The 72089-nt window shown below is 42.8% G+C and overlaps 1 pseudogene; it reads left to right on the top strand.

The window, feature by feature from the left end:
• Window positions 1-34173: 34173 nt before the first annotated feature.
• LOC146799393 (centrosomal protein of 55 kDa pseudogene) lies at window positions 34174-35559 on the top strand (annotated as a pseudogene).
• The last annotated feature ends 36530 nt before the right edge of the window (window positions 35560-72089 follow it).

Here is a 72089-nt window from a genome sequence, read left to right as displayed (position 1 = left end):
TATGAAGCAGACAAAGAGAGTGATCCTTCAAGTTCCAAATTCAGATGAAAAGTGACCAGGAGATAGACAAAACAATGGGAGGAGTCAGCTGGACAACAACAAGAAGTTGTAGTATCCAGGGCACTTCCTTCCTATTTAAATTATTTTTTTTAAAAGGCCTCTCACACAAAAAGCAACTACAACGGTTTGTTGGAGAAGATATTCCACTTGAATTCCTCTTTAGCTGCTTCTTGAGCTCAAAAGCTACTTGACTGCTACATTCATGATTGCAATCGGCACTACGTTGGTGCTGTTGCGGGTGGAAGCCGTGTGAGGTGGCACCAAGTCTCCTGAGCACTCACTAGTGGCTTGAGAACATTGTGACACTCGCAAGCTATTGCCAAATCACAGGTTGAGCATGCAAATAGAGTAAAAAACGTGTTTTGCATCCAGAAAGCAGAACCCAGGAACTCTGCATTCTGCAGCAGAGCACGGAGTGCCTGAATTCCACAAACTCCGCGATCGGAGCATACTTTACTGCCCAGGCCTAATGATTTCTGATAAACACACTAAGTATTAAATAGTACTACTATACTTTTTTATTGTTTTCAAATATGGGTATGTAGTATGAGACGCGGGCAGAAAGATAGGCTGGGTAAATTGTTGTTTGATATGTTGTGCTGTTCATAAAGCTAACTTTAGTGGCATTACTACTTAACATTGCACATTTAAAAATGAATTTTAAAAGTTGTGTTTGACTTCTATTTTGTTGTTCATTCAGCACTGCCAGATAGAGGTCCAGGCCTTGGAGTACAAGGGTCTTGTAGTCAGTGTATAGTTTTGTATTTGTTGTCGTTGTGATCAGGGTTTGGCTGGCTATTCTCTTTTTTTCTCCAACAGAAGAGTAGGGGCAAACTGCCATGTTTCCATTGACAGAAATGATACTTTAAATACAGTAGACAGAGTATTGTCTTTCTTTTTGTCTGTCCAATGTGTTTGGGGTATACCGCTATTGGTGTTAGAAAAAGTATTCAGTGGAGACACAAAGTGGATGGTCTATCAATCTACCATACTCTAAATTGGATGGACAGAACTCCTTGGGGGTGGATGTCTAAACAGATGGTGTTTAACATTCCATGACCATTCCCCAAACTCTTCTTAAGGCTCTTGAGTCCAGATTTACAAACAAATTAATGGAAAGCAGCACCAAAGCCAAAAATGCAGTGCTGCATTGTGTGACAGGAAGGGTGAAGGAGAGGATCACATCCACAGAGATGTGATTATATCCTCCCCTCTCCCTAGCGCTGGCATGGATTTTAGCTGCTGTGTGCCAGGCATGCACCTTCGCTCCATAGTGCTATAGTGCATGCGTGCGTGCCGGAGTCTACCATAGGTTTTGTACTGGAAGGTTTTCCTTCCAGGCTAAACTTAAGAGCAATGTGTAGAGTATTTGTGCACCACAGCACACAGCAACACAATGCGAACACCACACTGGTTTACAAAAATAGGCAATACATTTATATCTAAATCACGACCAAAATGACAAAAACACAAAAAGTAAAAGTTGAGTTATGAATTTTTAAAGAATAAATGTGTTTCTAGCAAAAGTAATAATACCCTATAGGGGTTATCTGGTTGAGCTGGACAGGGAAAAAGTCATCAGTTAAGGCCTACCACAATGGAGTTCAATCCAGGTGCATGAGCCGTGCAGGCCTGGTTAACTGTTGTGTAGTTCCTTAAAATATATAGGTTTGTTGGACAACATAAACTAAGGGATTGATGTCAAAACTGATTCCGGACACTCCTGCAGGATATGTCGACCTATAGACCAGCTAGCTCACAGGGCCACCATATACCCCTAACCTTACCAAGGAACAAATAGTTTCTGCAACCTTCTAACATGACAATCCTTGACCCTTCAGGGATTGTGGAAACCGTACAGTACTTTTCGCTCATGCTCACTTAGTCTCAGAGAGATACATGGAATAAACTTTGGGGACGTTTTCAATAAGCATTTATTGAACCAGCATCATTCTAGTATAACACATATGTGTTGTAACAATCAATAGAGAGAAGCTGATGTAAGAGATTACAAGGGCCAACAGACTAAAGAGAAGGTAGAATTGTACCATGGTGCTAAACAGCGGATATATTCAGGCATATAAACATGAAAATTATCAAGCATACTACTACGATTTGGACGCTATCTAAGTGTACCTGGCATGTATGTCGGTGGTACATTGATCCTGGTCATAACAGCAAGATGCGTTGAGCAGTTGAATGATGCTTCGTTGTCGATACAACAAAAAATACACAATTGATGGACGGAGTGCAGAACAAATCAAAATATTCACCCCCAGGCAAGAGATCTGAGTTAAATCCATCATTCTTTTGCTCACCATGCCACCCTAGTTTAGACCTGGCCATATGCAAATCAGTCTTGACCCTGTGCCTTGTGGGAAGAGTTCAGCCCGAACTGCCACGCCAGGTCTGTCCTGGACCAGAAACAAGCATCCTAGGATCGGTTTTGAGGTCTCACCCCTCATCAACCAGGATTGCTTGAATCCAGTGGCACAGCGAGCCTGGTCCCATGACGGGGCATACCCGGCACACAGAGGGCGAGGCAGCGAAAGGCACACCATTGATGGACGGAATGCTGACCAAATCAAAACATTCACCCCCGTCAAGCTATCTGGGTTAAATCCATCATTCTTTTGCTCACCGTGCCATACCCGGGTTTAGACCTGGCCATCTGAAATTCAGTCTTGACCCTGTTCCTCATGGGAACAGTACAGCCTGAACTGGTAAGCCAGGTCTTCCCTGGACTAGAAACAAGCATCCTAGGACCGGTTTCGGTGTTTCACCCCTCAGTAGCCAGGATAGCTTGAATCTAGTGGCACAGTAGGACAGGGGGCCAACGTCTGGCCATGCCCGGCTCAATGAGGGGGAAGAAGGAATAGACACACAATTGATGCACAGAATGCGGAACAAATCAAAACATTCAGCCCCTGTCAAGATATCTGGGTTAAATCCGTCACTCATTTGCTCACCATGCCACCCCAGTTTAGACCTGGCCGTATGCAAATCAGTCTTGAACCTGTGCCTCATGGGAACAATCAAGCCCGAACTGCCAACCCAGGTCCTCCCTGGACTGGAAACAAGTATCCTAAGACCGGTTTCGGGGTTTGACTCCTCATCAGCCAGGATAGCTTGAATCCAGTAGCACAGTGAGCCGGGACCCATGTCTGGGCATACACGGTGCACTGAAGGCAAGGAAGCAAAAGTACTGGGGTGAATGTATGACATTGTCCTGCATGCTGTCCATCGACTGTTCTTTTTTCATTTGTCACCTCAAGTGGGACGGGTATGCCCAGGTGTGGGTCCCATGCTCTCCATGCAAATAGAGTCAAGTTTTTCTGGCTGATGAGGGGTGAAACCTTGAAACCAGTCCTAGGATGCTTGTTTCTAGTCCAGGGAGGACTGATGCATGTACAACTGTGTTTTAGGCTGATTTCCCCAATTTTACCACATGATGTGACCTGGGCAAACTACTTCCTTTCCCTATGCCTCACTTGCAGAATTTGCCAAAATCAGGATTTGTGACACGTGGTGCTCATCTAATTATGACAATGGCCTTGGAGTTGTGACCTGGTGCACATAAAGTGACAGTATCAAAGGACAAGACACTTAGGACTTGATAAAGCACTTTTTGGGGAATCTCTCTTTTCTTATCAAATTTGTCGCAGAGCAACAGGAAGAAAGGAATGCAGGGGAAATAAGTGAAAGGAAATAAGTGAGGGAGTGAGAAAACTATGGTGAAAACAGCATTTCATAGTGAATTAAAGAGGCAGGACATTGGTTAGTAGTGGAAGAAAGAGGCAAGAGGTGGACTAGTCACACTTGGTATTTGATATCCCTGGCATTCAGGACTGGCATTGATAGAATAAAAGAAGAACTCGAGGATCCTGGAATTTTATTTTCCAAAAAAGTACTGGAAGACCTCCCCCAAACCCTCCCTCCACCGACTGAGCTGACAGTTGAATAATTTGATTTATCCAACATGCATTAATTTTCCGCACCATTTAAGAATTGTGCTATGCAAGAGCCATCACTATTTAATTTGTTTAATATTTAATGAACCAATCAATACTTCCTGATTCATAAATCTTTGTAAAGCACACACACAAGTGAATGTTTTGTATTCGAAGGTGCATAGTAAATAAAAAAGATTGCCTCTCTCTTCTCACCAAGGGGCAAATTATAGTCCAGGAGTGAGGGTTTGCAGAGATTATGACCATTCTTAGACATAAGTATCTGGCATTCAGCTGTCTTACAAACCTGACACTGATCTTAAACTGGGGGCAGTGGGAGTCCAATCTTTTATAGAAAAATTATTTTGCAGTAAGAATGTTTTTATATTGTGATCAAGATTTAAGGTGTGCAAAAGAAACTGCAGATGGGCACTATTTAAGGATGCATGTCCAAACGTTTTATAAAAATAGCTGCAGGAGCCTGCGATCAGTGGAAAGACATTGGCCACTGATAGAAATCTCTACTAGGTCCATGCTCCATGTTAAGGACTGACACTGGAGGGCCTGGAGAAAGCAGGAAGGAGTAGGAAGCACTAACCAATCAGAAGCAAGGACACAAGAGTGATGTGGAAGCCAACAAATGTTAGGGAATGGGCTCATGCTCAGCCCATTTTTTTTCTATAGATGCGAGCTGTTGGTAAAACCTAAAAACGGACATTCAATGAGGTCCCTTTCAGGACCTATATCCATGTCCTTAACTTCACTGCTAAATAACACTGAATGATTTATGAACCATCAATGTTATAAGGATTACATTAATTGATGTCATCAATTTAGTTCCTATTTCCTGGTCCTTCTAAACGGAGCACCATAAATCACAAAATCAGGCTTGAAATCAATAAAGCACATTCAGCAGCCAGAAAATATCTTAAAGAATTCATTGATCAGCTCTGGCTAGCTCACCTATGGTCCTCAATGCTCACCACTTAGTCGTTTCTAATGAGAACCAGCAAAACGTTGAAACAAATTTCATCCCTAGAGGACAAAGCTTCTCTGGAAATCTGCGCCCACAAATGAATGCTACTAAATAGTTACACAATGCTCAAACCACAACCATATTTGGGTGAAGTCTTCAGTAGCAGGATTAAGGAACCTTCTTAAAACATTGCCTTGCAGTCCTCCCTACCAACGCACATGCACCACCCTGGCTAAGGGCAGCTTGAGAATCTCACTGTAGGCTGTGTGGCCAACCAAAGAAAGATGTGATCCACACATTTTTTCTCCGCAAGTCTATTTTAAATTTTCACTGGCTCAGGGCCTTCTGGAACCATGCTGTCGGTCTGCTCCTGTAGACAAGCAATAGTATCATGTTTAAACTCTGGGGACCCAATAGCAATCTCCCAAACAGTAAAATACCTCCAGGGAGTTGACCAGGCCTGAAAGGAAGTACTCTACTAGACTGCACAGCTCACTCTGCAATGACTTCTGATCTCCACCAGGGACAGGGTGAAAGCACATTGTCCATTGAATACTGCACTGAACTTCAATCTCTAGCTTATTCACAACAATTGTACACCAATCACCATTTGCACAGGTTTCCCCCTTGAACAACATACTTTTTTCCACCCGGACAACTTGAATCCTAATTGTCTTGGATAGAGCTAATTGTTAACATTTCACATCCATGTTATGCTACCTCTTGTTAACTTGCATAAAACAGGACTCAATTTTACAGCTGGGATAATGATTTACAAGCTTTGAGACCATTCCGCCTTCATATCCCAAACTATTCTTATTTTTTATTATTTTAACAAACTCTTTTTGTCACAGTATTTCATTAATCTATCAATAACATTTCTACTCAGTTAGTTCCTGTTTATATTTTGCATATACTGCTTCATTTTGCATTCCCTGAAGTGTGTGTGTTTTTTTTTCCAGGACGTTGTATTGCAATATTTTGGTTATTCTTGTATAATGCATACTTTGATCTGATTCACCTCAAAGTCTTTATAATCGGCCACAAGGCTGTCAGAATTTCTCTCAATGGGTCAAAAAGGTGTCTAGAATGCATGTTCATCAACTCCTTGGCCTCGCTGCAGAGCGCACTGAACACTGATCATGTTTTCCATTTGCAATTGAGATTCTGTGCAAATTTGTGTGATGAATGTACACAATTGTCAAAATAGTGACATGGGGATAGTAAAAGAATATATAGTGCCCACTGATGAGTGGGAATGTTGTGTGTTTGGGGGGTGTTGAAGTGATGGATTTATGAGGAAGAGCATTCAGGAGAGAATGGAAAGAGGGTGTTGAAGAGGAAAAAGATGACGTGTAATATATGCAGATGGAAGAGATGCAGAGAGAAACGCGGTGTGCATGTCCAACATAGGATGAGCACAATGGAAGTGTTTGAGACACTCTGAAGACTACTACCTCTTCTGCAAGCCTGACAATGTTTAATTTACAGTCTCACAATTTCAAAATTGAAATGATAAGATTCATCATTTACAACATATTCATTGTTGTTTCTAACTTATCTTAAACATCTAACAACCACTGACAATACCAATAGTCCTGGTTGGTTTTAGGTGTTTGTGATTTGGTGTGGTATGTATCAGAATACAATAACAGAAAGCTCACAAAGGAACCGAAATACTGGTTGGGTGTTACACTATGGGATTGTAAGCAACTGGGTTTACTGGTTTAGGTAGGTGAAACCTTTCTCAAGCAGAAACCACAATTCTTCTCAGGGGAAAGTCACAAGCAAATCCTGAACTAATCCGTGCTCAACCCTTGGGTAGCTTGGCACAGAGCAGTCACGCTTAACTTAGAGTCAATGTGTAAAGTATTTGTGCCACACTTCAAACAGTAACACAATGAAAACACACCAAAAAAGAATCCCACAACATATTTAGAAAGCTAAATTATTATTTAATTAAGAAAACAAGACCAAAATGATAAAAATCCAATCAATTGAACTGGAATTATGCAGGTTTAGAGAAAAACACAAAGCTCCAACTGAAGATATTTGGTCGCGCCGAACAGGGTCAAAGTCACAAGATGAGGCCGACTGCAATGGAATGTGGACTGGCTAATGGCACCCAGTTAAGCCCACTGAACAAAGGATACTGGTGTTGATGCTGCCTTTGAAGAGGGATGCAAGGACCTGCATTGGGGATGCGTCATGCAGCAGTGGTTCTGATGAGGCAACGGGCTGTGAAGGAATGCGGGTCTTTTGTGATGGTTCTGATCCACGCAGCATCGGCGATGCATTAGTTCAATCAAACAATCAATCAGTACTTGTTAAGTGTGACTACTAACCAGTGAGGGTCTCAAGGCACTGAGCGGGGCTGCAGGTCTGACTGGGGGGTGAGGTTCAGTTGAAGAGCCAGGTCTTGAGATCCTTCCTGAATTGGGTCAACAATGGGGATAGCCTGAGGTGGAGAGGCAGGGGTTCCACGTTTTGGTAGTGAGGTAGGAAAAGAACCTTCCTCTGGTCATGGCCTTGTGGATCCGAGGGACGGTGGCAAGGGCCACTTGGACAGAGCTGAGGTGTCCACAGTGTATGTGGAATGAGAGGTGGTGGTTAAGGTATGCTGATCCAAAATCGAGGAGTGCTTTGGAGGCATGTGTGAGGAGCTTGAAAGTGACTCTTTTGCTGACTTGGAGACAGTGAAGGTTTTGTAGGTGTTCAGAGATGGGGCTGTGGCACGGGATGTTGAGGACCAGTCTGGCTGCGGCTTTTTTAATGTTCTATAGTTTCCTGAGGAGCATCTGGGTGATGCCTGCACATAGTGCATTGCTGTAGTCAAATCTGCTGCTGATGGGTGCTTGGGTGACCATCTTTCTGGCTTCAATGGGGATCCATCCGAAGGTCTTACAAAGCAGTGGGGAAGCATGATGAGGAGACGGCGTTGAACTGGTTGTTCATAGTGAGCAAGGATTCCAGTATGATGCCAAGGTTTTGTACATGGTTTGTGAATGTGGGGGCGTTCCTAAGCCGGTGGGCCACCAACAGACTTCCCAAGCAGAGGTGTTGAGCTACAGGATGAGGACTTTGGTCCTATCTGAGTTGAGCTTGAGGCAGCTGTCTTTCATCCAGGTGGCAACAGCCTTCCTCCTGTCGTTGAAATTGTTTTTGGCAATTGTGGGCTCATTGGTGAGGGAGTGGATCAGCTGGGTGTCATCGACGAAGGAGAAACGTTTTGTCCGTGGTCCTGACTATGGCAGCAAGCTGGCCATGTAGACAGTGAAGATGGTGGGGTTCAGAAAAGGGCCCAGGGGGACTCCACAGCTGATCTCTGTGGGTTCTTAAAGGAACGGTGGTAGACTTACTCGCTGTGTTCTACTGGTGAGGAAGGAATGGATCCAGTCCAGGGATTTGTCGCAGATGCTGGTTTCCTGTGCTTATAGTCCAGTGGGAAATGGTGTGGAAGAAGGCTGACAGGCCCAGGAGGATGAGGACTGCTTTTTATTCTCATTTAAGGAGGTAGCGAATGTCATCGTTGGCAGCAAGGAGGGTGGTTTCAGTGCTGTGTTTGCTTCAGTAGCCAAATTGCGAGGAGTCCAGGATGTGGTGGCTTCGATGAACTCACATAGTTGGGTGTTGAGTGACCTACTCGATGACATTGACTGGGAAGGGGAGCAATGAGATGGGTCTGAATTTCTTGAGGTCTGTCAGGTTGGCAGGTGGTTTCTTCAGCAGGGGGTTGATCTCAACATGTTTCCAGTTGTTGGGGAAGGTTGCAGTCTTGTTGGAGAAGTTGATGTGCGGCGTAGCTCTGCTCTTCATGGTCTTGAGAGTGTTGTCTGTTTTGAGGGGAGTCCAGTTGAGCAGGATCTGTTGGGGGGCAGCATCATCATGTGTGGTGGTAGCAGGAGTGAAGGGTGGGTCTTGAGTGTCAAAGCTATTGAAGATCTGCTTTATATTGTGGTGGTAGTAGGTGCTAAGTTTATTGCAGAGGTCTTGACGGGTGGGACTTCTTTGGTCTCACTGTTGGGTTTGGAAAACTCCTTGACAATGGCAAACAGGTCTTTGCTGTTGTGTGCGTTGCTGTTGATTCTATCCTGGAGGGACATTTTATTTTTGGTTTTGAGGAGGAGGTGGTGTGCTGTGACAGTGACTTTGAAGGCTGCCTGGGCCTCTGGGATTTTATTGTTCATCCATCTCTTCTCGAGCAGTCTACAGGTGTGTCTGGACTCATGAGGGGTGGAACTGAACCATCTGTCTTTCTTGAAGTGCTGCTTGCTGGGTGCTTTCTTGAGGGGCACCAGTGCGTGGGAACAGTTGGAGATCCATCATTAGAGGTTGCATTCTGAGGTATTGGTGTCTATGGATGTCAGTGGTGTAGTTGTGCTGAGGGAGGTGGTGAAATGTTCTTCACTGACCTTGTTCCAGTTGCGGCTGGGGGCAGTGGGTGTGGTGGGGTAAGGTGGGTTTGGTGAAGGCAAAATGAATGCAATGGTGATCGGTCCAGAGGAGTTCATAGGTGTGGCTGTAGGTGATGTTTTCGCTGGTGGAGAAGATGGGGTCGAGCATGTGTCCTGCTGCATGGGTTGGAGAGGTGACTAGCGGCTTGACTCTGATGTTGTCAAGGTGCTCCAGAAGGGATGCTGTTTTCTGTTCATTTGGGTTGTCCAGGTGGAAGATGAGGTCACCGAATAGGATGTAATCAGTAGATGCGAGAGCCTAGGGTGAGATGAAGTTGATGATGCTGTCAGTGAAGAGCAGGCGGCTGCCAGGAAGTCTGTATATGAGGGTGCTGTGGAGGTTGGTGTTGGGGTTAGTCTGGACCTGGAAGTAGAGATATTCCATGGTTGGCGTTGGGTCGTCTGAGTGGGTGGTCAGGCGGAGGGAGTACTGCTTGACGATGGCAAAGCCTCCTCCTAGTCAGATTGCTCAGTTCCCATGTGTGATCTTGTAACCATCTGGGATGGCGGTGGTGATGTCTTGGCTTGACCTGTGGGTCATACAGGTCTCATTAGTTCTGTGTAGGGTTGTGCCGTGCACCAGAAGACATGCGTAACTTCTTCTGAATCCACAGAGGCTGGCAGAGCACCTTAGGCCCATTTCTGATGGGTCAGAACCAGGTGGCACTACTTGACAGGGTAGACCCACAGTCCAGGTGCTGGGTTTAAGGTTTTTGGAGCTTTTTTTCCCTAAGGCTCAAGTCGGCAGGCCAGCCCTCTAGCCCTTGGAGTCACTTTGGGGTCCTGGGTTCAACAGAGACAGGTCCAGTCCTTCTCAACCAGGCAAGCACATCAGTACAGCAGGGCAGCAGTACTCACAGTAGCAGTCCAGTAGAGTGGCAGTTCTTTCAGTAGCACAGCAGTCCTTCTTTCATTGTATCCACATGTATAGAGGTGTACTGAAAAAGTTGTGTCACAGGTCCAATATTAATGCCTGGTACTCTCCCTCTGGAAGGTGGGAGAAGCTTCCAAAGGTTTCCCTTTGAAGTCACTAGGCATCCTGCCTTTCCTATCCTGGCTCCAGACTATCTACAGGGAGTGTATAGCCCTTTGTATGGAGGCAGGACACAGCTCATTGAAGTGTAAGTAAGGCTGGACCCGGCTTTGCCCTCCTATCCTGCCCATCTATGCATACCTAAGCTCTCTATCGTGTGTGGCTGTCTAGGGGGAATACACAAAGCCCAACTGTCAGGTACACTCAGTCATGTAACCCACAGTCAGGTTACAGGAATGAAATGGCTAAAATAGGAAAGTGGCAACTTTCTAAAAGTGGCATTTTCAAAATTATAATTTAAAATCTGACTTTAGCATAGGAAGCGATTTTACATTAAAATTCCAAGGACAACAAACATGAACTGTTCACCTGCTCCCATTTGTAATGTACAGGTTATTAAAAGTAATACGGTAACTCTAATATTATCCTATAGGAGAAGTAGGCTTTGTAATAGTGAAAAATTATTGTAAGAATATTTCACTAACAGAACTTATACAACTTAAGAGTATATAACCTACTTTTTAAATACACTGCTCCCTGCCCAGTGGGCTGCTTAGGGTCTACCTCAAGAGTGGCTTATATGTATTAAAAAAGAAAGTTTGGGCCAGGAAAAAGGTCTCTTTTGTCAGGTAGACATGGCAGTTTAGAACTGTATACACAGGCTGCAATTGCAGGCTTGAGACATAAGTCTCACTTAAGTGGGTGTCACAATCAGTGCTGAACCTCCACTAGTAGCATTTAATTTACAGACATTAGGTATGTAAGTAAATTAAATATACCAATTGGGGCTAAGCTAATGTTGCTATGCTTTGAGGAGTTAGTCTATACACTTTATTACTTGTCAGCAGTCGTAAAGTGCACAGAGTCCTAAGGCTTACAAAAACTTGATCAGTAAAATGGAGGAGGAAGGCAAAAGGTTTGGGGAACATCATCCTAAGGCTGACAGGTCTGACAGAGAATCACAGAAATGTAGTTTATATGTTTAAGCCACACACGTCACTCTATGTAAAACAGTAAATAAATATATTCTCTGGCTGCCTAATCTTATATTATTCAACTTTTTTATTGGTCTGCACATCTTCAGCTACAGACTCTGTTGGCTTGCCAGGGTACCAGCCAATCCAATCATAAATTAAATAACACCACATTATAAGGCTGGATTGTACAAGGGCTCATCTCGTGACTTGAGTTGTGCAGGTTATCGCCATGTGTAGGCAAATAATAATGCATTAGACATATGCCACATGTGCTACCCATACACTGTTGCATTCAAATGCTATACTCATTCTTAAAATGATAAGTGGCCACGGTGTAGGAGCTTCTGGTTGCAACTCCTGGGGCTTGGGATCGCCATTGGGTCTTATCCCTTGATTGCCCCTGCCACCGAACCGAATTACATCCAGTTAGTGAAAGCGAACAACAACAATCACTTACCTGAGGTCTCTGCTGCAATCTTAGCTCCAGGGCAATGTTCGACTCCCCATATTGGATAGGCCATGGCAAGACGAACGGATCCCTGGAAGTTTGATCAGAGAAATCTGGTGAGTGGCTAGTTCCTGGAACATTACCGCCTGACGTTCTGAATCCTGGGTCTCTAGGGCCGGGATCCCCTCTAGCAAGGTTGACTTCTGCATCATGGGCTGCCCCACTTTCCTGCTCATGAGTCCCATACCGGTTTGAAAAGGGACTGTGAGTGTGCTCTGGGGAGCCTGCCTCGTTTCAACTTTGTGAGTCCCATGCCGGAATGGAACGGAGCTGCAAGTTTGTTACTGGAAGTCTGCTCAACTTCGGATCCTGGCCTCCAGGATTCCTGTTTCCCGTCCCGAAGGGCTGATGACCTGGATGTTGGTTCCTTCATCTGACCCCGCCCACCCCACCTGACTGTTTGATGCTTTGCACCCACAGAAGAGCTTTCGAGCAACACCGAGGCAAGGTGGTGCTCTCGTCTCCACTGGAGCCAGACTGACAACATGAGTTCTTGTCAGTCTGCTCCTGCTTGCCCTGCCTGAACGGCCTTTGTGCTCATACGCTGGTTCTATGGAGTGGGGGGCAGAAGCATCTGAGGCCACTAAGTGCTACTTGCATTGTGGATTGATCTGTGGAGTGGAGAGCCGGTGTGTTTTTTTTCTCTCTTTCCTCTCTTGCCTCAATCAGCCCTTCGACTTGGCCCTTGAAACATGCTGGCACTGTTGGATTTCTTTTTTGCATGGGTCCAGGGTTGGTGACATGCTCGATCCCCTGGATTTAATTAATTTTGGGTGAGTTTCCTGTCTAACTGACCCAGATCCGCTAGTCCTCGGGGCCCTCAAGGCCTATACCACCATTTTACAACCCATTTCATCTCATTCTCAGAAAATGGTACCCCCCTTGTCAGAAGTGCACCAAAACTAAAAGAGGACTAGCACCCACCTACATATAACGCTACTAACATGACAGCCATCTTTGACTGCCTATAACCTCTTGGTTATTTGGGAAACAATGGGAGATGAGATAAGATAACGGTAAAGAAAGAAACATTTTGGAATCACAAATTGGAGTCAATAAATAGGAAGAGAGAGATTTATATATTTACATATATAAAAAAGACTTGGAGCATCAATCTATCTCTCTCTTCCAATTTGCTTAATGGACTCAAATCTAATGCCCACAGGTCTCCATGCCTTCATTATGAACTATCCTCCTTATCTATCAAAATATGATGCTAAAAAGCACAAACTTCAGCTACTAAAAGCCTGCCCTGAAACACTTATCTCAGATATATACTTTTGCTCCAACAAGGGTAAACTAACCAACTTCTACTCTAGAAAACGTTGTGTGTGATGGAGGATTGTCTTTCACTTCATGCTTTGCATCACTGGCACCAAGAAAATTCCATATGGCCTCAAACTTTCTGCTTCACCTTCGCCATCGCCCTTCTTCAATGCGACCGCCACCTTATCCCTCTACAAAATGGTATTATCTTAATCCAAGCTTTGAGTGACAATTTAACTATAATGGATACTACCTTCCTTATCCTCAAGAAAGCTGTGAATAATAAGAGCACCCATGCCCCCTTATTCACCCTAATCGCCTTGACCTCACTCTCGCTCCTTTAGTTTACGTCTTGGTTGTCTCCAATACCACATAGCCATCCCCAAACCTTATACGATCTCTACCCCAACCAGTCCCCTGTCCTAGCATCACCAGAGCCTTCACCCACAACAGGTCCTTTGAACAAAATGGTTAGTTGCCCTACGTTCTCCCCAGCCCCTGTTACACTACATATCCATCACCCCTATAACCTCTCCCGCTCTTCCGCTCTATCTGCCTCCCAAGTTACTACCTTGTAAGTCTCAGCCCAAACCGAGTCCAAGACTCCACCACCCTTGTATCCTATACCACACAATTCATGCATCCTCTCATCGCCCCAATCCTACCTGCAGCCCTCATGCTCCCCTACCCACCCCCTACCCTTGACTCCTTTCTCCCATCAGATAGGCCCCCCTCAAGACTTCCATGTCTCACTCATTCTCCCTGACCATATTAACACTGTATGGAATCAACCGGCTCTCTCACGAGAATGCTTCCCACTACCGGAACACTCATTGCAAACCTTAACCAACTGTTACCACACTGATTTAGATGCTCGCCTCGATGAGATCTCAAACTAAATATGCACCATCTCACAGATAGCCTCCAGAAACTTACAGCCATCACTATTGAGCATCTACCCATGCTCAGACACACTAGTACCCTGGGGTCCTCGTCCAACTCCCAAACAGGCTCATCTCTTGCCCCGGACCCCCTCACTGCACATCTTAAATCAAAAACAATACCCTTCCTAAATGCCTCCTCGCGTCCCAGAAGACTGAAGGAGGATCTATATAACAGTGCCATCCGCGACCTACTCCTCTCAAATACTAGCCCAATAGCAAAAAACAAGACCTTCCTGAGTCAAACCCAAGCCATTCAACCTAACCCCTACAGATAATCCACATACAACCACAGAGGTATAAATAGTGACATCCTCAAGAGCATAGACATCCCCGGGAATCTCTCCAGCCAATTTACTAGCAATTGAAATGTAACTGCAGATCAGCTAGTAAAAACGCCCCTGCTATCTACGATCTCCTCCTTAAAAATGAGCATGATCTCCTGATTCTCACTGAAACCTGGCTAAACCACTCCTCTACTCCAATAGCTGACCTACTAGTCTCCCCCAGCAATGACATAATTCGATTGGACATAACTTTAAAGTAGGGTTGGCTAATAGGCTACATTGATAGAAATGCACTCTCTGTCTCTCAATCAGAACCCATCATCCTGCCCACCAGTGAATATCTCTGTATTAGCGTCTCAAGCAATAACAGCCCTATCTGCAAATTACACACATTCTACTATGCCCCTGGAGACAATCTGGCCTTCATTGAACAAGTCATTGAAGTAATCACTTCCAATGACGATCCTCTAATGACACAAATCTTCTTGGGAAACTTCAACCTCCATTGGACTAACCCAAATGATTAAGCAGAGAATTGCCTAAAAACCTTCCTATCTGACCACAATCTAACACAATTTTAACTCAGAATTGTTGTCCAGTAGAGCAACAGCAGACCTCTAGTTCCGCACCTCATGCCAGTTCCAATTAGTGATTTTGCTGCGCAGCCAACCCCAACGCCAGCCATTGCATGACGATTCTGTGCTCCAGATCAAAAGTTGCTGTTTGTGAAATGGGGGTGCACAGATCATAAAGTCCAATAGTCAAGTAGTCTTATGAAAAATCAATTTCTTTATTTCAAATTTTAAAAATTCATCAAACTGAGACACTCAGCCAACACTTTTCATTCCCGCACTGGGAACTTCATCAGGGCAATGAAAGTGAAGACTGGAATGTACCCACTCACAATGGCCAGTATAAGCGTTCAGGAATAACATGAACTATGGCTGCTCCCAAATTCAATGAGCATCCATATGTCAACCTTTTAAGAAAGTGGTGTCATGGCTCATGCTTTCCTTGAAATGTTGTACTAAGTGGTTCAGTGTATTACACTAGAGCTGATCAAAGAGATAGCAGGTATGATAAATCCTGCAAAGGAAAATCTAGATGCTGTGTCGGTTGTTCTGTACCTAACCTATTACTGGGGTGAAACACTAGACCTCATCATATCTAAAAATAATAACATTGAAATAGATTCCATTAATCCTTGTAACTAGTCTGATCACTGCAACATCATTTTCTTTATCAACCAAGAGGTGACCGAGCAGAGGATCCAACCCAAGAAAACACCACAATGGAAAGAGAACCTCCGAAACATTATTCCCAAAGTCCTAGCAGCCCAATATACTACTGCCATGACCCCCCAAGCAGGCATGATCGAGGGACATGACCTCACAGATGTCTATACTTCCTCTATCACAGGAATCCTTGACTCTATGGCCCCGCTACAGCAAGAAAAACACTTCCTCCAAAATATCAAAATCTCTGGTTCAATGACAACCTTAACTCTGAACGCCACTGTCTAAGGTCAGCTGAAAGGTCTTTTAGATCTATACCTTCCAATGAACACCTAAAATTTCTTAAATCAGTTACAAACGTATACAAAAGAAAAATTAGAGATGCAAAAGCTGACTTCTTAAGAACCCAACTTAACCAATCCAAAAACTGTCCCCCCAAAATTGTTTGAAATCGTTTACCAACAATCGCTCAAGGCACCTAACCAGCATAACCATGGTAACTTCATTCCCCCAACTAGCAAGGAATTGGCCACTTTCTACGTGGAGCAAACAAAAATCATTGAAATTGATCTAGAATCAAAGAGGATCCTTCTTACAAACACAATAGCTTTACCACTCTCCATCAGGGGCCTTGACTGGTTAGGTCCCCCAGAAGATCTGCCTAAGAACAGTGCCTCCTGGCACTTCTTCACTCCCCTCAGTGAAAGTGACATCTATAACATTCTTATAATGATCAACCCAACTAACCACTTCAGCGACCCACCACCACCCTTATTCTTCAAAGAAATAAAAGCTGACATTCTCCCACTATGGTCAAAGATTGTTAACACCTCCCTACTGCAAGGCACTATCCCTGACTGCCTCAAAGTAGGGCAGGTTACCCCCATTCTTAAAAAAGCTAATGCAGACAGTTCAGACCATGATAACTTCCACCTCATTTCCAAAATCCCCACTCTGGATTCAACTCTGTACCCACAATGAGAACTTCCAACTCTTGGACCAACTTCAATCTGGTTTTCATCGAGGTCAAAGCACTGAATCCGCTCTCACTGTCATCATGGATGCCATACTAAAAATGCTAGACCATAATGAACCATGTCTACTGATTCTCCTTGAACTTTCCGCTGCCTTTGATACTGTTAAACACAACTGCTTATTTTTCCACTCTAGAACAAAGGATGGGGCTATCAGGTCCTGTGCTGCAATGGTTTACATAATTCTACACAACAGAACCTAAAGAGTCAAGGTAAATCAATTACTCTCTCAGCCCTCCGCTGTCAATATTGGGGTACCTCAGGGGTCCACTCTTTCAGCCATTCTCTTCAATTTATTATTGGAACCACTTGCTCTTAACTCTGCGAATGTATGCCGATGACACTGTATCTGAAAATATCATCCCCAGAAGATTTCATTTCCGCCAACTCTACCTTGTTGAACACGCCAAACTGGCTCACTGATAACCATCTTAAGCTCAACACTGCCAAAACGGAATTCCTCCGCATCGCTACCCCCAAACTCACTCCCAAGATTGATCTCTGGATGAAGCATCTAACAACCTTCAACCGTACACCTCGCATTAATGAGTCTGCTAAATCCCTTGGAGTCACTGTAGACAAACGCCTAAATATGCAGAATCAGATAAGCAATGCAACCAAGGGAGCTAATCACCAAATGAATATTCTAAGGAAACTCAAACCCTTTCTATCACCCGATAACTTTAATCTGGCATTATAAGCTCTTGTATTTCCTAGACTTCACCACGGAAGCTCCACCCTATGCAGTCTTCCTAAACACAACATTGCCGTCCTAAGGGCCTTCCTTAATGCTGCAGCCAGACTGATAACCGGTGGTAAAAGAAAGGATCATATATCTCCAGCCCTAAAATCTCTACAATTGCTCCCGTATAAAGCAAGAATTCTGATAAAGATTAGGGGTGGGCGGAATTTGCGAAATTAACTTTCGCAAATTATCGCGAAAATGTTTAAAATTATCGCAAACAAGCGGAAATATCGTGAAGATGCAGAAGTTTTTTTCCCGCATGTTCGCGAGATTTTCTGCATGGTTGCGGGTCGCCAACTTACCCATGTGGTTGCTTGCGGGCGCGGCCATCTTGTTTTGAGTTGTCTCGCGGTGCATGATCGCGAGAAGAAAGACGTGATCGCGCGACGCATGATGTCACTGCGGGCGCGAACTGTCGCGAGACAGCGCAAATGGCTAAAAACAATACAACATCTCATGGAGAACGCGACCGGATCAAGAAAACTTGTCGGCGATCGCAGGGATTCAGGTAAGGCGATCTCGCGCGCGCGAGAATGTATTATTTTACAGCGCGAGCAAGAAACAAATTATCGCCAAGCTGCGGAAACCGGAAATTTTGACATTTTCGCGCTCTCCGCGGAACGCGAAAATGTCAAATTATCGCAATTTCCGCGAACGGAACGAAATTTTCACCCAGGACGAATAAAGATTGCGTGCATGACTCAGAAAGCCCTACATTTCAAGACCCCGATATATCTGGTGCATAAGCTTGAGTTATCAGGGGGATGCAGACATTCATGAAGTGCAAACTCATTACTACTGAAACCACAGATCTTCCAAAAAACGAGAGAACGAGCAACGGAGCCTTCTCAGGAAATGCTCCAAAGATATGGAACTCTTTGCCACTGGAAGTTTGTTGAATCTCACTTACCTCTTCTTTCAAAAATGAACGGAAAAGTATACTAATGAATACGTTTTTTTCCAAAGACACAGTATGTTTATTCTTTATCTATCTGCCTATTACTTTGATGCTCTGATTGTCGTCTGCTCTTATGTGCAACCATTGACTCCAGCTTTAGCCTGCTACTCCCATCATTTGATTGATTGTTTGTTCCTACTACTGTATCCCGCATACCCTATGATGTGAAGCGCTCTGACACCATTTTGGGTATTGTTTGTGCTATGCAAAACTTTATAAATATATAAAATAATTTCTCCTCAATTCAGATTGTCACTTAAACTTTTATGCATGTAACTAAACTTTTTCAAAGACGCTACATTGCACCCACACATGTCTGCAACAGTGCATGCATGCTCTGACCTGCAGCTTACATGACAAGCTTGAGAACCTAAAGACCACACAAGTAGCAACAGAACAATATGCAAATGTCACCTAACAATACAAATACCAAATTCTATTGGAAGTAACGTGTTATTCGCTATGTTTTTGCTAGTTTAGCTAGGTATGTTGCCAGTAGTGATGGGTACAATGCTTTAATGTAGTATAGGCAAGCTTTAAATCAGAAACAACTTTAATCATGCAGAAGACTATTTTATAATGGATCTAATGATCTTTAAAGAAGGGCCTCTACTTCAAGTAGTACGATGATTCTTGCATTTTTGTCCAATTTCTCTTACTCTCATGGCTCATACTACCTGTGCCCCTCGAGTTTATACTCTTGTGCCGTGTTCTAGGTAGTAACTAATGAGATATTCTTCCTAGCATAAAAAACAGCCCATAAAAATGATGACATTCCACAACAAATCTCTAATGTTGGCAATGATTGCAAAATCAAATATGCAGGATGACATTGTGTGAAACATAATTGTCTAATCATCGGAGAGACAAACTGTTTCCTACATTGGGTATAAAATTTACAAAAAAGAACCACGTGCATAGTGTTCTGGGGCATCCTGTCATCACAGGGACAGTTTATTAATTTTGTGGACCAGTCATTCATAGTAGAAAAACTACATAATCAATGGAATATATCCAGTCTTAAAGCATAAGAACAAACCTATGCCTTGCATTTGAAACAGTTTTAAGATAAGGCTGCATATTAAAAGTAGTTAATATCATTAGATTTTTTAAAACACTGGGTTTTGGGAGTTCAATAATCAGTTTGAGATTTTCCAAATGTGTCATAGCTTCCCTTTTCAACGTTTTTCTACTGATAGTAACTAACAGTTCTGGTTTCTTAAAGTAATGAGGATGGGCCATGTCACAAAAAAAATGCTGGATGTACGCCAACTATGCAATACGTGAATATGAAGTAGATTTAAGACAATCGCCTGCTATTGCTCGATTGAGGTCTGTGTATTTTGAGGTCCAGATGGTATGCCACAGCAGAATTGGTTCTAACTTAATTATGTTTGCAAGAAAAGGGGCAGCAAGTACGATATGCGATATGTATACTGAAGTACTTTTGGGGGGTGCTAGAAGGTATCTAAAAAATCATTTTCTATTAATTGCACTTCTGAACATTTCTTGAATCCCCATATGCCCACCCCATAAAGTGCTATGCTAATGCATTTCACTTTGTATATATTCATCATTATCTCAGTTGGATTGGAGCCCAGTCATCTTGTAACGCTTCTGAGAGCCCAACAGGCCTTCCTAAATAGGCTTTTTCTATTATCGATTGCCTTGTTGCACTTAAACACACTTTACTAATGGGCATTTGAGTGACTGACCTCTGTCTCAGTCTATGGGAGTCTTGGAGTGAACTTATTGGGGACATTGTGGTGTGTCAGGGTACAGCACATGTGGATTAGATACATAACTTGTGAAGCTCTGGCCTGCCCATAATATATTGAGGCTACACTGCCACAAATCTGGAAAAGGGCAGCAGCAGTACCATGTGACTTTGGCCAGACATTGAGTTGCAACACAATAAGGCCCCCCTTTCTCTTCTGCATCAGGCTTCTAGATGACATGTGTGAAATTGGTGGGCAGATGTAGTGTGCATACTTGCTACCTACTAGCTATCAGCAGGCGGGGTTTTTAAGTTGTAAGCCACAACTGTGTCACGAAGACACATAAACAGTATTGTGTACGACCGATATCTGCTGGAAGTAGGTATTTTGCCTCACAAGAAGTCAAAATGTGGCGATACAGAGGAGCAGACTCCAGAACCCCTTCATGGTCTTCCACTGTGATAGAGAAGGACTCTAACACTCACCAGAAACCAGTGCCGGAGGACAGAGTTAATGCGATACTCCAAGTCATAGAATGCTTCAGAGTCTCCCTGGAATCTAAAATTGATAGTGTGAAAGCAGACCTCACACTCTTCCATGCAGATCACATGAAACTCTCTGACTGTGTCACTAAAATAGATCATGCACTAACCGAGGTACAGTCTACAACGGACAGTGTGGGAAAGCAGACTTCGACATCTGTATAATAGAGTGGAAGACGCTGAAGTATCGAGGGTACTGCAACAACATTTGCATAATTGGCCTTCGGAGGTAGTGGATGGCCATGATGAAGTGGAATGCACAGAAAAATGGCTAAGGGAACTGTTACCTTTAACGTCACTGTCTCTCTGCTTCACAGTTGAACGAGCACACCATGTCCATCTTCGGCGGCCTGCTCCAGGCTCGAATCCTCGTCCATTCCTATTCAAAGTGCTCCACTATCGTGACAGAGACTCTATTTAGGAGAAACTCGGAAGATGCAGGAAGACTGGTAGGAAATACCAGAGTGAAGTTTTTCCAGGTTCCACCATAAGTGTGCAGTGCCACCAGAGCTCTTTCGTAGCAATAAAGCAGCAACTTAGGCAGCTCAACATCCAATACTCTCTGATGTTTCCTGCGTGGCTACATTTAATGATGGATCGCAAAAACATGGGGGCAGATTTACTACTTCTGGTGCATCTCTTCTAATCAGCAGGGATGCGCCAGAAGAGTTGCGACGCATCTGCCCACCCGTTCGCCACCACTGATGTGCCGCATTTACAATGCGGCGCACCGTGGCGCACCGTGGCGCACGAATGGGCAGATGCGTGTCACATCCCCCCGCGGAAAGGCGGCGCATTGCTAGAGTTGCGTCGCAAGCACGATGCAGCTCCAGCAAGGATCGGGGTGCCCCTATCCCTAACATGCTGCGTCAATCCTTACGCCTGCTTCAAGCAGGCGCAGGGTTTTGACGCAGCATGGCCGTAAAAGTGACTGAGTGAAATCATGTAGATTTCACTCAGCCACTTTTCGGAGGCGTTCCTGCGCCGGAACGCCTCCCCCTATGCAGGAATGCCCACATGTGGCACAAGGCTTTACAACGTGACGCAACTCCCTAGATGCCTCACGATGTAAATAGCCCGCAGCATGGTGCTGGCTTTATGCCGCCGCTGCATCACAAAAGTGACGCAACGGTGGCGCAAATCTGGCGTAAGGGGCTTGTAAATATGCCCCATGATTCTTTGAAACACCACAAGACACATGAGATTGGTTAGAATCATCAGGGAAATTCACGGGCCTTAGACCAGTCGACAGTAGTAGTGCATGAGGAGACGTTATGGAAACTGCATACCGACTAAAACGACAAGTCAGAACTGGTGCACCCAAATTGACAGCTGTACCCAACCTGGAACAAATAATCAAAGCATGACAATGAGCAGTTAGGGAGGCGGAATCGATGTTGGTTTTAACCAAAGACTCTGACAGAGAAATGATGTCAGCTCGGTCAAATGACAATGAGGGCTCCTCAGCAGCATGTCCCTCTGACACTTACTCTCTAACACTGTTAGATGTTACCCCGCAGATGTCGGAAGGGATTATCTGATGGATATATTATTTCCTTTACTGAGTCACCCACTTGTGGCTGTGGCTTTGTATGCATCTTAATGAATAATTAGATGTTCCAAGATGTGGGGGTGAAGAGGGAGGAGAACCCAGGTGTGCACCTGGCTACGGAGATTGCCAGGTCATTCATTTCCCTTGTAACTTATTGGGAGGTCACTGATGGAACTCTATTTTTCCTCTAACTGGGTGAATAAGTTGCTGATGGTGCTGAAAAGTCAGGACCCACACACCTACACTTTTTAAGAGCTATTCTATTCAAATATAATACAGCTATAGGTTTGAGCAGTTTGGTATTACATGTTAGCCATGTTGGCATTCTGTTTTAAGAAAGGTTTGCTCAGGCGCTGCTGCACTCGATTGCTACTGATCTTGGACAATATCTTCCAGTATGACCACACACAAGCTTGTTCTTCATCCCAATTCATATACATGAACACACTTAAGGCATGGTATCCAAATGCATTACAACATGGAATGTACATGGGCTATGCAGCCCCTCTCTTAGATACTCAGTTTATGCATCTCTAAAATACCATAAAGTGCAGATAGGTTTTCTGCAGGAGACCTACCTAACGCATCTTGAGTATAATAAACTATAGCGCAGGTGGAAGGGATACATTTCCACCACAAATTACTCAGCATTTTCTCTGGGAGTTGGTTTGGGCCTGCCCTAGTGTAGTAAACTGTCCACAGTACTCTTAAAATGGTGTGCTCTGCCCTGGGTGATAGGGGGACTTTAACAATGTGGTGTGCATGACCCTGGATCACTCATTTCCACCATTGGGAGGCAAAATGGCATCTACTGGATCCTTGCTGCTGAAGAGCTGGGCCTGTAGATGGGGACTGGGAGATATTTGGAACACCGGAACCCTACCACACGAGTATACTCCTTTTATTCCACACCACACACTCTACATGTTCACATTGACAGGATATTGTGTACATCTAACCTGCTACCGTATGTGCTACATGCAGAGTATATGGGTTGCACGCACTCGTATCATAATCCACGGTATATATTACTAGCATGGAATGTGCGGGCCTCTCCGATTCCAATGTGGCGCTTACAACATACCATGATGGTGTAGTGTAGTTCCTATATCCCTGATAGGCTCTGCGCATTGGAATAACATACACTATAGATTTGACATAGGACTAAGCTCAGGATGTCTCTATCGAGTATATTAAACGTAATTACTTGTGTGTGCCAGCTAACTCAGAGGTCACTAGAAACTTCTCGAATATACAAGAAGGGATTCGTCTCTGACAACTGCATTAACATGACAACTTTTTTTCCCTTTAGAATCGGAACAGTCTCAGAATCGTGGAAACAATAGATAACAGTTTCACTCAGTCAATCGTGCATGCTTCGTTTCTACAGAGTTGCACAGAAATAGAGAGACGGGCGTTTTCAATAAAAGGGTATATTGAACAGTCTTATTTCTCGTGCAATAGATATGAATTGCTACAATTGTAAGACAGACTGCGAAGTACAATATGTACGAGGTTAGCAGTAAGATAAAATAATACTGCAATAGCATGGTTTGTAGCTATGACATATATTAATCAAAATACATACATAAATAACATATGCTAAAATGTGATACTCATCTGATGCTTAAAAATTGTTCTACCCCAGTGTACCTAACCTAAGTGCAGTACGAGGTTTGAAGTAGGTGCTACTTCTAAAGTATAGCTAGCTATATTTAGTTTAGCCAAGAGTTGCCAAAAGATTCTCAAAGTTCTAGTCAGCTCAATACCTGGGAATGAGAGAGGTTGGAATCGCTTTTCTGGACTCAATAGTCTAAGCCCCCGCAAGGGAAGTCAGAGAGCACTGGGGCTGGATTCTCTGCGAGGAGGATGACAGCGTCAGGTCAGTGCATCAGACTGGAACTCGATCTCCTTCCGAACTTGCCGTGGCAAACCGCATAGTCTAGGTTGGATCGAATCCTCCGGGAACCGCAATTTGCCAAGGCAAGTGCTGGTATATTTATACCTTGAAGGTGTCTAGGAATGCCAGTATTGACATAAAAGTCAGGCAGAGCAACGTCATGAATGAACCCCTAAGGAATAGATGCTCATGCATACTTAATGAGTTCTTGGAGGAATCAATATTCAAGCTGGGGGAAATTCCTCAAGACTTAAGGGTCTGGTTTGCCAAGAAATCATTGTGACATGGATGGACGGATGTAGGTGGCCATGCCTGTATTTGGTTTGTACGAACAAAGTCTAAATAAGGGTCGGATTTTTATGTCCAAATAATGGGAATGTGACATAGAATGGAATAATGTGGAATGGGAATAATGGGAAGGGCATAAATTGGGATACCTATAAACGGAATCTAAATCTACACAAAACACCCAGTCCAGTTTTGTATGAATGGCGTTACTAAATCCTAAACGTTCTAAACATATCTTAAAACAGAGTATCGCATTGGTTTGCTAAAATACGCTAAAAACATATCTAAAACCTATTGTCTAAAAATACATTACAAAACCATTGCTATGCATAAAAAGTGTTGTACATATAAACGGAAATTTTTCATTCTAAGCATAGGATCACATTGGAATGCCAAAAGAATGAACCAAAATAGATACATGTGATGAAATGGCTCGTAAAAACAGAAGAAAAAAGGGGCCAAAACCATTTCGTATCAGGTTACTCAAGTCAAATTGTTATTCATGACAAGGTCGTATACTGTCCCAGGAAGTGTTATCAAAGAATTCTGTTCTCTATAAATAGTTCTACTATAAGCAGATTACTGTGCCGAAAATGAAAAAATACAAACTTGGAAAAAAAAATTTAGCATAGGAAAAAATTCCAAAGTCAGTAGCATGTTTGAAAAAGAATGAAGGCCAAATTCAGAGTCTGTCCGGAACACTGGTCACTTGAATCAAAAGTCAGTTTGTGTGGATGGAGAAAACATAAAATGTTCTAAACTTGTAGACAACAAGTCATCTACCGTTGTGGGTGAGAGTTGGAATACCTCGTGTAGAAGATCAACAGCACAGAGATGCGAACTATCGCCTTCAGAATGGGAAGCGTCAGCAATGTTTGGATTGGAAGTTATCTGCTTGCCTGCTGTTTCCTCTCGTACCTCAGCAGTAGAATGTTGCGTCTGTGAGATCTCAATGAATGCTGCCATCAGGATTGGTTGCCGCTGGGGACAACACATAGCATGGGCTGTTATCGGGTTCAGCAGAGTATCGATATCCGTAAGCATGACTGATGGGAGTGTCAGACAAATGTCCAACACGCATTCTTCATCCGCATAGCAGGCAGCGTAGAACAGGTAAGATTCAATCTTGCCAAATTGGTCTGAATGACAGAAACCAAGTGGTGTTTAATTCTCATAGATGAGGTAAACCCAGAATTTTGGACGATGCGCTCATGAACCGCTTAGTGCGTGTTCACAATTTTCACCGCTAAGAAACACTTCACGTCCCCCACTTCAACATCTGTGTGTGTAAGGTAAATCCCAGGATGTCTTGATGTATTCTTTACCCAACCTTTCATATTTGCCTGCTGGTATATTTTTTAGGCAATACTGAAAATGGAAAGTCGTAACAGGCAGAGTAATCTTACCATGTATGATCCACTCAGTAGCTGGTTTTTCTGCCACTGGGAATGGTAATTTCTCCAGTTTTTCAATGCTCAGCATCGTATAGTCTGCTCCCCTTGGCACCAGTTTGATCTGTCTGTCGGTGAGATTGAATTCTGCAAACTGTGACGTAGTATTGATTAAACGCCAAGGCACATAGCCAGAACGCAGGTTTTGGAGCGTCCAGTCTAATAGCATGATAGAACGTAACTGAGACTGACCATGTTGCAACATGACCAAGTCTTGTTCCATGATGTCTATGACAGAAGATACAATGCTTTCCAAAGAATATATCCTGGACAAGTCGTTAACCCATTGTTTACTACAGACAGAGATTTCTCTAAATCAATACGATCAATTTCTCGTATTCGTTCTGCAGTCTCTGCTTGGGTGACCTTCCATGCTTCATTATAAGCAGCATAGATACCGGTATATGTGAAACATTTTTGATGCGGTTTTATTGGTCCTAACAAGAATTCCCTAAGGTCTGCGTCTTCTTGAAGTAAAGTTAAGTGTTGTTTTACATCCTCTAGTATAGCTTTCTGTAGCCAATCAAGGCAAAGTTTCCCTACACTGTAAGTTGTTACTACCCCCGGATGATGTCTTTAGACATAACGTGGGTCTGGCCTATGAAAGGTAAAACCTTGTGTTTTTTTCAGGACTCTATCTTGACAGTTGTTTGTGTCTAAGGGCCTGAGCAACCATTTTTTCCCATTCAGGATCTGATCTGTTGTGATGCAAAATAGTATGTACGTCGACCTCCCCCTTTGTAGTGTTTTGACTTGTAGGAGCAGGTATAGACGATGTGTTCATGTCTTTTATCTTGGCTAATCCAAGGCATGATGTTTGTTGGACAGTGTCGTTCAAAAACATAATTTGCTCAGGGATGATACAGTCTGTAAACAAAGCTTCTACTCCCTATACTTGCCAATCTTTAGTACCCCAGACAGTTTTTGTCTCAATATTGTCTTTCCAAAAGTCGTAACCCTGTCTTGACAGTTGGACAATAAAGGCTGCAGAATACATTTGTTTGGTATTCGTTAACATATTTTTCATTCCTGTCTTGTTGACATTTTTAAAGTAAAATGATTCTTTATTTGACACATCAAACCCTGAAAAATATGGAAATTTCATTGCAAATGTTTTTGAGCTACCCTTTGGTGGCTTCAGACAATATTCCAATTGGTTATACATAAATACATTACTGGGCATTGCAGATTTATGCAGGAAATGATGAACATTGTGGTTGTAGCAATACATTTGTTAGTCTGATGAACCTTGTAAATATTCCTTATTTGTGAATGCAGTTGACATCTCTAGATCAGACATCATATTATTAACAGTCTCAAAGTCCCAATCATCAGATAAGGTACTGGAGGTAATAAAGTCACTTAATGAAATTTTAAATAAATGTGGAATCTTCAAAAGCTCCGACGGGCCAAAAATATTATATTCGGTTTTGTCCCAAACTTTACCATCAGGTATAGGAATAGCTGTGATGTTCACTGCTGACAAGTCTCTTGCTTCATGATGGAATGATTTGTGTGGCTGGAGAAGTAAGTTCACTCTTGTACTTGCTGTGTCCATTTGAATATATCTTCCATTAATCAGCATACCCAGAGTTATTACCAGAGCTAACCAAAGTGGAAAGAAGAATATTCCCAAAACAATCCATAGTTCAATCCATGGTGAAACCAGATAATTCTTTTTCAGTAGATGAAAAAAGTCTGTTGCTTGTTCTTTGAAAGTTCTTTGTACTGACGTCGTTTCATGCTCGCTGGGATCCTCAGAAAACGTATCAAAGTTCATGAAATAGCCAGAAGCAGTTCTGTAAATGGTTTGAATTGCATCCATCGTCGATGAAATAGCTGGAACCAGTTGATCACTAGTTACTTCGTGGTAGACAGGAGTATCTGGACGAACTGTTATGTGGGTCTCAAGAGGTACAAGGTCCATAGCGTTGTTGCTTAGTCCTCTATTTCTTACTGTTGAATCTTTAAAAGTGATGAGTCTCTCAGTTTGAACCTCTTGGATTGTAGCTAAAGGAGTAGGTCGACAACATTGGCGGAGTCCACTTGGCCTACTATTCAGTATCGGCCACATAGTGTGGTTTGATCAGGTCGATAGACACAAATCTTTTCTACGTTTTACCAGCCAGGGGCAGCAAAAGTACTGTTCTTGATCCGTGGATTGCTAGGACAGGTAATGGTTGTCTGTACGGAGGCCCAAATTCCTTCTTATCCGTGATCTTTTCTCTGACTAGATCCCCAAGCTTTGGGATCCAGACAGGCCTTGCTGGGACGGCCGGATTTTCTTCAGTGGTGGTTGGCTTCAGGATCATGTTGCTTTGTTGCTTTCTTAAATCATTTAAGTCCTGTAAAACAGCCAAACGATCTTTGACATCAAATTGTTTGTTTTCCACCACTGTGCCTTTCATATCTAAGTCCGGAACCAACATTCTAGTCCCAAACAGGACCTCATATGGAGTGACACCCCCTAGAGAACTTCTTGGCAAGTTGTTTAGTGCTCGCTGGACCCCATATAGATGTTTGACCCACCCATCACCCGAACCTAATACCCTAGCTGTTATAGACTGCTTTATGTCCCGTTTTTTTCTTTACACAACAGAATTTCCCTCAGGATGAAATGAAGAAGAATACCGCAATGCTACGCCCAAACTGGCCATGGATTCTTTGTAAGCCCTAGTGCTAAACGCAGGACCCTGGTCAGAATGTTGTGTGCCTATTGCGTATGTGCCGATAAAGACTCGAAAATCTTTTATAACAGTTTGAGCGTCAGCCAAGCGCTGAGGCCATATCCATAGGAACCTAGACTTAGTGTTTCGGGGCTGGCTATGTTGTAGTCAGGTATCTGGTGGCATTCTGTACTGCGATCTCTATTGCATGCTATACAGTTATTGATGAAAATGTGAATGTGAGTGATTATCCCTGGCCACCAGTACATCTCTTTTAGTTCTAAAATTGTCTTTGAGATCCCCTGATGTATCAGACCCTCTCCCAGATGTGCTTCGTAAATCAAAGCTGCTCTACGTTCCCTGTTTGGAATTACTCTCTCCCCGAATCCAGGGATTCGAGCAAACGGAACGCCATTCGCATCAATTATGTATGAGCATTTGAGTGGAAACTTTATAGGTAATGCCGCACCGCTGCCTTTGCTTGATGCACTGACAGCCAGCATTATTTCGCTGTCTAATTTTGTTTTTAAACGAGTGATTGCAGCTACGGAAGCCGTTTGCACAGCCCCTTTTGCGGCTTCATCAGCCAATGAATTCCCTTCAATGTGAATGCCATCACGTTGGTGACTCAGCTTGTGTATCACATGAGTGTTTTGTAGTCAGTTTCACAACCGAACTACTTGTTCCCAAAGCAATTTGAGCTTAATTGTGCCACCTTTTGCATCTTTGAAACCGTTTTGAATCCAATTCTGTAAATATTCATTATAAGATTGAACACAGTAAAAAGAATCGCACACTATTAGTGTGGAGAATTCGCTATCTGTATTTTCAAGTGCAATCTTAAATGCTTGTAGTTCAGATCGCTGAGCTGTACAATCTCCTACAGATTGGGTTTTTGTGACTATTGGTCTGAATTTGCCATCTCGCATGTGACCTTTAACGATAGCACACACTGCACTGTAAGCTTGTTTACTCTCCATAGCGGGTTGTGCAGATCCGTCAGTATAAATTATAAATTTGTACTGGTCAAGAGGGAGAATTTCAGTAGGCAGAGGACATTCGTGTTCATATTGCAGGAATGCTTCTGTTTTCAACTATGGATCAAAAACGTATTCAACATCAGTTGCAGCAAGAGAATTAAACCACTGTATCCATCTCAGATGTAAAGCTTTTGCATTTGGAATGCTAGTCTTTGTCACTGCCTCCAGGGCTGGTACAGGAGTCACTATCATAATGTGTTTCCCCTGTGCTAGGGCTCTTTCTTTTGCTACAGCGGTTTGAACTGCTGTCAGAATTTTTTCTGTAGAAGTGAATTTCATTTCTGCTTGTGTATACAAGGGGGCTTTGTATGCAATTGATACTTTTTCACCTTCATTAAAAGTTAAGTAGGTGAATCCGCACTGACCCGGAATTATTCGGATCACTAAGTTGCGTACGTTTACGCGTGTTTGCAAGTGTTTCGTTGCTAACATATCTGTTTGGAGTGAACGCAAAATTTCAGTGTGTTTTTGTGTCCAATGTGTGATTTTAATAATAGGTTTGATTAATTCGTAGAGAGGTTTCACCCTTTCTGCGTAATTTAAAATGTAAGTTCTTCCAAAATTCAGGAAACCTAGAATCAACTGTAAATTTTTCATTGTTTTTGGAGGTTGGAGCAGCGCACACTTCTTTAAAAAGTTGGCTGCCAGGCTTTTGCCTTCACTTGATAGTGCATATCCTTGGAATAGGACATTGAGAAGGGCAATTCTTGACTTTTTAAAATTGAATTTGTACCCCTCTGAGGCGAAGCCGAACGTTATGGTGCTCACCCTGTTCAAGTGCCTATAAAGGTCATCGTCTGTTAGATATATGTCATCGACATACTACAATGCCTCGTCATCGGAAGTTTGTAGTAACTCTGTTACCCTTGCTGAGAATAACCCCAGGCTGTTTTTGAATCCCTGGGGCAGTCGACAAAATTGATTCTGGTTCCCCATGATTGAGAAAGCGGTCAAATATCTGCTTTCTGTTGCAATATTTGAAATGTCTAATGTGGTTTTATATTTCTTACGCACAATGTTATTCATTAATGCTGTACTATGTGCATTTTGCACTGCAAATGTTTTGCAACAAGAATTTAAGTGTCTGTAATCCAAAGCTAGACGATATGTATTGTCTGGTTTGGAGACAGGAAACAAAGGATTGTTCATTGATGAGGTGCATGTTTGAATCACCCCCTGATATTCAAGTTGATCTAAGATCTCCCTGACCTGTTTTTTAGCTTCTTGCTTAACTGGTGCTGCCTTTGTGCAGTTGGTTGACTTTTTAACTGGATTTTATGGTGAGGTGAGTCCTCATCCCATCCTACATGATTTTTACACAGTACTGGGGCTTGGGCTACTGCCCATTTCCTGGCTAATGTATATTTTAAGTGGACTGGAACATGGTTGGAGAAGGCAGGCATAATGATGGCCTCGCCATGTGGGCACTCCCTGACAAATTCTGGTGGCCAGTCCTTTTCTGCTAGAAGTATATCATAACCAATGTTCCTTCAATTTTTTTCCTCTGTGTGCGGCAGTGTAGGGTCTCTGTGCGCTGCAGCCATGGCTATGTGCGCCAGGAACCACACAGTGCGTGTGTGCAGTGCCAAATATCATTCCAAACATTTGATTAAAACCCTAGCAGCCCAGCTCTGTTAACAAGAGACATTTTATTCCTCTGTCTGATGTAACATTTCCTATACACTGATTTACACACTATGATTCAGTGTCTCTGTGTAATGTGTATGCAATGTAAAGTGCTTAACACCTTACACTGGTATGAGTGGCACTATTAAACAAAATAAATATGAAAGAGAGAGTGGTTATGGAGACTTGAGGGTCACTGTTAAAGGTTGGTAATGAGAGTATCAGTGGTGGAGGTGGTCATTGGGGCACCAACAAACTTTGTCACACCAGGCGCCACCAGCAATAAACCTGTTCAAATGGCACTAATAATTACAGTGACATTATGAAAAAATCCCACGTTGCAATTTGAAACCTTGGCAGCTACGTTGCTGCATTTATTTTCTTTATAGGCTTGGGTGCATTTGTTAAGGTTTTCGTGTTAATTACAGCTCATGATGGGTGCTGCGATTAACATGAAAACTTTCACAAATGCACAGGGACATCTTAAGGATTTTGAATGCCCTGGGCCAAACTTATTTTTGGGGCCCCTGATTAGAACAGCTTTGGATTTATGATCCAATTTCAGCTTTTTCATGTCCTTTTTGGCCAGGTCACCGACACTGCAGAGGCACACTGGTCCAAATTCTAAATGTGCTTCCATGTAATATTCAGGGATAGTGGGTATGTGTTTTCAAAATCGGAACATAGCCTGAAGGAAAATGAGAGGAGACTAGTGAGAAATAGGATTTTGTGGCGAAGAAAGGGGGAGAAAGGAACAAAGTAGAAAAAAAGTCAGGGCGTAAAGACGAGAAATGGGGAAGGGGTAATGGAGAAATTGATAAGAGAGGGATGGAAAGAGAAAGGCAGCCAGAGGCTTTGGAGAACTGGGAGAGAGAACGGAGAATGGAAAACCGGTAAGAGAGACAGCAAAGAACAGGCAGTGAGAGGGAAATGGAGACAAGAATGGGATGTGGAGAAGGGGAAAGTGGGTAAACGTGGAGCGGGACTGATATGAGGAAGAAGAAAAAGAAGAGAAGGAGATGGCGAGAGCAGCTGGGGAGTGGAAGAAAAAAGGACAAAGGATCTGTCAGAGAAGACAGCGAGTGTGGAATGGCAAGGCTTCCGAAGTAGCCTCTCTGCATATCGATGTTAGGGGGTTCTATAAGGAGCATTTTTCGCCATCTTGTCATTTCTAAACAGTTGCTCTATGTAACCGTGCTCACCTGAACGAACTAAGAAGGGTGGAAGGCTGGTTAGGCCTTGGCAAGATTTTTAATCTTGCCAAGATGCAGGTCTAAGCAGATGGCAGCTGCAAGTGTGTAAATGACTGAGTATTCTCTTCACTAACACTTGCTTCCCTTCTCTTTTTGAAACTAAGGGGCAGCAACATCGTTGTGGTGTCACCAGGGCTTTAACTGGAAACGTTTTCAATATTACATACAAGCCATAGTTGTTGCTTATTTATCTTATGCAACTAACAACCACTGACAAAGCGAATAGTCTTAACTTGTAGATATGAATGTCCTTGTTGTATCATATATCTGGATGCAGTGACAGAAACAGCAAAATACAAGTTGGGCGGTACACTATGCTAAGTATAGATTTTTAGCTTATGTGTCTTAAGCCATGCCCTTAATTACACTGGCCATGCCCCTTTGCGAGACCCCCCAGTTTTTTATCCCACTTAATGCCCTGGGTATGATGTTACTTTCTGTATCATATATCTGGGTGCAATGACAGCAACAGGAAAATACAAGAAGGCTGGCACACTATGCCAAGCACAGAAAAGTGTAAATCACCCCACAGCTGCGCTCTATTAATTAATTTTTTTTCTTATTTGCAGAGCTTTATATAGCGCTGGCTAGACCCGGAGGTATCAGAGCACTTTACATGAGGATCAGCGAATTACAAGTTACAACAAATCACATTACATCCTGTCATAGCACACAGTTTATAGGGCTAGTGACCTTAACTTTTAAATGTAGATATAAGTGGCAAATATCCAGGAATGATACATTATAGTACTGGTTTGCCTACATAAGATTGAAGTCTTCCCTAGTCAATGTATATGACAAGAACACCGACTCGCCAAATTCTACAATGAGGTACAGAACACATGCATTACAATGCAAGTAAGGACTGTGTTTTGGGGCAGAGACTAACACACTTTTAGAATTGAATCTGGACAGATCACAGTGGGCTCCATGGATCCCCTCTTAGTCCACTACGGTGATCACACACATTATGTATATGAAAGATTATAGTGAAATATGACGAGCCCAGCACCCATCCAACAAAAAGTTCACATGTTATTCATTAGGTCATGACTCTGGCTAATGTAGCAGAGGCTAACAGACTTGGTACAACATAGAGAGTGTTAGTACATACTAAGATCTTCCAAATATTTATTGGCCAAAAAAGCCACCTCGGCCACTTCACTTCAACCCAATCTGATGATTATTTTTTAATATAGATACTTCCTGAGTCTGTCTTTCAGGTTACAAGTATTCAAACCAGGAAGAACCAAGCTGGGCACTGGGAGTAATCTATAATCACACCAACTGAAACATTAATCATCAATGGACATAACCAGGGCCACAATGTAGGGTCACCAATGTGTTTTCCTCAAAACAGATGCAGTATCCTGCGGGTACCACATAGATAACCCCTGGTCATTTCTGCACCCGACATTGAACCAGCAGCTGATAAAAAAATCTCTCTTTTCAACCTCGTCCATTAAGAAGAGAAATTCAGCGAGACGTACGAGAATCGGAAGTGATGTCTGACCACACAGCCGCGATACTCAAACTGAAGAAGCAGGAAAAGGTGTAAGCTTCGCAAGTGCTCTGTTTGAAGAGACTGACAATTTTACTCTTTGCGGAGCACTAGCCTGGAGATCGAACCCTTGCCTGCAGCCCTCTTCTTTCACAATTTCCTGTACGCAATTTCCCTTCCAAGACTGATTAAAGGAAAAGAAGCTTCTAGAAATGACAGCGACGACAGCTAAAGATCTAATTAACCACAAACTTGGTTTCAAAGCTGCAGTTTCTAAATGTGATACAGACTTGGAGAAACTTAGGAAAGAAAATTCAGTTCTAAAAAAGGCTGTGGAGGAAATTTCTAAAGGCAAACTGACTGATATGGAGGGAAAACAGCTTCTGGAGAAAATACTTGCACTGGAAACTGAAAAGGAAAAGAACAGCCAGGAGCTTTCGGAGAAGAGGATAGAAATCCTACATTTAAAAGAGAAGCTGAAGTTGAAAGATGGTGATGCCATAAACTCTCAGCTTAATGCGACGGAAGCCAAAAGGTGGGAACAACTGTACAAGTCCCTTTCTGAAGAGACTAACAACCTGAAGAAATAACTATACACGGTCACCGCCAGATGTGTGGAGCTTGAAAACAGAACCATTGCCAGCCAGGTTTCACAGGAAAGCAGTGTAGGCCAAAGTGGGGTGGCAGTGGAACAAAATGTAATTGAAAGCCAGCTAAAAGATGCCTTGGAAAAAAAACAACAGTGGCTTGTATATGACCAACAACGTGAGGCTTACGTTAAGGAATTGGTGTCCAGAATATATGACTTGGAGCAGCAGCTTGAGACGGCGCACCAAACACTCCAACATAAATCCAAAGAAAGCAGTTCAGAAGGTCAGTAACTGGACAAACAGCAAAAGTACTATGACCAGCACTTGGTGGCAGCAAAAAAGACCTCGAAGAAGAATGAAAAAAGACTGCTCAGCTGCAATTTGATATTACTGAATTAAAAAGGAAATATGATAACAAACGTCGAGAAACAGCGCATTTAAATAATGCCCTGCACACGCAGCTTGCAGAAGAAAATCAGCAGAGAGAAAGTGAAAAAAAGCATATGGCAGAAAAAGTGCAGAGGCTGCAGACCGAAATAGAAATAACCAAACAAAAACTTGAAGAGGAAAAGGAACTATATGATGCCCTTTCATCTCAGGCTGAGGTTCTTTGAAAATGTTTATCGAAACAACAACAAGAAAATAAGAGGATCGCCTTCCTGGAGCAACAGATTCAGATATGTACGTCGGAGCTGGAAAACAAAAAGTTGGATAACCAGAACACACAACACCAGATATACAAAGTTCGGAAAGAGTTGCACAAGGCAAAAGAGCAAATGCGGTTGTAGCCAGTGAAGCACCTCCATGAATTTCATTACACTGAATCGCCTTATAATCTCCACACCGATTTTGATGACCGGTTGAGGATCGGTACCCCGAATCCATCACCCCGGCGTTCAAACCTGCTGGACGAGTGCTTCCTGGAGTATCCGAAGTGCCAAGGCGCAGTATCCCACCAGGCAGCACAGAGAGCTCCTGGCACATATTGATTTCTGCGCCGACAATTAAGCCAAAAGGTCTTAAACTCGTACATGCACTCCAAAACATTTTTAAATGTGTTTTTAAACTATTAAGTTGTGCGTATATAGGCCATTCATGACGTTGCATTTTCAGATTTTTTTCTGATGTTTGCCGGTGTATAACTGGGTGCATCTTCACGACTGGTTAACTGTTCATGAAGTAAGTTTCTTCCTAAATTGGTCCTTTAACCAACTCGCAGGTGGAACAGCAGTCCCTTTAAATTGTTTTATATCGTTTTTTTTATTTTCCATGAACTAGTGAATTATGCTTGTTGCACTGTTGTATAGTATTGCAGTTCATGTAATCAAAAGGCTGATCTGTGCATTTTCTTCTGATTTCTTTGGAAAGAAATAGTTGATTTATTTTCTCTGTATGTATATATTGTGGCGTTAATAAAATAAATTAATTACGTTATCGGAATAAAAAGAGAAATTTCAGTAAGTCTACAAACACGACATGTGCTTTTCACGCCGTGTTTGTAGAGTTGCTGCATTTCTTTTCTTAACAGAGCTCTGAGCTACGGGGTGATTGTGGGCCTTTGTTAAAGATTTCAGGTTAATCGCAGCGCCCGTCTGGAGCTGCAATTAACCTGAAATCTTTAACAAAGTCACACAATCACTCCGCAGCCCAACTCTGTTAAGAAGAGAAATTCAGCAAGTCCACAAACACGACGTGTGCTTTTCACGCGTGTTTGTAGACTTGCTGAATTTCTTGTTACCTAAGCACGGCTGTGGGCAGATTGAGTGCTTTTTTTTAAAGTATTCATTTTAATCACAGCTTGTGACGGCACTGCAATTAACATGAATACTTAAACAAAAGCACACAGTATGCACCACAGCTCTACAAGAAAGAAACACCAGTTTTTTGCGCTGCTCGCTTTTTAAAAGCAGCGGCGCGAAGGTTCTCGTTTGATGTGCTGTGTGTGTGTGTGCGCGCTCCACACACAGCACTGAGCGCTACAGATAACAGAGGTGCGCGGGTGCGCATGCGCGCACGTTATTGGGAACAGTGATCATAACCCCTTGAAAGATGCTCCTAAAGAGTGCTTTCACTTTTCTTGGTATGTCTCCCTCCATCCGGAGTGTTATTTCATATAACCTATGTGGAAAACTAAGCCTGGTGTCTACAGTCTCAACTTGTATGTCTTCACTCAAGTCCACTGTCTCCAGAAGTCCCTTCAGGTTCTGGCGAGCTATTGTAACTTCTGCTGCACTGTCCAGCATGGTCTGTGACCATTCTCCGTTCTGTAGTTGAGTTCTCAGTATTCTCGGCATGTCTCACCTTCAGACCAGCTACCTTTTTCTTGGAGAATTGAGGTTTTGCTTTATTTTTTTGAACGTGTTGATCGTCTTTGGACTTCACGCGTTCTTCCTTGTTTTCTGACTGTCCTCTTATTTCGCATTATCCCTATTCCTGAAGTTGCACCTCCTTTCAGCGGGTTCCTTCTGTGATGGAGACCTGCCTCAGGAATGAGAACACTTCTCTTTGGAATGCTGTTTGCTATTTTCCCACTTCTTTTTAGAAGAGGTAGGAGTGTTTTTAGTAAAGGCCTTATCAGGACTTTCAGACAGTTGTGGTTTTACTGGTTTCCCTCCCAGACTGTCTCTGCCTAATTCTTCATAGGATTTTTCAATTATTCTGGCTAGTTCTTGAGGTTGCTCGGTTACATCGAATTCCCTTAATTTCTGGTGGATCGCCACCGATGCTGCTTGTCCTTTAATATTAGATAATATAATTGCTGACACTTGGTCGAAATTTTTAAGTGACTTCATACCTAAATTCAGAGCAGGCTCTGCCTTGTATTCATTTTGAACCTGTTTCAGGACATCAGGTATTACCGCCATTGACGGAACACCATGTGTTTTTGTGTAGATTGCAGCAAAGACTGTGCCCCAAGAGGTGCAGTATTCCAGATGTGGTGTGATCCCCATTGGTAAACAAATTGTTAAAATTCTGTGTTTTTCAAAAGGGGTAGTATTAGGAAATACTGCTTCTATTTGAGTAATTTGTTCGCGTTTTGCGGGTAATTTACCCATGACTGAATGTAAAGTCTGTGGAGTAATTTTAGTGTATTCCTCTGATAAGGGGCTGGATTTGGAATTGTTAATGGTTGTTGGACTGTGAAAGTCAGCATGACATATTGAACCAATTGTCTATATATCTTGATCAACTCCTTGATTTGAGCAAGTAAATCTCTGTCTGACATAGTTTCAATATATTCCTCAGGTGGTTCATCTTCTTTGTAGAAGTGAAAAATTTGTGTTACTGGATTTGATTCTGGGAATACTATCCATGAATAGAATACCTCTGCCTGGTGAGATTCATGTGCCTCTATCACAAAAACTGCTCTGCCACCTCTTGGTGTCAGACCATGTTTTATAAGTTTTAGAGTGATGGCTCTCCTTAAATATGATGGGATGTGTATAATACCCAACTCGTCTTCATTAAGACCTGTAAGGTCAGCCGTAGCTTGACCGTTGTCGACGACAGCATCTCCGGTGTTTGACATTTTAATGAAAAAGTTGCAGAGCAAGTTTCAAGGAAACAAATATAAGGTGCACAATATTTTGGATTACTGTATCCTTCAACGTTGAACAAAACCAAACAGCTAATACATAGGACTTTCGTCATACTCAGCTATGGCGGATATTATCCCTACCCACTCCAGACTTCTTATGGAGTTTTATGAGTAGAGGGTCTCTGAGAAAAGCACGACTGAGTTACTTCAGTATCTAGCGTTAAATTAGTGCCTTACCAAACCGTTGGGCGCCATGTAGTGTAGTTCCTATATCCCTGATAGGCTCTGCGCAATGGAATAACATACACTATAGATTTGACATAGGACTACGGTCAGTATGTCTTTAACGAGTATATTAAACTTAATTAATTGTGTGTGCCAGCTAGCTCAGAGGTCACTAGAAACTTCTCGAAAATACAAGAAGGGATTAGTCTCTGACAACCGCATAAACATGACAACTTTGTTTCCCTTTAGAATTGGAACAGTCTCAGAATCGTGGAAACAACAGATAACAGTTTCACTCAGTCAATCGTGCATGCTTAGTTTCTACAGAGTTGCACAGAAATAGAGAGACGGGCGTTTTCAATAAAAGGGTTTATTGAACAGTCTTATTTCTCGTGCAAGAGATATGAATTGCTACAATCGGAAGACAGACTGCGAAGTACAATATGTATGAGGTTAGCAGTAAGCTAAAATAATACTCAATAGCATGGTGTGTAGCTATGACATATATTAATTAAAATACATACATAAATAACATATGCTAAAATGTGATACTCATCTGATGCTTCTAAATTGTTCTACCCCAGTGTACCTAACCTAAGTGCAGTATGAGGTTTGAAGTAAGTGCTACTTCTAAAGTATAGCTAGCTATATTTTAGTTTAGCCAAGAGTTGCCAAATGTTTATCAAAGTTCTAGTCAGCTCCATACCTGAGAATGAGAGAGGTTGGAATCTCTTTTCTGGACTCGATAGTCTAAGCCCCCGCAAGGGAAGTCAGAAAGCACTGGAGCTGGATTCTCTGCAAGGAGGATGACAGCGTCAGGTCAGTGCATCAGGCTGGAACTGCAATTAACCTGAAATCTTTAACAAAGTCACACAATCACTCCGCAGCCCAACTCTGTTAAGAAGAGAAATTCAGCAAGTCCACAAACACGACGTGTGCTTTTCACGCGTGTTTGTAGACTTGCTGAATTTCTTGTTACCTAAGCACGGCTGTGGGCAGATTGAGTGCTTTTTTTTAAAGTATTCATTTTAATCACAGCTTGTGACGGCACTGCAATTAACATGAATACTTAAACAAAAGCACACAGTATGCACCACAGCTCTACAAGAAAGAAACACCAGTTTTTTGCGCTGCTCGCTTTTTAAAAGCAGCGGCGCGAAGGTTCTCGTTTGATGTGCTGTGTGTGTGTGTGCGCGCTCCACACACAGCACTGAGCGCTACAGATAACAGAGGTGCGCGGGTGCGCATGCGCGCACGTTATTGGGAACAGTGATCATAACCCCTTGAAAGATGCTCCTAAAGAGTGCTTTCACTTTTCTTGGTATGTCTCCCTCCATCCGGAGTGTTATTTCATATAACCTATGTGGAAAACTAAGCCTGGTGTCTACAGTCTCAACTTGTATGTCTTCACTCAAGTCCACTGTCTCCAGAAGTCCCTTCAGGTTCTGGCGAGCTATTGTAACTTCTGCTGCACTGTCCAGCATGGTCTGTGACCATTCTCCGTTCTGTAGTTGAGTTCTCAGTATTCTCGGCATGTCTCACCTTCAGACCAGCTACCTTTTTCTTGGAGAATTGAGGTTTTGCTTTATTTTTTTGAACGTGTTGATCGTCTTTGGACTTCACGCGTTCTTCCTTGTTTTCTGACTGTCCTCTTATTTCGCATTATCCCTATTCCTGAAGTTGCACCTCCTTTCAGCGGGTTCCTTCTGTGATGGAGACCTGCCTCAGGAATGAGAACACTTCTCTTTGGAATGCTGTTTGCTATTTTCCCACTTCTTTTTAGAAGAGGTAGGAGTGTTTTTAGTAAAGGCCTTATCAGGACTTTCAGACAGTTGTGGTTTTACTGGTTTCCCTCCCAGACTGTCTCTGCCTAATTCTTCATAGGATTTTTCAATTATTCTGGCTAGTTCTTGAGGTTGCTCGGTTACATCGAATTCCCTTAATTTCTGGTGGATCGCCACCGATGCTGCTTGTCCTTTAATATTAGATAATATAATTGCTGACACTTGGTCGAAATTTTTAAGTGACTTCATACCTAAATTCAGAGCAGGCTCTGCCTTGTATTCATTTTGAACCTGTTTCAGGACATCAGGTATTACCGCCATTGACGGAACACCATGTGTTTTTGTGTAGATTGCAGCAAAGACTGTGCCCCAAGAGGTGCAGTATTCCAGATGTGGTGTGATCCCCATTGGTAAACAAATTGTTAAAATTCTGTGTTTTTCAAAAGGGGTAGTATTAGGAAATACTGCTTCTATTTGAGTAATTTGTTCGCGTTTTGCGGGTAATTTACCCATGACTGAATGTAAAGTCTGTGGAGTAATTTTAGTGTATTCCTCTGATAAGGGGCTGGATTTGGAATTGTTAATGGTTGTTGGACTGTGAAAGTCAGCATGACATATTGAACCAATTGTCTATATATCTTGATCAACTCCTTGATTTGAGCAAGTAAATCTCTGTCTGACATAGTTTCAATATATTCCTCAGGTGGTTCATCTTCTTTGTAGAAGTGAAAAATTTGTGTTACTGGATTTGATTCTGGGAATACTATCCATGAATAGAATACCTCTGCCTGGTGAGATTCATGTGCCTCTATCACAAAAACTGCTCTGCCACCTCTTGGTGTCAGACCATGTTTTATAAGTTTTAGAGTGATGGCTCTCCTTAAATATGATGGGATGTGTATAATACCCAACTCGTCTTCATTAAGACCTGTAAGGTCAGCCGTAGCTTGACCGTTGTCGACGACAGCATCTCCGGTGTTTGACATTTTAATGAAAAAGTTGCAGAGCAAGTTTCAAGGAAACAAATATAAGGTGCACAATATTTTGGATTACTGTATCCTTCAACGTTGAACAAAACCAAACAGCTAATACATAGGACTTTCGTCATACTCAGCTATGGCGGATATTATCCCTACCCACTCCAGACTTCTTATGGAGTTTTATGAGTAGAGGGTCTCTGAGAAAAGCACGACTGAGTTACTTCAGTATCTAGCGTTAAATTAGTGCCTTACCAAACCGTTGGGCGCCATGTAGTGTAGTTCCTATATCCCTGATAGGCTCTGCGCAATGGAATAACATACACTATAGATTTGACATAGGACTACGGTCAGTATGTCTCTAACGAGTATATTAAACTTAATTAATTGTGTGTGCCAGCTAGCTCAGAGGTCACTAGAAACTTCTCGAAAACACAAGAAGGGATTAGTCTCTGACAACCGCATAAACATGACAACTTTGTTTCCCTTTAGAATTGGAACAGTCTCAGAATCGTGGAAACAACAGATAACAGTTTCACTCAGTCAATCGTGCATGCTTCGTTTCTACAGAGTTGCACAGAAATAGAGAGACGGGCGTTTTCAATAAAAGGGTTTATTGAACAGTCTTATTTCTCGTGCAAGAGATATGAATTGCTACAATCGGAAGACAGACTGCGAAGTACAATATGTATGAGGTTAGCAGTAAGCTAAAATAATACTCAATAGCATGGTGTGTAGCTATGACATATATTAATTAAAATACATACATAAATAACATATGCTAAAATGTGATACTCATCTGATGCTTCTAAATTGTTCTACCCCAGTGTACCTAACCTAAGTGCAGTATGAGGTTTGAAGTAAGTGCTACTTCTAAAGTATAGCTAGCTATATTTTAGTTTAGCCAAGAGTTGCCAAATGTTTATCAAAGTTCTAGTCAGCTCCATACCTGAGAATGAGAGAGGTTGGAATCTCTTTTCTGGACTCGATAGTCTAAGCCCCCGCAAGGGAAGTCAGAAAGCACTGGAGCTGGATTCTCTGCAAGGAGGATGACAGCGTCAGGTCAGTGCATCAGGCTGGAACTCGATCTCCTTCCGAACTTGCTGTGGCAAACCACGTAGTCTAGGTTGGATCGAATCCTCCGGGAACCGCAATTTGCCAAGGCAAGTGCTGGTATATTTATACCTTGAAGGTGTCTAGGAATGCCAGTATTGACGTAAAAGTCGGGCAGAGGAACGTCATGAATGAACCCCTAAGGAAGAGATATTCATGCATACTTAATGAGTTCGTTCTTGGAGAAATCAATATTCAAGCTGGGGGAAATTCCTTAAGGCTTAAGGGTCTGGTTTTCCAAGAAATAGTTGTGACGTGGATGGATGGAGGTGGCCATGCCTGTATTTGGTTTGTATGGACAACGTCTAAATAAGGGCCGGATATCTATGTCCAAATAAGGGGAATGTGAATTGTACCTATATAAGGGCATAAATCGGTATACCTATAAACGGAATCTAAATCTACACACAACAATGGGAGATCTGTTATTTCGTAAAACTCTACACTCTGCTGTGGAGCACTCTGTGTAGCAGGATGGAACTGGGGTGTGAATTACTAACTTTGGAAACACACATGTCCTCTGCAACCTCTTCTCCTCAGTACTCTTATAAGTGAGAGCAAAGAACACAGCCCTAATCGAAATGTTGAGATACCTTAACTATGCAGCACATTCAGCTAGGAGGCATGCGCAACCGACTGATCTGGCACTCTGCTTGCGTGGTTAATAAGACAAGAACAGCCGAGCTGTCCCATTATGGCACTACACGCTCCCACCGGGTTGATTCGATCCCTAGCCTCAGGGAAGGTTCTGGGCCCAGATTGCTTCCCCTCTGAGATATACAAGGCTTATTCCGACCTCTTAGCACTAACTCTACAGAAGGTCGGACTCCGGGGAGCGGATAACAGGAAATGTGGGGGTGTTGCGTGAGGTGCTGAAATATTATATGGAACTATACACCTCTAGGACTGACTCGACCCTGGAGGACTGCCAGGAGTACCTTGATGGGGTTTCCCTCTCCTGGTTGGGCAAGGCACATCAGGAGTTCCTGGCTGAACCCTTCACGGAGGGGGAGATTTCGGATGCCATTGACGCGCTTGGTGGCACCAAAGCACCTGGGTTGGACGGTTTTACTGGCTGTTTCTATAAAAAGTATAAAGATCTGTTAGTCCCCCATCTTATTATCGTTTTCCAGGAGGCAGTGGATAAGGGGATACTTCCGCCCACTCTAAGAGAAGCGGTCATAATTTTAACACTTAAACCCGGTAAAGACCATTTGAAATGCTCCTCATACAGGCCCTTGTCACTGTTCAACTTTGACAATAAAATCCTTGCTAAAGTAATTGCCATCAGGCTTGCATTGATTATTGAGCAACACATCTCCCCGGTGCAAGCGGGCTTTATTCTGCACAAATCCACGGCCCTGAACACACGCACACTGTTCACCACTCAAAATAGGCTTGAACCGACTTTACCAGCTGTAGCGGTGCTGTTGGACGCCGAAAAGGCGTTCAATTCACTGGAATGGCCATTCCTTTATGCCACCATTCGTGCCCAGGGGATCCCTGATCTGTGTTTGGCGGTGATCAGACTGTTGTACACCCAGCCGACGGCCTGCATCCGCCTCAATGGTACACAGACTAGGGCATCCCCTCTTACCTGTGGGATGCGGCAGCGATACCACCTGTCCCCCCTCCTTTTTATACTGGTGATAGACCCTTTGGTGTGCCATTTACAGAGTAAGCACAGCCACCGTGGTTTACAATTCAAGACAGGACCGTTGTTGCTTACACTCTATGCCGACGACATAATATTATATGTGCGGCGCCCTGATGAAAACTTACCACCGCTGCTTGGCGAGGTTACTAGATATGGCACCTTGTCAGGTTTACACATCAATTGGGGTAAATCAGAGGTGCTTCCGCTGACCGATGCGGTTTGCGCCAGAATAGGGGACTACCCATTAACTTGGAGTGACGACTCGGTCAAGTATCTAGGTGTCCATATCCATAGGGACCGGGACCATGTCTCGCAGTTGAACTATGGCCCGGCGGTTGAGAGGCTCGAAAGCAACGTGGAACGATGGTTGCGACTCCCCCTGTCCATGGCAGGCCGAATAGCCCTAATAAAAATGGTGGTGTTGCCGCAGTTTCTGTATCTTTTTACGAACATCCCAATCCCTTTCTATAACAGTTTTTTTACCAGACTGTGCACTTTGCTTGGGAGGTTGGTGTGGGGTGGGAGACAGCCTCGAGTTGGATGGGACACCTTGGTGCTACCATATGAGAGAGGAGAGAGGTGGTTTTGGCATACCAAACTTGCACATTTACTATTTGGTTGCCCAGGCCAGTTTTGCTCGGTACTGGTATAACACGGATATCCAGATCCCCTACTATCGGCCGGAGGCGGACTTGGCACTTCCAGATCCGCTTCACACATTGCTGCCTCGCGGCTTCCCTCGGGATCCGCGTGATATTCAAACACTATCCACCACGAGCTGGGCTTGGCGCAAGCGGGCGAAGGTGACTGGCATGAGTGCCCTGTATTCTCACGCACTGCCCTTGGCTGGCAACAGTTGGATACCTATCCTGCAGGAGGCGCTAGTCAAATGCACACTATCTAAATTTCGGTTACATACCTTTGGGGACTTGTTCCCTGGGGGGCACATATTCTCACGCACGGAGGACCCTCGACTCCGGGAGGCCATGACTTTAGACCATTTTGTGCAAATGTGTGTACAGAAGGCGCTCCGTGCCTGCATTGAGAGCTACCCATTGGCGCCCACTGAATTTCCTCTTCTGACTGGGGTCATTAACGGAGGAGATGGGAATCACTTGGTTGCTAGACTGTACAAGGGGGCAATAGAACGACTCCCCAGTACAGACACGGCGGTGAGGTCTGCCTGGGAGGGCGATCTTGGACATCCCTTAACTGACCTTTAATGGCGGCGTTGCTGTGAGCAAACAGGAAAAGTCTTGGCCAACCATCGTTATAAACTGCTAACTTTTAAGTTTCTGCGGCATGTATATCTTACCCCGAGTAAGCTACACCGCATTGACCCAGCGCTGTCTGACGTCTGCCCAAAATGTAATGCCCCGCATGCGGACTTTGCCCATATGACGTGGACATGTCCCAAGTTGGAGGTTTATTGGATAACGATTTTCAGTGAGCTATCTAAGATGGTTGAAATGGACACAGCACCATCGCCTCTCCTTGCCCTATTGGGGTATGTCCATGACCTCTCCAAGTCCTGGCGGCGCTTTGTAGCGATAGCGCTTCCACTAGCCAAACGCGAGGTGGCCCTTAGGTGGGCAGGTAAAACTAGCCCCACACTCCACACTTGGTTGCACAGCATGACATATTGCAACACCACCAGCGATACATATGCTCAATTGCAGCCGCCCGCCTCTAGACCGGTGGACATTTGGCAACCCCTGTTAGCATACCTACAACGTTCGCAGGAGCCTAACAATATGCCTCCACAGACATCATAGGTACTGTAGGGCCAAAGGACATAATTATTGCTGCCTCCTGATCCTAACTATGTTGTACAGTACCACTGCACATGATGGTAATCACAGCATGTTCATGACAATTGCCGTAAGGTCGAAAACAGCAGTGTAGATGTGGTTGCATACCATGGGTTATTTGTTAGACATGTACTAGCCACTGGGGATATTCCTATTGATTAATATGTGCTCTTTGTACTACCACAGATTATGTAAGTTATGATCATGACTGCCTGTTTCTTTTTCTTTGTTATTTTCTTTTGTATGTCATTTCTTTGGAAAATGTCAATAAACAAATCAATAAAAAAAAGAAGAAAAGGCAAAAAAAAAACCACTCTACAGAAGGTCTTTGACAAAGCAATACACTTATCACGCTTGCCAAGCTCTATGTGCAATGCCATGTTAGTCACACTGCTGAAGCCAGAAAGTGATCCCATGCAGTTTGACTCATACTGCCCACTAGCGTTATTAAATGGGGATTACAAGGTATTGGCTAGCATAGTCACAGGGAGGCTGGCACTGTTAGCACCCCACCTGATCCATGAGGATCAGAGTGGGTTTGTTCTGGATCATTCCACCACCCTCAACTTGCGCCAGCTATTTCGAGTCATGCGATATGCTCCTCAGGTTATGCCCTCTCCGGATATTTGGTACTTGACTTGGAGAAGGCTTTTGATATGGTGGAGTGGCCTTTCATTTTCAGTGTCTTGCCCTATTATGAGCTGGGACCCTACTTCATAGAGTTGGTAAAGCTGCTGCACATTAATCATGTTGTGAGGATTAGGACTGAAAGCATGGTATCACAGCCTATATCAGTGAAGAGGGGCACTAGGTAGGGCTGCCCCTTCTCCCCTCCTCTTTTTTACTGGCCATGGAGCCACTGGCCTTGACAACATGACTATCAGCAACCTGGTGTGGTGTTCATTTGAGAGATGAGGTACGTGCAATTTCTTTATACGCAGATGACCTGTTATTATATATAAAAGTGTAGGTGAAGTCCCGGATATTATACCCAATACACGTGTCTCGTCTCTTAGGGCTGTGGGTAATTTGGGGAAAATCATGTTTGTTCCGGGATCCCAACATGCTTGACCCGTTCCTTACCATACGTGGAATCCCAGTCATGTGGCAGCTGACCATGTTTTGCTATCTGAGCATTAGGGTGTACAACTATGATGAAGACCTCCTTAACGGAAACCTCATGCAGGCCCTCACCTTGCTATCGTCACAGATGACTTTCTGGAAAACGCTTGCTCTTTCAGTAGCGTGTAGGGTCTCACTGATTAAGATGGTGGTGCTTCCCCGTCTCCTTTATTACTTCACTAACCTGCTGCTCTATCTACTGCCATCTTTCTTCCAACCCATAGAGTGAATGCTTTGTGATCTAAGATGAAACAAATCACGATGCAGAGTAGCGCTCACAATTTACATTTACTATCAGACAGCGCTAACTAACCTAGAGCGCTATTATTCAGCATCACAGCTACACTTGGTGGCCTGCTGGCTGGTGGACTGACACCTGTCGGATGCAGCGGGTAATGTCACCCTGCAAACAGTCAGCGCTATCCTCTCTTTATTTCACCCTTGTGGCAAGAATACTGCCCCTATCCCCCGTTGCTGCACACTGACTGATCTCACTGATTGGCATGCAATGGGGTTACGCTCGTTGGGTGGCCTGCATCTAGATGGAACACTAATGCTCTACAATGATCTCACACAAGAGGAAGGATTGCCTCCAGGGCATTTTCTCATGTATGCCTCGTGGATCAGTCTGCAACGCCAAAGATGGGGAGACATAACGCAAGAATTACAAACAAACTTGCTACTCCAGTAAATTCATGTTATGGGAGAGGGTAAACACTTAACTCGCTGGTTTGTGGATGCATTATGTCTGCACCGAGCGCAGAACCTGACCCAGCTACATACAAAATGGGAATCTGACCTAAGTCGTCCATGCATGGGTACAGAATTGAACACAATCTTAGCGAGCCCCACATATATTCCTTGTAATGTCTGTTTCAGATAAATTCGGCATTACATAGCACGCAGAGCATACCTCACCCCGGAGAAACTCAACCGCTTTTTCATATACAAGAGATGAAATGCCCTTTATGCTGGTCTACTGCATATACTATGGGCATGCCCTAAATTACAAAAGTACTGGGAGGGAGAGAAACAATACCTATCCAACTGCACAGATAGACAACTATTGAGCAAATAGGAGGCATGCATAATAGGGTTGTTCACGAGAGATAAAAAACACAGAGCCACAAGTCGCTTTCTAGATCTGGTTCTAGTGCTGGCCAAATGGTTATTAAGGAGAGGCTGGAAATCCGCTGATCAACCACCCTTGTGGGCCTGGTATTGCTCTGTCCTCAACTCAGCCAAAGTGGAGGGCGTGTCCATTCATAGGTAGGATACCTTCGGGCTGCGAACATTTCCCTTCTCGGATAGCTGGAACGCGATCCTTGTGGCTCTCCAATTGGCTATGCAACTTGACTTAGCAGTAGACAATCCATAGAAAAGGATTTTATTACTGAGGTGGAGGTTGAGGCTGTATTCTCTCCATTGAGGGGAAAGGATAGTGAGATAATCCAGGAACAATTCTGTGAAATGAAGTATTGAAGTGACCTGGTTCCATAGGTTGATGTGACACAGCAGACGTAGCCAGGATAGATCTTAAGCGTATTTATTAAGATAGTAAAGTCCATAGAATAACCCCACCAGGAGCAGCCTGCTAGCTGCTCAGCCCATCCTCTCAACTGTCTCACACCACACCAACCTCCAACAGTCCAGTCACGTCAACATTCCACATGGAACTCTCACACTGGCTGAGCAGCTAGTTAGAAGATACAGGAGAACAGTATTACCCTTACATGAAGATACTACAATATAAGATTTATAAAGGAGAAAAACCCCTAAAGCAAACTATGAAAGGTATTGGAACCCAATACCACTTACATAGGTGGACCCAACTCCCCCTATACACTGAATAGTAAATGGGATTAAAACCCAACACTAAAACGTAGAAGGAACTATCACCCCCTAAACACAGAGTATATGGGACTAACCCCCCATTAAACACGGAATATATGGGACTAACACCCATTAACAATGCCCTAGGTGGGACTAACACCCCCTAAACACTAAGTATATGGGACTAACCCCCATTACACACTGAATATATGGGACTAACACCCATTAACAATGCCCTAGGTGGGACTAACACCCCCTAAACACTAAGTATATGGGACTAACACCCATAAACAATGACCTAGGTGGGACTAACACCCCCTAAACACTAAGTATATGGGACTAACCCCCATTACACACTGAATATATGCGACTAACATCCATAAACCATGACCTAGGTGGGACTAACACCCCCTAAACACTAAGTATATGGGACTAACACCCATTACTAATTAAATAGGTGGGACTAACACCCCCTATACACCGACAACTGAGTCACAGGATGACCAACACCCAGAATAGTAGACAACGTGCAGCATAGAGTGACTGATACACACCACACGACCAACACAACAAAAATGTGGTACTAAATCAGAACACCAACATAAGTATGCAAAAACATTCTCACTAGAAATGCAGTAATTATCTGTGACCAAAACCATTCTCACTAGTTGTGCAATAATAAACTGTGACCCGCCGGTGAACGATCTTTCACCCGAGTAGTGAGACACTGGGTACACTCTCATATCCTTAAATGATTAAAACCATAGCATGTTAATTAACCATAGTCATAGGTGTGCCTGTCACCGTGAAGATAGACAGGCGTGCGACAGTTCTTGGTGACAATCCAGATGAAAGAACTACGAACAGAAACAATGTCAGTTGACAAACATAAGCACTCGAAAGTGACAAGGGACTTGGCAGCATAACAAAATACTTTGGAACGGATCAAAATGCTGTGCAGCAGACATCATGCCCACCAAGAATGAAAACGAGCCAGGGCACTAAGTCAACAAAAGAAACTCACCACGAAGAATGTAGGCACTGTTCGGTGACAGAAATAAGAAAAGCATACTTCTTTATGTTGAAGCTGAAGAAAGTCCGGTTTAGAATGTCCGGTTTCCTGAAAATAAGAATATTTTGCCCAAACGTGCGCACTGAAAACAAAAAGGCCAGCGTCGAATGTCCGTTGACTTGGGTTGACTGAACGAACGATGAAACGAAGAAGAGGACACTTGAGGAAGAAATCCTCACGTTGCGACGCAGACATAACTTTATTGAGCGTACAACACATGGTTGGCATCTTACTGGAGGAAGCAGACTGTAAAATGCGACTACTACATCTGCACACGCCATTTCCAAGATGGCGGTACGCTGAAGAGACGTGCGCCGTGTGGCTATCGGCGCGCTCTTGCTCCCAAACGTCCATAGGCAGCATGCATTCCGAAGTTGGCGATGGAGGAAACATCATGAAGGTTCTTTTGATGCTCCGCGTGACAACAAGAACAAGGTGAGGTGCGCAAGCGTTTTTAAAAGCGAAGCGCAACCGTCACCATTAACAGGCCCTGCAGCATATTTGAAAACATTAATATCCATTAATTCGGAACTACACTTAGATCACAGTGTCCGTCTCCTCTAAATCTGGCAGAAACTCTGGGATCCGAATTAAGTTCATCCGTACAACTGTCAAAGCGCCAATAGACAAATAAAGCGGGCAGTGGCCCAAATAAATCTCACATGGGTGCAGTGCTAGCTCAAGAGAGAGAACACAACGACAGTCAGCAATACAACATCCTGTGTAAGTAAAGTCAATGAACTTCACACTGAAGCATAAACACAGTCAGTCACTCGATACCTTGGTTCCATAGGCGCAGTATACATTGGTAGTGGCAGCCTTGACATTGGTTGTGGCATAATGTAGATTAAAACAGTCACGAGTGAGCCTTACTGTCACTAGAAACACTGCACTTCGCACTAAGGCAAAAACAAAGACAGTCACTGAATACCTTGGTTCTGGTTGTCCTGTCGATATATGTAGTGGCACATAGGCGCTGGTAAAGACAAATCTTCTTCACACCTCTTACGGTGACAGCTCCCTAAAAACTCACTTCACGATCGTCAAGTGGCCCTCCATAGTCCAACACAAAGAGACTGCAGGTACTTCTCCTACACGACTGTCACAGGGGCCAGCAGCCAGCAGCCTTCAAAAGACACCATACTTGGTCGCGAAGACATCCACAAGGAGGCTCTGGGACACAACACCTCGAAGTAGGAACTGGACTGAGGCAAACCTCTGTGCTGCACTAGGGAACAGCTTGCAGCTCCACTCCTCACTCCAACTGGCACACGGAGGTTTGGGCGTCCGGTGTTGTGGTCACTGGTGGGGCTCACAGTGCCAGGTAGTTTCACCAAATGAGGAGTTTCTTTTCTTTAAGTCAAATTTCTTCAAGTCACACAAGTTTAGTGACACACCAGTCTATTCAGGTTACACGCACGGTTTCTTTAGTCCAACTCGTCGCCAATTGAAGTGACCTGGTTCCATAGGTTGATGTGACACAGCAGACGTAGCCAGGATAGATCTTAAGCGTATTTATTAGGATAGTAAAGTCCATAGAATAACCCCACCAGGAGCAGCCTGCTAGCTGCTCAGCCCATCCTCTCAACTGTCTCACACCACACCAACCTCCAACATTCCAGTCACGTCAACATTCCACATGGAACTCTCACACTGGCTGAGCAGCTAGTTAGAAGATACAGGAGAACAGTATTAACCTTACATGAAGATACTACAAGTATGTAATATCTGGAACTATTGGTCGTATAGTCGATCGGATGCATTCACAATTTGTTCTGTGAAGGGCTCTCTGAGTAGTGGTTGCCTTAGGTTAATTTGGTTTATATTTTTTTTAAAACGTATTGCTCTCTTGAAACTTAAATGCTATAAGCAATATGTATATTCTGATATAGTATGATCACCTGTTGTATACCGGGGGCTGGGCTTCATCTGCACTTTATTCCACATGGCATTATGCTGTAGTGCTTACATAAATCATCCCAGTGTACACCCACTTATTATGCATATGCTCTACCTATGTATGTCCTCTAAAGAAAAAATCAACAAACGGATCAAACAAAAAAACTCAATATTCTTGTACATAATATTTATTGTACTAGCAAAAACATGGTTAGAAAAAAGCAAATATCTGAGGTTTCTGTGCACAAGAGGGGAATTTGCCACACCTCCCAAATAGGGGTCGTCAGAATTTGCGGAGTTTCATTCGATGGAAGGGCACCGAGAGGTATGCAATGTAGTGCACTGCATACCCCTTTGTGACCTTACATGAGTATGAAAAGGCACCCAAGGATATGCAGTGCACTACATTACAGTGCATACTCCCCTGAACGCGCTACATACTTATTTAAGGGCACCGAGGGGTAGCCAATCCAGTGCATACCCCATGGTGCTCTTAAAAATAGGACTGTTCTCTCTCAGCCCTGGTAAAGTACCATGGCAATGCTGATTTAATTCCACAGCAGAACGGTGGAATTAATGAGTAATTAATTAATTAACTAATTCGTAATTCTGCATTACATGAGTAATGCAGGATTACTAATTTTCTCCAATTCTGCCGACATAATTAAACGTTCCGTCCAATCCTACTCCGAAATATCTATGGAATGTTAATAAAATAGTCCAAAGTTAAATCAGATGCCAAGTTTTAAATGTTGGTTTTAGTACAGAAATATACTTAGTTTCACTTTCTGTAGTATGTATAACAGTAGCTTTGTGCCATTGATAAAGTCGCAGAGGTCGTAGCAAATCGTCCTTTAAATATTAGTATCCTTGTAAATGATATATTTTGCCATCTGTTCATGTCTGAAATAATTTTCACAATTGAAGAAAATGTTATGTGATTTTATAAATATTGCCAACAGTAGCTTAGCAATCAAACTTTAAAACATGTATCGGAAGATGCTTTATGATGCACCAGGTTTTCAAAGGATGAATGTGAGTTAGTTTAATCATTTTTCTAATTGTTACACAATCAACTGTACTTGTAAAAGTTGCAGTCAGGCATTGTTTGCTAGATAGAACCTATAATGAATTAAAATGCGGTCCTCTAGAAGTGTACCCTAAATGTGTACCTTAATTAATTAAAACAAAGGGGCCATTCGAGTCTGATATGTGTTTTTTAACGCCCCTAAAAGAAAGGAAACCGTCGGGGTGTGCACCGAGTAATGTTAGTGCAATGAGTCTGAACTAAAAGAAAGCTATACATAATTCATGTATTTATGTAAATAAGAAGTAGTCATGATCATGACTAGCAAGTCCATTTTGAATTGCAATAATGCTGTAATCGTCCGATATTTTGGCAAAGATTGAAATACTTGTATAGTTTCGCGATGAAGTGCCCTAAGCCATAATTAACTGCGCATCCATATGCACTCATGTAAAAAGCATGCCGATGTACCCAAACTCTAATATGAGGTTGTGCTAATGAAGTTTGCTTTGGCAGCTGACCTAAATATTTCTCATGATAACATTTTTGTTTCCTACGGAGCATCAGAATCGTGTTCACAACCGTGGCTGGGGAATAAAAAAGCATATATATTAACTGTACGGTTTTATATGAAGCAAGTTACAGTTCTTAAATATGTATTTGATAGGAACCATTAATCATTGTATATTAGCCTTGGAGCAACAACTAAATGGCTGCTAAATCAATAGAATGGCTCATAATTCCTAATATTTCAAGGCCAGCTCAACCATCTTTAAAAGGAAAACCTGTTTTAAGGTTCCCAGCACATTAGTTTTTCAAGCAGACATTTCAATGCTAATACGAACAGGGACCTCCGACTACTGGGCGGCCTACTGCAGTTCAGAATAAAACCCGAACACTGATCTGTTCAGAGGTTACCTTAGTGACGCCTTCCATCACTCTGCATCCTGGCTACTCCTCTAAAAACATGACGGGGCATATTATCAAGAAACGGCGTTAAAATGATCGCCGCTGTGCGGCAGAAAACTGCAGCTCAAGCGGCGATAATGGGCTTGATAATATGCCCTTGAGAATTCCCACAGAAGACCATGTTCTGATGTCAACATAGGCTTCTATTGGAATTCTCTGCAGCATATTATCAAGCCCATTATCGCCGCTTACAGTGGCAAAAATGTTAACGGCTGAACTTGATAATATGCCCCAACATTCTTTCCTGATGGACTGCATAGGCGTGGGCAGATTTTGCGGAGTCCCGCAACCAAAAAACTCTGCTAACCTGTGCTCAGTTCTGCAACCGGTGGAGTGCGTTGGGTCATGCCGTTCAAGCTGATTTTTAGCGCCGTGTGTTTGTTGAACTGCAGCACAAGAGGAAGCTGCGTCTTTCTGCCTCTTCAATAGATTTTCTACTCGAGCAGCAGCTTCGTCAACTGGAGCAGAAGGCTTCTTAATGCGACCACCCACGTTGACAAAGCTTGCCAGGAGATTGCCTGGAGTAGGATTTGCCTAGCAAGGAAAAAACTTCACTCCGCTACATGGCTCCGTGAGCTGAGTGGAGAATCACGCCCAGGCCTAATTTAAATCCTACCAGAGCAAGCCACAATGAAAACTTTGTGGTTTTCTCTCCTGCCCCACTTAACCCCCTCTTCCCTATTTAAGTCAGCTGAAAATAATTAATGTTTTTCTTGCTTTAAAAGGTTTATTATAAGGAATATACACTTCTTTAAAGTTTTTGCATTGTAAAACACACTAGTGCACAGTATATGGGCAGAGAGCACAATGTTTAAATTTAAATATAAAAATGCATATTAAATATTTGTTCATTCGTTGATAGATTAACAATTTGTAGCGAAGTCCGGACCGTTGCCTCTCTGTCCTTTCAGAAAAAATCTAGGCTATAAAATGAACATGCCCAAGTTTGTATTCACAAAAGGGCCTGATTCACACTTTTGTGCAAGTGTAAGATTGTTTGCCATGACAACATTATTTTATTAGTAGTATTGTTATGAATGTGAAGTCTCCACACATAAAAAGGTATAACTGTTTGTTTTCTCTCTCTAGTCTCTCAATTCTGCTGGAGGCAAATGTCTGATAATATGCCTCAAAGCTTTAAATATTTCACAAGTGATTTACATTCATGTACACATTCCATCTTCTGGCCCTAGTAAGATACAACACTTGACATGTGTGAGAACATGGTTTATTAGTTTGTGTGGGCTGGTATCAACCACAAGCAATTAAGGGACTGATTACGAATTTGGCAGTGTAGGATAAGGGCTGCAAGCCACATCCCTGCTCTTGCTCAGTCAAACTAGACCACTGGCTGCCCGGCAGATTAGGAGTTTTCTTCTTGACTGGGGTGTGGTCCATTGGCCTTCTCATGGTGGTGCATTTCAAAAAGGCACCACAATGGGAAGGTCAAAGCCTGTTCTTGCATGGCATGGGCAGTGTCAGGGATCGCGGATGCCTTGCAGCTGCGGTTGTTCAGTCACAATCCGAACTCCATACTTGTAAAATGACAGTCACTGGTGCAGCAGTCACTGATTGCCACCACACATCCACCACATTTTCGACGGTCCACTTGTAACTAGGCCCCAAATCCGTATCTTGTTAAGTCCAGTCAAAGATTTCAGAATTTAAATCAGAGCTCAATCCTTGGCTGCTGTGGCTCAGAGTAGTCAAGATTAACTTAGAGAAAATGTGTAAAGACTTTACATGTGGCTAAACAGTTAAAAAGTCGAGAACCTAACACAATAAATATCTCACTCCACTTAACAAAAATGGAGTACAATTAAAACTCAATAAGGTGAATTGGTGATATTAATTTTTAAAGATTTAGTTAAAAGTGGTATCAATAAGTGGAAATCACCTATGGTAGTCAATAGACTGGAAAGAGCACTGTTGGGATAAACCTAGTTGATTGAACCCACTAGAGCCTGGAAGTAGAGAAGTTCCAATATTGCTCTAAATCCCAATCTGAAAAGGAACTCTTCTCCACATGGGACACACCTGAAATTCATTTTGGCACTGTGGAGCTGCCAGTCGAAAACTGTTGTGGTCAGTTACCTTGAAGCTCTAGAGCTCTGGAGCAAAGATTATATAAAGTCCCAAATATATTTATTTCCCAAGTAACCAGGGAGTACACTTCCTATTCCCCCAGGATCTAAGGGGTAGAACTTAGAGACTTTCAGGCAGAAAGCAACAGCAAAATTCCACTGGTAAGCTGGGATACCACCAAAAGGATTGGGCCTTATAGTCCTTGGAGATCTTCCTGTTGCTGGATTTCAAGTGGAGCAGGGTCCCACCTCCTTAGGTCCTGCTCACAGGACACACATAGCAAAAGAAGCAGAATAAGTCCACCTGTTATCCTTTTGCAAGAGCTAGTACTTTCTGAGGCACACTTGATGTGGCTCTAGCTTTGTAGAGTTAACCAGCCTGTGGGTGAGGGACACCCTGAGAGAGTGTTAGTTCCTCTCTGACCTATTGAGTAATGCTTTCCATGCCATGACCCATGACAGTAGTTCCAGTTTGCTATAATGTAAACAAGCCCAACATGCCTTACAATGGCTTTTCAAGATGACGAAAATCTTTGTCCACACTAAGGAACTGATTAGGATGGCGAGCGGACGCACCCTATCGGAAAACGGGACCTCCCGACTTGCTGTTGGTGGTTCCATCAAAGTAATTTCAATGCGACCGCCTCAAAGGCAGTCCCAATGTTTATCTTTTGTATTACGTAGGTTGCTGTGTGCTGCAGCACACACCACAGTACAAAGAATAGACAGCACACATATCCCTGCACTACGTGGTAGGCACCATGCAGTACCTGCCACATGGTGAAGGGACATGTAGGGGGGCACCATATGTGCTCCCCAACACCCACATCTAAAAGTCAGGGGGAAAAGGGGCCCACTATGGTCCCTCAATGTTCCTTTCCGCCAGCCTGGTAAACCACCATGAAACGGCTGGCGGGGAGAGACATCAAATTCCCTACGGTGGTGCCTGCCAGGCACGGTCAACATTGTAGGGATTATGGCTTACCATTCGCATAGGGATTATGGCTTACCATTCGCAATCCCGAGAGGGGTAAAAACTCTGCTGCACATCACAAAGCAGAGTTTTCTGCAGTCCGCGAGCTCCGCGGAGTGAGGAGTGCAGAAAACTCCGCAAACTCCGGGAACGGAGCAAAGTTCACTTCCCAGGCCTAGTCAGTTAGGTTTTTTGACCTCCATCCTCCTGCCCACCATTATATTATGGCAGGCAGTAAACATGCTAATGATGGCGTCACCGTCATTGTAATTGCCCCTAAATTTGGGCTTTGAAGGCTCGTGTGTGTGGGAAGAGTACTATGGTAATCATAGTGCCCTCCCAAATCTAACACTAAAATCGAGTTTGGGGCAGTGTTAGACCTGTCAGCCTTAGTGAGGTCTTCCCCAAAACCTTTTGACTTCATCCTCCTATTTTTATGAATTAGTGTTTGCGGGCCTTAGGACTCTCTGTTCCTTATCACTGCTAACCAGTGCTAAAATGCTTGTGCCCACTCCCTAAAACATGGTAAATTTAGATAACACCTGATTACACCCTAGTAATATGGTATGCCAATCTTTAGAATTTTTGTTGTGCTTTAACCTGTCACATTTGTTGTTTTCTTACACACCTTACTTTCTTATTTTTTTATTCTCCCAGCTTTGCCCCACAGAGAGGAAGTTCTCCTGCTTGGCATGGGGTGCCGGGTCCTGGTTTGGTAGGTGCTCTGCCTATCCTTTTCACGTTCCACGCAGCAGGACTGTGAGCCATGCCCTCCGTGAGGTGGACTATTTAAACATGGCAGCTGTGTGGACGTGCCAGCTCGGATATTCAGCCTGACTAAACTACGGAGTGTCCTGCACCAATGTTTTATGTTCCTTGAAGCGCTCTTCTAGAACTGGGAGGTGCCTGGCTCCCACTTGGCCCCTCAGCTTTATTTCACTTGATGCTTACATATGAGTCTACTTCGGCTCAATCCCGCTGTGGCAGATGCTTGCCATCATTCAGTGGAGGTTGAGGCTTCCTTGCAGGAGAGCATCTTCCACGGCCATCACAATGCTTTGGAGAGCGCGGAGGAAGGTGAAAATAATGCTCATATCGAATGCTTCTTGGCCCTTGATTGTCGATCCCTCTCTAAACACAAGTGGGAGATTCGAGATCTGCTTGTGGAACTACAACCAGACGACTTGTTTCTGATGGAAACTTGGTTCTCCAAGTCCTCCACGCTATATTTTCTTAATGCTATCCCCAACAGATATTTGATAGTGCAGCAGGACTACTTTTCGCAGAGAGAAGGGGAATTCCAATTATTGTTGGTAAAACAAATATCTTGCACCTGTGAAAAAGAACTGTTAAAGGCTGGAGCGCCTATGCCATAGGGACTACAGCATGGTGAATAATATTAACTACAAAGAGGCGTTGAAATCCTACCATTGGCTCATCAGGACCACATGCAGAGATTTTTGCAGGCAGAGAATTGAGTCCTCTAGTTATTATGCAAAATAACTCTTTTCGATTATTCATTCTCTATCTTCCATGGATCGTGCTTCTTTAGGGGGTGCTCCATTTGTCAGGAGCTGTAATGAGATAGCCGCCTTCTTTGCTAATAAAGTGGCTAAGATTTTTGATTCCTTCCCTATCGAGGCAAGAAATCATTATGGCCAGTAAATTTTGAGAGAAGCGAGTACCACCACTTTAATTAAGTCTGGATCCCCACTGGAACCAGCCCCTGACAGAATATTAAGGCAGGGTATGTCAGCTATTTTGATTCATCTGTTTACTCTCATCGCTCTATCCCTTCACTTGGGATGGGTTTCTCAGATCTGGAAGCATGTGATTGTGTTGCCACCTTTGAAGGAATCCACCCTTGACCCTCCGCTTCTGGAGTATTTAAGACCTATCTCCCCTTTACCGTTATTTGCCAAGATCACAGAAAAAAATATTAATATTCAACAAACCAGCTATATTTAACTTCTAACTGGCTGCTGCATCCTGTTCAGTCGGGTTTAAGGGCCATGGGATCTGCTCTTCTAATAACGACAGAGTCACCGAGATGTTGTCTGTTGCAGGACAGACTGCTTCCTTAGTCCTATTGGACCTCAGCGCAGCCTTCAACATCATGTCCCATGGCCTTGTGCTCCAGAGGCTTAGGAACAACAGGGTTGAGGGCGGTGTTTTCTTTTCTGCAACTGTGTACTTTTCAGGTAGCCCAAAGGCTCTTGAAATGAAATGAAATGAAATAAAATTAGGATTTCTAAAGCGCACTACTACCTGTAGGTGTCTAAGCGCTGACTTCTAGGGGGTGGACCAATGTAAAGACAACATCAGACAACGGTGTGTGTGGAGCCGGTGAGTGATGATCCTGAGCTTGTTGTTAAATAGCCAGGTTTTAAGGGCCTTGTTAAATGTAAGCACATTTTTTGTGGTTTTTAGCCTCAGAGGCATCGAATTCCAGAGCTTGGAAGTGGCTACTGCAAAGCTCTTGCCTCCCCAGCTGTCTTTCCTGAATTTAGGTACCACTAGATTAGCCTGGGAGGAGGATCATAAAGTTCTGGGGGAGATGTATTGTTGAAAAAGTTGTTTGATCGATTCAGGACCCACAAGATGAAGGGCCTTAAAGGCTGTGCATAGAGATTTGAACACCAGCCGCTTTCTAACCGAGAGCCAGTGTAGTGCGGGGAGGGCCTTGGAGACTGATTGATATTTCGGTATTCCTAAAAGCAATCTGGCAGCTGCATTCTGGACCATTTGGAGCTTGTCTAGAGCTTTCTTGTGGGCGGTCAGAAAAAGCTTATTGCAGTAGTCAGTTTTAGATAAGACCAAAGCAGTGATCACTGCTTTCCGTAGGTCTTGAGGGATGAACAGGAAAACCTGATGCAGATTGGGGTGTACAAAATCTCCCTACTTCCACGGATAGAGTAATTTCACAGTTACACACACATACACTCACCATACACTAGGGCCCATTTCACTAACATACACTCAAATACTCCACCAGCACTGAACCTGTGGAAAGAAAACTCCTAAACACCCCACATCTACACTGAGGTCGATAAGACCTAGTTATTGTAATTGTCCTGAGTCATAATCTAAACAACCTATACAACAATAATCAAATAGAGCACTCAATAATTGACAAGAAATAATCACCAACACCGTATTTAAAATTATGATTCTTTATCTAAAATTAGTCAAAAGAAATTAATCAGAGTAAATCATTTTCTCATAATTACCTATTCTAGCTAAATGTCAGAATGGGTCATCAGGACAAGTCTCTCAGTAGAAGTCTCCCGAGTCACCGTCCTCACAGCATCGATCCTCACCAACGCAGGTTTGGGAAGAAATGGCAAAGTGGCCTCCAACCCTCTCTAGGCTAACAATATTTATAATGAAACTTGCAATATTATAGAAACATAAAATGTTCTACACGTCCGCCGAACCGCTGAGCAGAGCGAGCAGGAAAGGATGTAGCATCGCTACATTTGGAAAATCTCCGCTCAGAAAAAATCACAAAAATAAAAAGACAGAACAGGAACTAAAAAATGTATCTTTCAACATCCACATTTCCTCGGAACTAACATGATGACTTCAGAGTCCATTCAGTTCATTCTTTATGGCTCCTTTGTCCTCCAAGGTTATTCAAATGTTTCTTGGTTCTTGGAGACTTGCCCAGCACTGCTACTGTCCTCACGGAAAATTTTAACCAGGCGAAGACTGTGGTCAGATGACTTCGACCATATTCAGCAAGGCCCTCTCATCACAAATCTCTCACTCGAGGCCAGGCTGCAAACGGCGGACATTTTATTCTAGGCCAAAATAGACCATCTTAATTAAAAGAGACAAAAACAACGTTACCACAGCATAGTGATTAAACAGTGTTAACCCCACTAATACCCTTATGTGTATGTAATTATCTAGCCTTTGCAACACAGAAAAGCATTAATTCAAAAGCGTTTCGTGCTTTAAAATAAACAGCACTCAGCAACGTTTATTTAATAAAACATGCACATTTATTAAATAGCAATACGAAAGCATTCCCTCGTGTCGGTTTTCTTCTCATTAGTACATGTTGATAAGTTTAAACATATACACAAAACAAATAATTAGTATTTTAATAATTAGTAATTTTAATTATGACAAATAGACAAACCAGAGCTTAAAAACCCAATAGATTTTCATCAGAAAATTCTGCTCCAGCAATCCCCCCTTTGGTGATTTTATCACCAAATAACCCAAAAAAAAAATTTAGTGAAATTTAGTCCCTTTTTAGGAGAAATTGGAAATGTCTTTTTCTCCTTACACAACACTACACACCAGACACTCTTTCATCATCCCTCTTTGTTTCTAAATAGACACTCTCCCTTAATTCTTCTAATTCAATTTCTTGTGGTTCTCTTTTCAACCTTTTATTTCTCTTTTCATTGTTTCTTTTTATTAATTTCTTTTTCCCTCCCCTGTTTTTACAACACAAACACACCAATCTCAATATCAATAAAGCAACAATTATACAAGTTAAAGGAAACAATATCTTACCTATAATAGTACTACCTATTTTTGCAATAAAACTCTTAACAGCAACTATTTTATTAGCTATTTTAGTCCAAATACTTTCAGCTTCAAGTGGTACTAATTCTTCATGCAAATCAGTAATATTTTTTATATAGACCTTCAGGTCTTTGCTTTCGTCTGGAATGTAAGTGAAACAATGTTGAACTTTCAGCATTCCACAAACTCCACCCTCCTTAGCTAATAGAATATCAAGAGCAAGTCTATTTTGCATAGACATGGCACGTACGGCAATTAGTTCCGTATTCACCAAAAGAAACCCTCCAGCGGTATTTGTCGATAAGCGATCCACCACTGTTGACAGTTTCCGAATCCCATAAGCATTCAAAGAAATTCCCACTGCTGGAATTAAAGCTCCAAAAATGTCACCCACTATTTCAGACCAAGTTTCCCTCTTGAAGCGCATTAGTAAATTAATATGTTCTACATCTTCTATTCTATCTATATGAAAAATCTTTGGAAAGACCAGGCCCACATAACACGTGCCATACCAATGGTCAGGCAACTTGTAATAAGCCTTGTTCCCACAAACATAATACACTCCTGGAAAAATTGTATCTTCTCCACCTCTGAAACCCCATCCTGTTGCAATGAAGTATGTATCATGACATTCACTAGTCCCAACAAAATATGTATCATATTGGGATTTCCCTCTTGTAATGCACAGCTTACCCTTCTGTGGTGCATCTAGAGCTAAAGTTGGACTAACTCCATTTCTCAATTCTTTTCCCATCTCAATGTCCCAAATTGTCTCACTCACTTTGTATTTCCCTGCCTTTTCATGCATGCTCAATCTCCTTTCCTCCACCATGTTTAGGAAAGCTTTCTCCTCTTCTTCCAAACTACAAGTTAAATTATTCTTAAAAATGTAATCTAATGTTAATTCTTCTTTCTCAATAAAAATCTCACCAAAAATGTTAGCTTCTTTAGCTGGATTCAGCTCTTTGTTCATTGGCAAGTGCCCAAAAATACTATCTTTGTTAGACATCTTATAATCTATTTTCCCTAGCAAATAAAAAACACTACTTAATACACTACAAGAAATTCCATACGTAGCTGGTAAATGGTGATAAGTAACACCCTCTGAAACGGATGCAGGTAGTTGCATACAAACGTAGCAATTCCTAACTTCCATTGTTTTCACATATTCGTATAGCAACTTTGAAAAAACATTACTAGAAAAATCATTAATTGACCTATCTTTATGCATGTAAGTATTACTAATTCTAGTTGGAACTACTTTTTGCAAACTCTTCTCCACATTTGTCTCATTCTCAGTATGTATTTCAAATGTACCTATTGAAACTCTAAATGTAACTAATAAAGCTAAAACACCCCATAGTAGCATTAATAATCCAGTACAGCAGCAGCACATTCTACACCATCTTCTTAAGAAGGCACATCTACTTTGATTATTCTCTATGTTAGCTATTTTACTACTTTGACCTTGTCTTTTGACTTAGCCTCTACTACTCCACTACTGAAATTTCTCGAACTTTAGATTACTTCAGACAGCTGAATTTCAGACTTTCTCCTTTTCACTTTCTCCAAGTGATTTCTTCAGTTCACTCAATTTGGATATTCATCACTTTTCACTCCTTCTTCTTCAGCAACATCAAATTGTATCAGATCATCAACAACATCCTGTGCATCCGACTCTTCTCCAATGTCAGTCAGGATAACTTTTAAGATTCCAACAGATTTTTCCTTTTCCTCAACCACTTTTCTCAAGATCCCCTCCGGATTGTCTCGATTCACTGTTTCTTCTTCTCCTTCTTCAGACAGTGCCACATAAGACCATTCCGGTGATCTGTACTTTTGGTTGGGTCTTCTAATTCTGTTTATCTCCTCAGGTTCTCTTGACTCCTTTTGCTCCTTCCTCTTTACTTCGTTTTGACTCGACACCTCATTCACTTGTTCAGCTTTCGATGTATTCCCTCTTATCGGGTCTGTATCTCAGCCTCTTTACTCTGTTGTTAGGCCAAAAATCTCCTCTTACAACATTTTTCGGTCTCGTTTCTGTATTATTTCTTTCTCCAATCCAAGTTCTCTTTCTCAGAACTCGACCCTCTGATTTTCCATTCTCACTTTCATCCGATTCTGTTTCAAATACCTCTTGTTCTTCAGCAGTTTTCTTTCGCTCCACAGTCTTTTTCACCACTATTTGAGACTTCCCTACTTCTGTCCCTCCTCGGGTCTCCGACACGCAATCTTCTTGCTGTCTACTTGTCCCTTCACCTAGCTTGTCAAGAATGTTCCCTACACCTCCTCGGGGGTCTTCCGCAATCTGTCCCTCTCTATCTTCTTCTGACCCTACTTCTTCAGGTATAATCTCAAGTGGTTCTTCAATCTCCCCCTCCTCTGATTCAGGAGTAATTTCTGTGGAACTGCTCTTTTCTTTTCTTTTTCCTCCACTGCTTTTTGGAACTTCAGGCTCTCTTTCAGAATCTGATCTCCTTTCTGAGATTCTCAATGGTTCTCTTGAAGCCTTTTCTGCTTCTTTTCCTGAACTTTGATTTTTTCTCACTGGTTCTGGGTCTTCATCATCACTGGAATCTGACTCTTCAAAATACTCTCTACCAGTCCCATCTTTTGGGTTTGGAACTCTCAGAGTGTGACTCGCATGCACCCAGTTTTTCACACCAGCACACTTCACTGCAGTTGTCGTAGTTAGAATGACTTGTCTTGGTCTTCCCCACCTTGGAAGCAAGCAGTTTCTTCTTCTGTGAACTTTAATCCTTACCCAGTCCCCTGGACTCAGATCATGAGCTTGCTTCTTCTCAAGTGTGGTAGCTTCTTCTCCAATCTGGTGAAACACAGAATGAACTGCGTCAGCCAGGCCTTTACAGTAATCCAAAATCATGTCATCAGTTATTGTCATCAACTTATTGACAGGTACATATGCATGTCGCATTGCACGTCCCATTATGATTTCGTGCGGACTTAAACCAGTAGTTCTATCTGGAGTAGATCTAATAGTCATTAGCACTAGAGGCAAGACATCCGGCCATTTCATACCAGTGGCTAAACACATCTTACCAATCCTGTTCTTGATTGTGCCATTTATCTGCTCAACAACACCAGAAGCCTCTGGTCTGTATGCACAATGTAGCTTCTGCTGTATGGTTAATGCTTCACAAATCAAACTCATGAGTTCATTATAGAAGTGTCCACCTCTATCAGACTCAATCGTTACCGGAAACCCGTACCTAGGAATCAACTCTCTTAACAGTAACTTTGCCACTGTTACTCCATCATTTCTCCTAGTCGGATAGGCCTCAACCCATCTTGAAAACAAACAGACTACCACTAGTACATACCTTAATCTGTTTACTTGGGGCATTTCAATGAAATCAATCTGCATTCTTGTAAAAGGACCTCCTTCTCTGCCTATTGTTCCCAGACTCACCACTGTCTTTTTCCCAGTGTTAAATTGCTGGCAAATCAAACATCTTTGACAGATACTCTCTGCAATTGTCCTGAACTTTGCATTGTACCAGGTTTGTTTAAAAGACCTGATCATCGCATCCCTTCCCAAATGTCCCTGTCCATGATACATCCTTGCCATTGCTGACAGCATGGAGTTCGGCATTACTGGTCTGCCATCTCTATAGACCCAAACATGGTCTGTCTCTCTTGGGGCACAACCTGCCTTGATCCAATCTTTCTTTTCTTCCTCCTCTGCCTCATCCTGCAACTGTTTCACTTCATCCCACGTCTCTAAGACATTAGTAAACATCACAGAACAAAAAGACATTTCACCTTCTCGTTCCCGATTAATTGATTGGTTATTCTTGGCGCAATATTGAGCAATGTCATTTGCATATCTATTGCCAACTGTCACAAAATCATCTCCTTGTCCATGAGCAGCACATTTCACAACTGCTAATTCTTTAGGCAGCTGTATCGCCTCAAGTAATTTTCCAATCACTTCAGCATTCTTTATTGGAGTCCCACTCGACGTCAAGAAACCTCTTTGTAGCCAAAGTTGGCCAAAGTCATGCACAACTCCAAATCCATACTGACTATCAGTCATCACACTCACTCTCAGATCTTTCCCAATTTCACAAGCTTTTGTCAATGCCACTAATTCAGCAACTTGCGCAGATTTCACTCCTTTCAATGATGATGCTTCCATTACTTCTGAAACCTTGCACACTGCATATGCTGCACATAGCACACCCTCATCATTCCTCAGGCATGATCCATCCACAAACAACACATGATCACTCTCATGCAAGGGAAGATCCCTTATGTCTGGTCTCGGTTTTGTACAGTAATCAAGCACATCCAAACAATTGTGATCATCTTCTGTTTTCACACCCACATTTTCAATATCCGGCAACAATGTCGCTGGATTCACATTCACACATCTCTCAAGAGTCACATTTGATGCTCCCAGAATGACTTTCTCATATTTAGTCAACCGACTATGTGACATGTACTGAGTTCTGCTTCTTGTTAAAAGAATTGCCACATTATGAGGTACGAATACCCTTACAGGATATCCCATTATGATCCCCTCACTCTGTTCCAGGCTTCTGCATGTTGCAGCCACAGATTTCAAACAACCTGGTAAACCTACAGCTACAGGATCAAGTGTCGATGAGAAGTACGCAATAGGCCTTCTCAGTAATCCATGCTTCTGAATTAACACTGAAAGTGCACATCCATTTCTCTCACTGCAGTACAATTCAAATTCCTTTTCATAGTCTGGCATACCCAAAGCAGGGGCTTCACACATTCTGCTTTTCAACTCTTCAAATGCTGCCATTTGTTCTCCAGCTAGTTCCAATGGGTCTGTCATCTCACTTTTTGTCAGCTTAATCAGTGGCTTTGCTATCAGCGAGAAATGAATTATCCACTGACGACAATAACCCACCATTCCCAGGAACATTCTCACTTCCCTCTGGGTCTTTGGGGCCTTCATTTCCCTGATAATTTTGATCCTGTCATCAGTCACTTTTCTCAGACCTTTTTCAATATTATGTCCAAGATAATGCACCTCTTTCTTGCAAAATTGCAATTTGGCTGGAGATACTTTTAACCCTCCATCTGCCAGATGATTCAGTAAAGCTATAGTATCTACTTCACAAGCTTCACGTGTCTTCGATGCCACAAGTAGGTCATCAATATACTGCACTAGTACTGAGTTTTCAGGCATGATCAAACTCTCCAATGACTTTTTCAATAACTGATTGAATATCGAAGGACTCTCTGTATACCCCTGTGGGATACGACACCATGCTAAAATACGCTGGCCAAATCTAAATGCAAAAATCGGCTGGCTGTCATGTTGCAATGGAATTGAAAAGAAAGCATGACACAAATCAATCACTGTATACCACTCAGCATCATGTGGAATCTGATACAAAATCACTGATGGATTTGGCACAATAGGACAACATGCCACCACAATTTGGTTAACTTTTCTCAAATCTTGTACAATCCTGAACTTCCCATTAGGTTTCTTTAGCCCCATTATCGGTGAATTACACGGACTACTCAGTAGTTCTCTCAGAACTCCCTGCTGAATCATTTTCTCAATTATAGGAGTTATTCCCTCAATTATTTCTGGTGTCATTTTATACTGAGGAATGTTAGGATAAGTAATTCCCTCTTTCACTGAAATTTTCACAGGATCTACATTATTCATCAATCCCACATCCTCTCCAGTAAAATCCCAAACTGTCCTTTTCACTGTGTCTCTCAGCTCTTGAGGCAAATCCTCCGGATCAAACACAGCATATGCACCAATTAACTCACTCTCTCTATTTTCTAGAGTCATTCGGTACAAAACATCCTCATCTGGTGTTTCAAAAACTATTCCATCCAGTGTACAAAAAATTGTACAATTCATTTTACATAACAAATCCCTACCTAACAGGTTCACTGGACTTGTGTCACAGACGATAAATCTGTGCATGTCTGAAAATTTCCCTATTTGTACTCTTACTGGTTCAGTAAGACGTGTCCTGATTTGTGTATTGGCTACACCAACTACTTGGATTGCTTCATCCGAGAGAGGAAGATTTCTAATATCTGTTGACCTGACAGTTGATCTTGTCGCACCTGTGTCTACCAAAAAAGTAACACCTTCTTCATTTATTTTTCCATCCACAAATGGTCCTGCCTGGTCTATTTCTAGAGTTGCACCAAGTATGCACTCTTCCTCCTCTCTTCGGCACCGTCAATAATCACCCTCAGACTCACTCCCTTCATTCTTTAACAAGTACTGTTGTACCTGGTTAGAACGCCTTGGTTTGTTTACCTGCTCATCATTGTAGAATCCCGAATCCGGATTATACTTTTGTGATCCTCTATTCTGCGGCAAGGGCGGTTTTGGCTCTTGACTCTGCTGTCTCACAACTTTCTGTTGTTGCTGCTGTTGATTATTCCCCTCGTTCTGCACCTGTTGATTTAAGGATTTTCCCTCATTATTCACTAATGGTGGATTGGTACACTCAGATCTCCAATGTCCCAGTTGGCCACAGTTGTGACATGGGAACTTTTTTTTAACTTCCTCAAGATTCCCCTTTCCTTTTCCTGCATACCTAGGTCTATTCCCTGCATTATTTCCTGCATTATTCGCCTGTTCCACCAACTGTGCTTCCTGTCTTTCCGCAACTTTCACTTGTGCCCACATTGCTTTCTCTTTCAGCTTTCTCTGTTTTGCTTCAATCTCATCACTGCATGTCTCAGAATCTCATCTATTTTCTTACTCTGCCAATCCACAGTATGCTCACGAATTCTTTCACTAATCTCAGGTCTCAGGCCATATACAAATCTGTATACAAAATGACTCAAATCCTTGTCACCCAGGTGTTCATCTCCACTGAATTGTTTAAATGCCAGTATCAGCCTCTCGTAAAAAGCATGAACTGATTCTTTTGCTTCCTGATGTGTTCGATCTATTTTAACCCAGTCTGTCTCTTTTGGAGGTACTTTATTTTTCAGGTATACGATCACCTGCTCATACTTTCTCATTACTTCTGGATCTGGTGCTCCTGTTCTCTGATCTCTTGGATATTCCTCAGTAGGCCAACTCACAACTATTTTACACTCAGCCCACAAGTCTGCTGGAACAATTATATCAAACAGACTATTCAGGTCAATCCACAGCACTTTTGACAATTTCACAAACCTGTCTACCTGCCTATACCACTCGACGGGCTTTTCTCTCAATCGAGGGAAATCATTCGTAAATGATAAAATATCCTGTCTGGTCCATGGAACATGTACATATCCTCCTCCAGGTATTTCTCTCATAGGATAAGTATCCACTGGTTTCTCTTTTTCTCTCACAGGAAATGCTGAATAAGTCCTATCTCCTGATTCTTCCCTCTTCTTGTACCACCTATCCTTCCACTTCTCAACATCACCCCATTTTCGCAATAAAGCGATCATCTCTTTAATCTGTCCTGTTCTACCAGTACCATTCAAATTTTCAATATCTTTATCTGTGAAATCCATCCTGTAAGACTTTTGCAAAACTTTCACTTTATCAATGTCAATTCCATAGTCATTTGCTATTGCTCTTAATCTGTCATGTGTATTTTTAGTTCTCCAGGTGATATTTTTACACATAAACAACAATTCACCATCATGATGATTTTTTAGAATTTCTGTTGGAACTGTCCCTGCAACAAGCTCTTCTAATTCTACACGTAACCTAGCAACATCAATTGCTTGTGAATCTTTATCCCTCTTTTGAAGAACTTTCATCCATTCATTCAAATCTTCAGCCGTTATTTCAGTAGATTTTCTTACTGGAACCACTTTCTTCTGCGGTTCTAAAATTGGCATCCCTGAACAACTAGCTTCACCAGCATCCAGTCCTGAATTAGATTGTACCTCTAATCCTTCACTACATGTGTCATGTCTGAATTTTCCTGCCCTTTTTCCTGAATCTCCTGAAGGGCCAGCCAAACTTGTCAATCTATTCCCAACATATGGAATCACCAAACCATTCTCACCCGTCCTCTGCTTGTCAAACACAGGCATAACCGGACCTATAGTTACGGGTACCGTAACAGCGTCTAGATTCTTTGTCAGCTCTTTGATCTTTTCAGTCAATTCCGATGTAGTTCTGGCTAATTCTCTCGTATTTTCGCCACTGCTTCTATTCTCTCTTTCCCTGAAAGGATTACCACTTCTTAACTCAGGTGTCACATTTTCTGTCTCAATAGTACGCACTGTATCTCTTATCGGAGAAACAACTGGTGTACTCTCTTCTGGTTCTGGTCTATATGGAGGTGGTCTTTTGTAAATCATGTCATTTAAAACCTTATCCTCATATTCATTAACTCCATATCTTCTCACTTCTGCCTCAGGAACCCTTTCTGTTCCCTCTTCAACTGTTCTCATAGGATATAATCCCTCTGACATACTAGCATCTCGCCATCTCGTCATTCGATCATGATGAGTTTCACGACCACGTCTCCTCCCGAATATGTACCTATAGTTGCCTCCAGACCTCTGTTTCTCTCGCTCATGTACTTCCTCTTCCCATTCCACTAAAGCCTCGAACTGTGTCGGCCTTGGTCTTGGGTCAAGACATAACATCTTTTCCCGTAAATTTTTCAACACGGCCAGATTAAATGAACCATGTTCTGGAAATGCTAAAACTCCATCTTCCTTGGTATACCTAACCCAATTTTCCAACCATATACAGGTATGATACCCATATCTTGCAGCCATGAAGGATGCAGGCATTTTCGATGGAGGTAACAATTCACCTTCTCTCGTTTTAACATCTTTATCCTTGTCGAACCAATTTTTAATCTTTCTAAACAAAGATTTTTTCTTTTTCTTTTCTTGGTAATACATTTTAACGTTTACCAAAACTTTCTAATCCCTTCCGTAATACAACTTAATAGTACGATGTTTTATCCAATAACAGCGCGACTCACACTAACGCACCAATCCTGGAGCGTCTACGTCACTAGAACAGCTCTTCCAATCCTTGCGCGGCTCACACCAACGCACCAATCTCAGCGCGAGCACTATTCTGATCTAATATCCAATCAGAGCGCGGTCTGTTTGACGTCAGCAGTCGCTGCAGTCGCTTCTGTCTCCTGTCTCTTGTCACTCGTCTACCCCTCCTTTACAAAATTTCTCAGTAGACTCCGTGTCAAATTTTACAAAATCTATTAGTTACAACATATAAACATCTCCATTGTCTGCTTCGCTAACCACAGAATAGTAAAGAAAATCTATTTCACAAGAATTCCGTTGACACAGTAGCACATCCCTCTACTCTGCCCTTCTAACATACATTCATTAATTGTTTCCTCTAGGACCTGTCCAAAGAGTCTTACAATCAACTAAATATGAGCATTCACGCACATTCATACAAGAAAATATATAGTACATACACACAGAATCCTGCTTTTCCCGAGAACAGCGAACAATCTGCTCCACTACAGAATTATAACACACATTAACCAAGCAGCTTATCTCTGCCCAGTTTCTGAAACAAGCTCAGAGAATACCTATTACTTCTCCCACGATAAGCTTTAACGGTGAACCTTACGGATCCCTGGGACTTAAAACCAGAGTTTCACAGATAACCTTCACTACCATACGCACTCCTTATATACCAGAAATATTTCTAATAGTAACATACGACAATGTCACTGATTCCGAACCCAGACAATGTGACGCGCAACTTCGATTGTCACACGTTTTCTTTTTCCTGCATACATACAGGACCAACAATCCCGTCTTTCCCGAGAGCAGCATATACTTCCCTCTGCCCTACTACGGAACTGCTACTAGCTCCCAAGTTCCAGAAGCACTACATATAACTCAACATATAGTATTAGTACATATACCAACATCAATCAATAATCAATAATCAATAAGCTAATGTACAAGCAATCTAATCAGATCAAGACAATCATCAATAACCATCCTCACTCTGCTACCAGGAAATTGATGCAGATTGGGGTGTACAAAATCTCCCTACTTCCACGGATAGAGTAATTTCACAGTTACACACACATACACTCACCATACACTAGGGCCCATTTCACTAACATACACTCAAATACTCCACCAGCACTGAACCTGTGGAAAGAAAACTCCTAAACATCCCACATCTACACTGAGGTCGATAAGACCTAGTTATTGTAATTGTCCTGAGTCATAATCTAAACACCCTATACAACAATAATCAAATAGAGTACTCAATAATTGACAAGAAATAATCACCAACACCGTATTTAAAATTATGATTCTTTATCTAAAATTAGTCAAAAGAAATTAATCAGAGTAAATCATTTTCTCATAATTACCTATTCTAGCTAAATGTCAGAATGGGTCATCAGGACAAGTCTCTCAGTAGAAGTCTCCCGAGTATTGTATTGTATTGTAACAGTATTTGTTAAGCGCGATTGCTGCCCGAAAGCGTCCAAGCGCTGAGTAGAAGCAGGGAGTGAACTAGAGGCAATCTAGGAGGAGTCGATTTTGGCAAACAATAGGGTCTTTAAATTTTTGCGAAATGAGAGGAGGTCAGGGTTGGATCGGAGTGAGATTGGGAGGGCATTCCAGAGTTTAGCGGTGTTCAAGGAGAACAGCCTGCCCCCCGACCTGGCTCGCTTCACTCTGGGAACAACAGCAAGGAACGCCTCCGTCGACCGAAGGCTCCTGTTAGGTTGATAAGGAATGATAAGGTCGGAGCTAATGGCTGGGGCTGTATTCCAGAAGGCGTGGTGCGCCAAGCACAACGCCTTGAAGGTAACTCTCTGCCTCACTGGCAGCCAGTGAAGGGTTTTCAGAGCAGGTCTGGCTGAGTGAGTGCGCGGGATTTCTAGCAAAGTGCGGGCTGCACAATTTTGAACGACCTGCAGTTTTCGGAGGGTTATCTCCGGTGCCCCTACATATAAGG

The sequence above is a fragment of the Triturus cristatus genome, chromosome 9 (genome assembly GCF_964204655.1).
Source record: "Triturus cristatus chromosome 9, aTriCri1.1, whole genome shotgun sequence".
NCBI classification, from domain to species: domain Eukaryota; kingdom Metazoa; phylum Chordata; class Amphibia; order Caudata; family Salamandridae; genus Triturus; species Triturus cristatus.
The sequence above is the reverse complement of the archived record's forward strand: the minus strand, read 5'-3'. Positions and strand labels throughout refer to the sequence as shown.